General features: G+C 37.6%; 3 protein-coding genes across 3 annotated transcripts; all 3 read right to left on the bottom strand.

Moving 5' to 3' along the window:
- Positions 1 to 4523: 4523 nt before the first annotated feature.
- On the bottom strand, positions 4524 to 10132 carry LOC139727887 (uncharacterized). The gene is made up of 5 exons (XM_071638859.1): positions 10035 to 10132; positions 9754 to 9840; positions 9222 to 9371; positions 6480 to 6593; positions 4524 to 5224 (listed from the first exon to the last, which is right to left on the bottom strand). Exons 1-5 carry the CDS (start codon positions 10113 to 10115, stop codon positions 5126 to 5128), a joined length of 531 nt encoding a protein of 176 aa, XP_071494960.1. The 5' UTR covers positions 10116 to 10132; the 3' UTR covers positions 4524 to 5125.
- Positions 10133 to 15552: 5420 nt separating this feature from the next.
- LOC139727890 (uncharacterized) lies at positions 15553 to 20807 on the bottom strand. The gene is made up of 5 exons (XM_071638863.1): positions 20670 to 20807; positions 18937 to 18975; positions 18174 to 18359; positions 16589 to 16633; positions 15553 to 15717 (listed from the first exon to the last, which is right to left on the bottom strand). The coding sequence occupies exons 1-5, from the start codon at positions 20805 to 20807 to the stop codon at positions 15553 to 15555; spliced, it is 573 nt and encodes a 190-aa protein (XP_071494964.1).
- A 16976-nt stretch (positions 20808 to 37783) lies between these two features.
- Positions 37784 to 71877, bottom strand: LOC139727885 (LRP2-binding protein-like). The gene is made up of 8 exons (XM_071638858.1): positions 71820 to 71877; positions 68938 to 69248; positions 67543 to 67656; positions 64995 to 65243; positions 54270 to 54321; positions 45074 to 45245; positions 39049 to 39214; positions 37784 to 38462 (listed from the first exon to the last, which is right to left on the bottom strand). The coding sequence occupies exons 2-8, from the start codon at positions 69199 to 69201 to the stop codon at positions 38397 to 38399; spliced, it is 1083 nt and encodes a 360-aa protein (XP_071494959.1). The 5' UTR covers positions 69202 to 69248; positions 71820 to 71877; the 3' UTR covers positions 37784 to 38396.
- Positions 71878 to 72089: the final 212 nt, after the last annotated feature.

Genomic DNA, 72089 nt, shown 5'->3' with positions numbered 1-72089 from the left:
ATTAATTTTTTGCAAAATTCACTTTTTATGTTTCGTTTGTATAACGGTCAGTTGCCATCTTCTTTTTTCTCATTATTTCATTTAAACAAGGATATACATTCTTATCCCACAAGGCAATCTGATAAATTTCATCTACAAAATCCAAAAACGGTGATGGCTCTGAAATCTATCAGACACACTGGACCTGATATTTGGAACTCTCTTTCTTCAGAAATTCGAACTTTAAAGTCTATGTATTCTTTCAAGAAAGCTGTAAAGACAATGCTGCTTTCTGGATATCAGTGATCTTATAATGTCATTGCAATTGTATTGTATATGAAATTCCCTCGTGGAATTGTCGCCGTTCTGAATTTCTTGCGTAATGTTATGTAACCGACCATGACCTGTAACTGTTCACCTGTACCTCGGTAAGAAAATACTTTACTATTCAGTAATCCAGGTGATCTAATTTTGTGTATTTGCGAAAGCAGACAGACCTCTCCCCTCTCCTTTCTCCTATCCTATCTCTATGCAAGTCATCCCTCCCCTATTTTCCTATATATTATGTATTATGTATGAGGGCTGCATGCAAATCAAGCATTGCTTAAGCTGTAGCCCTTCTGCGTTATTCATTGCATCGCTGATATGTTCTTTTGTACATTGTAAAGGCAATGAAGAAACTGTATTGCTGTATAGGTAATGAAGAAACTTACTTTGTTAGCAACTAATGTTTATGTATATCCATTTATATGTATGGTACCATCAATGCATATGATATATATGTGCATGTATCTGCATGAGCAATGATATAATGCAGGAACCAATAAAATCAAATCAAATCAAATCAAATGATAATAACAATAATAATAATGATAATAATAATTATAATAATAACAATAATTATAATAATAATAATGATAATAATAAAAATAATATTGAGGAGAAAAATTATCCTGAGCCTCGTATCTTTTGCAAAAGAATAAGTCTTTCTAACAATGTCTGACGTGCACTACCCCAAGCAAGGATTTTATAGTTTAAATGCGGTAATTCTAACCTTGAATAAAGTGTCATTAATACAAAAGAGGGAAGATGACATTTCAACCTACAGTGTATTAATTAAGCGAAATGATTTTGCACATATCAATATAACACTTCATTGAAAGCTTGCTGTTATCACAAACGTCTAAGAATTTGATGAAATAATCTTCTTCTAGGGGAGTAGTGTCAACTGTAATATTTGTCTGAAAATCTATAGGAGTTGCTATGGAAAGCATACATTTTTGTCTTCTCAATATTCAATGACATTTTGTTCAATCCACAGTACATGTATAGCATTTTTTAAACTCATCATTCACTGTTCTTATCACAATGCTGGGGTCAAGATAAAACTAGAAAAGGCCGCGCTCATCCATGAATGATACAAGTGAGAATTAATCAGAGGACCAATGAATATCTATGTTCATTGCCTGACGAAGACTAGCAGTTAGCAGTCGAAACGTCGCAACCTCTCAACGATTGCACATCGTGAGACAACTGATTACTTTCTTCATTCATTCTTCACCACGATGAACCTCTTCCAATCCATTTAATGAAAATCAAGTTATGAAGAGCAATGGGCCGAGCAAGCTTCTTTGTGGAACACCACATTAAAATGTGCCTTATCGGAAGGTGATACGGATATTGTCACGACTGCCATCAAACACAGGTTAACGGAAGCCAACACCCAAAGAGAAATGTGGATTGAGTGAAAGCAGCAACATTAGTACAACATATCAGTGAAAGTTTGAGGAAAATCGAACAATCGATGCAAAAGTTATGAATTTTTAAAGTTTTGGTGTTGGAACCGCTGGATGAGGAGACTACTTGAGTTCATGACGTCATGTGTGGACAACAATAATAAAGAAAATATAAAGGAAATTTTACAAAAAAAAAATCATAAAAAATACATATTCCATCAACTTGATACTGACATACGTTAAGGGTAGTAATTATTCCCCCTGTTTTCTGAAAGCGGTAAGTCACGTACTCTTTAATTGTGCTTGAAAAGTGAAAGCATGTTGAACTTTCTTTGTGTTGTTGTCCACGTCATGAACTCTAGTAGTCTCCTCATCCAGCGGTTCCAACACCAAAACTTGAAAAATTCTTACCTTTTGCATCGGTTGTCCGTTTTTCCTCAAACATTCACTGATGTGTTCTACTAGCTTTGCTGCTTTCACTCAATCCACATTTCTCTTTGGGTTTTGGTTTCCGAGGAAGCTAGCTTATAGGTCCTCTCTAAAACTTCTGGCATACTTATCCATTTCACTTTGCTCGACTAGTGCAAATAATGATTTTGGCAATAAAACTATCTACCGGTTGTTCCTCAATTTCTACGCAGTCCCATTTGGTTTGTCCTTCACGTTCATTGTTCAAAGACTATGGGAGTAGATGGTATACACCAGATACTTCTTTAACTGGCTGCATTTTTATAGTTGAACGACCAGTATACTAGTATTTATTCAACATAACATTACAAACTGTAGTATTCCAAGAGATTTAAAGGCAGAAAGACAACACAGATTACTCCAATACAAAGAGGATGATTAAATGACGAACATGGGGGGGGGGGTCAAGTATATCATAAGTAAACTATTATATCGGTTATTATACAACGGTTTGTTCATTATGGTGGTGTGACGATATTTTATTGGAAAGCAAAAGAAATGCTCTGAAAATCTGATATTTTGAAGTCCATATTTTCACATTTTCTTTTTTTAATCATTCCACTTTTTATATCCTTACTCATTGTCTCTTCCATCATTTCTTTCTATCATAAACCTTTCTATAAGTTCTCCTTTTATTTCTTGATATATTTCTCGTATAGTTTTGTTCTGTCTCTGTTTGTATTTTCCTTTCATGTGTGTCACTTATCTCCCTGCTCTGTCACACTTCAACATTTCTCTCCGTCTCCCTCTCTCAACACGCGATCAAGCCCTGATAGCATATGGAACGCATATATCACACTACATCAATGAAAGACCAATGAAACAACTTGCTCAGATTAGTTAGCAATAAATAGTTATAATTATTCGAAGTCTACAATGATTCAACGCGTTTGTGCCTTACATTGTTTTCATCCCAAACAATTACAATACATAACACTACTTTGAAGCTACAGCATTTTGAAGACACATTGACAAATAACATTCGTTTCTTAATAGAAAGCTGATAAAAAGAAAAAGAATACACAGTAGTGTATACACCACTAAATCTACATGGTAGACATAATTATAATGTTGATAGAGCGTAAAGCTTTATAACAGAATCGTTCCCTTCACAACCGTCTAAATAATATATTGAGACACAGTGAAAAAGCATGCATGACAATGGTATTACATAGTTAACAAATCAGATTAATTTAAAAAAAAGCTTCAAAAACTCATCAATGTCATTATGTCTGAAGTTTCTTGGAAGATTGTTCAAAGGTGCGGGAGCTACAGAGGAGAATGTATTGATGTCATCAAGCCAAAATCCTGACTGGAACTGATGGAAACTTGGACTTATCGAGGCACACATTCAATAAAGAAGAATTGGATAATGTTGATTCGGGAGTCTTGCCGAACTGGTTGTTCAGTATGGGAGCATGTTTACGAAGGCCTGAGAACTGTATTGGGACTACCCCTCTTATCATTCTTTTATCAATATTATACATTACTGCCTTATTTCCTTCACAGTGTTTCATAAGAATACAGTATACAATACAGCAATGAATAGATAAAGTTTATGACGATCATTCAGATAATCAAATGAATGTACGTATGTATATATTCAAACGAAGCTCAAAGGCAATGCATCGTTTCAAAAACTCATATTTGTGTTACTGAATTCTGTAGTAACATTGACATTGATAGCAACAATTACGACGCCAAAATTGCTACCTACAATGTATAATCCTGGTACATCGTGTATCTACACTTTCCCCCCTTTGTAAGTCTGAAGAGGGACTGTTTATGATATGAGAATATATAATTTGCTTAGATTTTCAATAGTCATAACTTATCAATTTGTGCGTTGGACAAAGGTTAAAAAAAGAGACCATTCAGTAATAGATTTCACTTATTTGCCTTCCAAAATTCTTCACAGATCTGAAGCGCAAGTATCGCTTAACATCATTTTGAATGTATCCAATGTTAAAAATAACTACCTGATGGTTTGACTATACGACACTGATTTTATCACGAGCGCCATCTAATGCCTGCATGCATGATCTCGGCTACTTAGCTGCGATGTCGTAAATGCTTTGATTAAGATTAGTTTAAAATGAAGGCTTTAAACTTTCAAGTAAGATACGTAGGCTGTCTGAAATGATATATGGTGTTTTGAGAGGGAACACAACGATCTGAATCACGATATAACATTGCTTATAAAGCATACTTCACAACACAGTAAAGAACGAGCAATGAAAACACTGCCGAATCATAATACGCCGATGTAAAACATCTACTATCTTTCATAAATATATGTATGAATTATATAGAAAATAATTTAACAATGTTAACCTACATTTTTGTTTGCTTCATATTTTTCTTAACAAACAATAACAATCAATGAATGTCATTCCAGTCTTAGTTCACCTTTTTGTAATGACACAAAGCAAGATTTCAAATGAACGCAATCATCCTTTTCCCTTGAAAAGCATGAAATCCTTTTTAACCACCACCAATATTCATTACCACGTAATATTTTCGTATCTTGGTCTTTTTGTTACGTCTCTAACCGTGCTCAGTTCAAAGTACACAGACGGAAAAGGTCCACAGATGGCAAACATATGAAATAGAGTACTATTTTGCATAACTTGCTTCAGTGTTGGAAATTGAGAAACATGGTTAAATGGAGTGGCTCCCTTTTCAACATTCAACAAATAAATATCATCTTTTCACCATGGAGAAAATGTATATAGGCTGTAGAGATAAGATTTCACCACTGTACGAGTTTACCACTTTCAAAATTTTCCTCACTCCTGATATGCAGTTGAATGATGTATGAAGGATGACAGTGAAAGAAGAGCGAACAGTTAAAGGATATTGAATAAGTACAACTTACGATGAAGAATGTGGACTGCTCTTATTTTCTATTCCTTGGAACTTTGAACACAATATCGTAAGGCCTATCGCAGAGACTCCACTTTGGACAGAATTCCGCGCACCTCCCATCTCCATGTCTCCCAAAACAGTATTCTTTCGCGGACGGCCTCTTCGTCTTCACTCTGGTGGTGCATGGGGGGGGGGGGGGGGGGGGGGGCAAGAGCGAGAAGAAAAGACAAGGACGGCTGTATATGAGACTGATGAGATGACGTCATATTTATTGAGATCACTCTGGTTACACCGGTTACACTGCAGCCAACTTAGTAATTGCACGATGGTTATAACAAAGAAATTTACCTTGAGGTCAGGATTCAGTGACTGCAGGAATATTTGTAAAACACATCAACAAATATTGCTTTCCATCATTAAATGTGTATTGACATTTAGAGGTGGCAATCTTATTATCACAAGATGGTCCTTTCGACGGCAATGTAAAATCTCCCCAGGATTTAATCGGTTGGGATGATGAGCGTCTTTTCAAGTTACCCATATCATACACGATCTGCCCTTCCTAATCCGCTCTAATTTCAAGTGAAAATAAAAGAGTAGCTCTGGACAAATTAAAAATAAAATTTGCGCAGTATGATTTAGGAAATTAAGCTTTCGAAGACAATTCATGTAGCAATGATTTCGGTCATAATCACTAGCAAATGACATGAATGGATGAATATTTATCTCTACTCTTTCATAAATATCTTGCCTAGGATTGATAAATTGTCTCATGTTTAAATGAGTGGAAAAGAAGAAATTATATTGCTTTAAATCAAGTAATATCAGAATGTTAATGACTGAGCAATGATGATTTTAACAAGGAAAGTCAGGACTATCGACAACCAATTTACACATATTACTGGCATTTCCAGACGATGGAACTGAAAGGTTTGTTTTAAATGTCATATTCGACATATAAAAGGTAATATGGTACGTGGTGACATACCGTAATGAGTCAAGTCCTATTATCTACATACTCATTTCTGACTTTTGCAGAAATATATGAAAGAAATATTTCCACCATGAATCTAGTCAAACCCGATGAAAGGGCATGAATTTTCTGTAAGTTCATTAAAACATCAAATCCTAACCCTACCCAAGTTGTGTTACTCCAATACTAGACTTTTTTCTGTTTCAGGACACAGAGGGCGTTGTTTAATAGTGTCAATTAGTGGCTTTAATTCAAATTATCGATCACAATCGTGGCAACGGCTGCAAAGCAAACATCGTGGAATTGTTGAAAAAAAAAAAACCAAAACAAAAATACGGCATGAAAGGGGCTATCAGAACAGAACGCGAATTGTGAATATCATTTTGGGTACTGACGGAGACCTAATAATTTTAGAGATATACTGAAAACACCATTCCTACTTTGATACCACTTACCATTTGATGAGCTGCGGGGAGACTCATGTTGTAACTGTAGCGTTCAAGAGGACACGAGGCTTCGTCGTGGGTTATGCCACTTAGAAGCGGACAGTTCTCAAACATGGACTTCACCTGTCAAAGAAAACAGAGTGAAAATGAAACAACTTGCCTCTTTTGTTGAGTATTATTAAGGTGCAACAATTCAGTTAAGTTATGTTTGTTACTTAAAATGTCATGTTGTTGATCGTACCATAAGCTTATATGCAGATATCCCACTGCTGAAGCATGATACATTTATGCTTTTAATATTGCACTCCTCAATCAATTAAATTAGTGGCCTGTATGGGAACATTGAGCTGTGTGAAAAAAAAATGTTACGTTGCATGATTTACCAATATGTAACGCTGTTCGTAACTTCATTTCATTTACTTTGATGAGAAGCTTGCCTTGTAGTGAAGAGAAAACTTACGTTATCCCGTTTATTCATGGTCAGTGTTGTTATGCCTATAATGCACGTCATATCCATCTATGTCTTAATATGTAGCATCCCATCAGAGTACAAACAAATGCGCACGCGTGCACGCACACTCAGAGACAGACGTGCAGACAAACAGGCATACTCACACATATACACACACGCATGCCAGAACATCCTCGACACAAATAGGTGCATAACTATTGCTTTAACCTGATTTATGTATACTTTCTTTGTCGTAAAAAAATCCTCGTGTGCTGTCACAACTTACCCAAACAATGACGGAAAGTTGATACAAAAATTGTATGTATATTGATTGATATTTGACATAGCTTGTACTGTCTGCACAATTAATAAAGGGTATAATTCATTCTCACAGAAAGAAAACATCTGGGATTGATTGCTTAATACACCTCAAAATGCTGAATTTATAATAACTAAACCCGGTCTCCACTACATCATTTAATACAATTTTACAGAACTTTTCTGAAACCATTAACATTCCCCTTCCCGAACGAATTTTTAATCCATATGCAAATCTTCAAACGTTCTCCCTCTCTTCTCAGTCTTTGAACTTCGCTTTGTGGTTTATCTATTCATCATCATAATCATCATCGTCGTCGTCATCATCATCATCATCATCATATGGGGGGGGGAGTAGGAGATATATTCAATCCATCAATATATATATATTTCAAAATCTCGACAAGCTTTCGTCTAATGACAGCTGTGTGTGTATGTATTTATACATGTAACGATGTGTGTGTGTGTGTGTGTGTGTGTGCGTGTATGTATGTATGTGTGATTTGATTTGATTTTATTTGATTTTTATTTCAGCACAGTCAAAGGCCTGTTATCAGCTTTAAAGCTGCTTTTCAGCAAGGCCGTGCATTAAAATTTACAAAATTGAATAAAAGAGCAAAGAGTAACAGGTACAGTGATGATAAAAATTATAATAAAACCTAATTAAACACAACAAAAAATGCACACAAAGGAACTGAATTAAAATTGGAATGGATATGAACATTAACATAAATTAATTTGCAATGACATAGAGTACATTTCTTTCGATAACAACTAGAATCAAATCTTGACAGAAAAATATGATATGCGAAATTAAGACAAAAATAAAATACAATTAATTGTTACAAATTAGTGGCAAGAGAAGATTAAATATCATATCTGGAAATTTACTTTCTGGATTGCTTTTATTAAAAAGAGGCCATGATTTTTTTTTTCTTTTGCGTTTTTGGCTGTTTTTTTTTTAATTCCTACTTTGAAGGGAGCATTGTATGTCATTTTCTCGTCAAACTGCTTGGAATCTCCTCCCAGAAGGTATGATTCCAAACTTAGTTCGCTGTGCGTTATTCTCTTCATAGAGAAGCATCTTCCATTGATGGTTTCAAAAAGAATCTCAAGACCTATATTTTCAATTCAAATTGACAATATTGTATACGTGTATGTATAGTATGTGTACGTATATAGGCCTATTGTTTGTTGGTTTATTGTCCTATTATTTTCTGTGATACTGTTGTAACGTGACACAATATGTACTCTGTTCTATAGCGCCTTGAGTATCTTTTTTAGGTAGAAATGAGCGCTTTATAAGAGTCTCACTATTATAATTATTATTATTATTATCATCATTATTATTATTATTATTATTACTATTATTATTATTATTATTAGTCCGGTTGAGAGATTATACTGAGCATTCTAAAGGCAGTTAGGTCTCTTTCACACCTCACTGCTATGAGTGATCGAGTGTGTTCAGTAATGGGTATAACTAAGTATCGATAGGTAGTACATTGTGGAGGGAAGGGTAGAATAGGAAGTTTTGATGTGCTGTGACGAGGGGATGGAAATGTTTGAACTTGAAAACTGGGGGAGGGGAGGAACGACAGACGTCTGTCTAGCAACGGGCAAGTTGAAAGAGGGAGGAGATTTGAGTGTTGAGGGTTTTTGTTTTGCATGGTTGTGAGGGTATTATAATTGCTTGGAAAGGCTGTTAGGGAGAATTTTTGGGTGATGACTTGTTAGTTTTAGATATAATACGCTTCAGGGTTTTTTTTTCTTCATATTGGTAATTTTTGCTGTACTATTTTCATTCCATTTGTTGAAATGTATCAATGTTTGTTTGTTTTTTCCTTGCTATGGTGTAGAGGAATACCAAAGTGATTGCTGTGTTTAATATGATTTGAATGGAAGCGAATAAATAGTATCGGGGGAAGAGAACATGCTGCATGGTTGCATATTGCTCAATTGTCGACATCACTTTCACTTACCTCACAGTACAGACCTTGTGTAGCGTTCAAGACTTTCGATGCATATTTTTCTCTGGTATGTCGCATGTTGGGCACTTCAAAGTTAGTATCCATGATTTTCTCAACGAAGGAAGCATTCATAGTTGCTGCCTTAATGAGTAGACATGACATCTAGTTCAACAAATAAAAACATTATAATGATATAAGTCATATGAATTAGTCCATTTGGAGCCCAAACGTGTGTTTAGGCAAATCGTCGGCCTCATGCCGAAAGGGCCCTAACAGTGTACAAAGTCTATGGTGTTAAGGCCCTTTTGGCATGAGGCCGACGAAATATAATGTAAAAAAAAAAAAAAAAAACTTACAGTACACATATAGGATTACAATTTTGGCAACACGGATGAATGCATCTATGCATGCCTTCTAGCCAATGGTATATCCTGCACATTACGCTGTGGCAAGCCTAACGTAAATGCGATTGAATTTTGCCACTAACATAATTTCTTTATCTGGATTGCCTGCATCAATTCACACATTCACACGTTAAGCTTACCGGCATGTCCACAAAATTTGATGTCCTAGTTGTAGACACTTCCACGAACTGGAGAAGTGAAGGATAATGCAGAGCTTCCGGGACCCGCTGTTAAAGAAAGAAAAAATAAGTTGGTCTTGGTATTAATTTTTCATCTCACAGGTGTTGATACGACGTTACGACCGTAATTCAGAATTGCTATCCGTTATAAGAAACGTCAACCGTTTCCTTTCAGTTATCGATTGCTCATCATGATTAAATATTCTTCACCCAAACTTTTGATAATCCAAACTTGTACATACCTCAGCCATTTCTTGATCTATGTCCCTGTCCAGGTTTGTCCATGCGTCCACCTGACTTACGGTGATAAAGCACTTCGCCATTCTGCCCAGCCGCGACTGCTCGTCGCACTCTGACGAAGCAGCCGCAGGCACCGGTTTACAGCATGCCATCAGGACGAGGTGAGACGTGAACACTGCCATCAGTGTCCACTTCAAGTTAGGTCCGATACTCACAACCGTTGTTTCCACTCGAGTTCCCATTTTTCCCGCACTTCTTCTGTTCTTGTCTCCTAAGTGGCCAATAATGGTACGAGAGGGATAATGTTGTTTGTGCATATCTCCACGGATGGATAATTCCCATTATCGCATTATGAAATGAGCTCTGTTCGTGTTGTATTTGGACTCCTATTGAAGAAGAAATTCTGTTTTGTGGTGGACGACTTTGTGTGAAGTAAAAACAGGTTAACATATTGACACTTATAGATGTTAAGTTGTCATTCACAGGTAACTTTTTTTCTCTTTCCGCAGCGTGTGTTGTTAAGTCTTTTACTAAATGAGATCACAACCTTGAGTAAAGAAGCAGCCATATTTCAAGAAATTACAAGCAAATCTGTACCGAGAAGTAACGAAAATTGCTATTAAAAGACAATATAAAGAGAATAAAATGTTCATGTACCTTCGGGTAGATGGATGACGACCGCAATCATCAACGTTGCTTGGAAGTGTGGATTCAGAAGGCAAATGATTTCAAAAAGTAGTTGGTGTTGAGTATTTAAAGAGATCGAACTCCGGGGATATTTCGAGTCCGGTTCAATCCCGCCCCCTGATTTTCATTTAGCTTGTTCTCCTTTATCAAGCTTCGAGCCTAAAGGATTTTCCCGACACTAAAGTCAGTATCCCCCTTAAAAGTACCGTTACCGTCTAGGCCGTACACTCATGTCAACGTAAACTGTCGCTAAAAAATAGATTATAACGGAAACGGAAAGTACTCAGTGATGCAATCACAGTCGCTCCTACACAGGATTTGGACTAGTTAATTGACCTGACTAAAAATGCAACAAGGGACAGGAAGATTATTTTCAACTTTACCGACTCAGGTATAAACAGACATGGCAGGCGGCGCCAATCGCTAAGGTTCTCTATTTAGTAAGAGAGTCATTGAAATCTTCTGAAATTGATTTTGAAGACTTTCCTGTGAGTGACGAGCACCTGTGAGTGACGAGCAATGCATAATTGTGTATCGATATCGTGACAACCCACCATCTCGTAAGCATAGGAGTCTGCGAGAGTCAAAACAACGCAATTCCACTCGATACCATAGGTCTAGTGATCGAGCAATAGTGAAAGTGCCTAATATTTGACGATCCAAGAGGTTTCGGAAGCAACAGCTGGACTGCGGCTGCGCCGCTCATGATTCATTCTTTCCAAATGGATATGAAGTCACAGTGTGAGCTGTAACATTTTATGCAGGGCCTTGTTCTAAAGAAGTCTTTTCGAACATTGTAAAATGCTTTGATATCTCTATCTCTGGTATATCTACCTCTGATTTTTCAACTTTGGCACTTTTGCCATCAATGTAAATATCATGTAAACAACACACACATTAAAAAAAAATAATAATCTATAATCACGCACACATGCACATACGCACACACACACACACACACACATACACACACACACACACACACACACACACACACACACATTTATCTTTATTATGATTATCATGATAATAAAGGGTATCTCACTGTATTTGCAACTTCAGTTGTCAGCTAGGCTTTTATGATTAACCAGATGAGAAAGTATTAAGCGCGGGTGGTCATTCTCCTTTCCCAACTTTTAGATGATGACGTAAGCGCAAGCACTGAACTTATTGTAAATTGAGATCTCAGCGCCTACATTGTCTATCATCATTATTTTTGTCAGACATTCGAATACTTCATGTTTGCTCATCGCTTATTACAATTACAACAGGAAATCATGATGATGACAATGATATAAAGCTGCAACGTGATTTCGTAATGTAACGATACGAGTTATGAATTCTTGCAAGAGAAGTCACCGAAAGCTGTGTTCTAAATGACGTCTTTGCTTCAGAAATCCTGTTTATTTGAATAAAAATGATATATCAACAATATCACCACAGCGCTCATTTTGGTGGTCGATATTTTTACCTCTTTTAGGGGGGACATTTCAAAATAATAACGGAGATGCACAGTACTGACAAGGGAAATAGCATGTTTTAGTCGCTCGTGATTTCCTTGTCACCTGTAATATCATCATTACATCATAGGACTATAATCATCATAGTATAGTATCATTATTGCTGTTGTTGGCTATACGGAACAGTCTCTGAGTAATGAACACATGATCCTTAGTAAAGAGGGGTCAATTCGGTGCTTGATAGAAAATATGTACTTTTGAAGGGAAATAACAGCAGAGAAAGAGAAAGAAAAACAAGTGAACGCGATGCATCTCGAAGAAATTCAGATCAAAACGACTTCATTTATTCAGCATCGCAGGCAGCATAGGTATGGCGACAAACAAAAATATTTTTTCTCTTTTTTTTGTTTTCTTTCGCAACAACGCTTTAACACTGCATTGATTATCGTTGTAAATGTCACATAGATGGGATTTTGTATTACAAATCACTTGAATTATATGACGATACATATACTCCCAATGAAAATGACTCAGGATGATATTCAAATACATTGTTAAGTTTACGACAGTGCTCAGCCCAATTGTATTGACCATGGTATTTCTATAGCTTGACTAATGCATTTACGAGTGTTAACCACTCTGGTTTTTATTTTTCACCGACCTGGCTCTTTTGATTGTTGATTTCCCCCAAGAAATATACCATGCCTTACGTGAAATGCAAACTTATCTAATTCCACAATGTTGTCGTCAAGGTCCTTTTTATAAATCAAAACCGAATAAAAATTACTTTCTAGTTTGACGTAAGGTAATGTAATAAATGTAAATGACCTAAAAATTCTCTATCAGTAGAAGTGTACATAACATTTAATTTTGATAAACAACCCATTAACTTCACCTAAAATGAACAAATCAATAAATGTGTGTATTCATAATATATGCACATATGTTTTGTGCACGAAATATTTTGTATGCACGAATTTGGATGAAGATGATGATGATGATGATGATTATTATTATTATTGTTGTTGTTGCTTTTATTATTCTAATTATTCATTTGGCCATACGATTGCAGTATAACATACATACATGAAGATGTAAGGGAATGAGACATGGGCCAGGACTTACAAAAGTGAACAACAGCAAACATGAAAAATACGGCAGACATTGGTAATACTGTACATAGCCTTTAAAAGGGACATTCAGCCTTTGTCGTAATGTACTGATCGACCAGTCTTGCTATCGTGACGCTTAATTGAAACTCTTTTCCAAAAACTGTATCCATTGGGAAATATTCTAATCATAACACGTCTTTGGTTAAGTCATTGCCTTACAAAACCACAAAAAGTCGTACTGGTGAATTTCCCGGTATGCATGAAATGTATTTTGTTGGGTAAACATTGGTGATTTCTATTGTTGTTGTTGTTGTTGTTGATGATGATGATGATGCTGATGCTGATTTTTCTGAACCCGTACTAATGATCCCATCTACATGTGCAGTTTTATTAAGTCGTGGTGTTTTTTAAAGCCCCTTGACACCAAAGTCTTTGTCGAAATATTGTTTGTACAGTGTCTACTTACATATTTCATATAGGCTAAGAACAGGTAATTTTGACAATCAACGTGATATCTTTTTACGGCGACAGTATCTCCTTTTAAGGTCACACTTAGGCCTACACTATATTCTTAATTCGCGACGTAGTATTGAACTTGCATTGTAATACAAGGACCCCGTCATATCAACAGTGACGAAAGACAACATTCTGGTAAACATATTTTTTCGCTAGTTTTGACTTGAGTTGTAACGTAACATCCTACATCAGGAAAGACAAGATATGAGATTGTACAAGTTGATACAATGAAAAGCCTCGATTACAACCAACAACAATTAAAACAACAATAGTCTGTAACTTGACTCCATGCGGGTGCGACGACGTTGACATAAAAGGCGTGGCCTGAGGATAACTTGTTAAAAGTCGGCAGTTGTCAATCTTTCGGCTCCAAAATATTACAGGTGTCAATAGTGATTGGAATGACGAAAAGTAACGTTTTTCGAAATTCGTAACAAGTCACAGTGAACAAGGATGATGACATGGCAGCCTCACTATAAAAATGCGTGAGTAGGGGCTAAAGAAGCAGAACAAAAGAAGAAAGCATGCATACATTATACACAGGTGAACTTGTTAAGCATGTGGTATTGTAATGAAATTACACTACTACAGTATTCTTTTTTAATATGTGAGACTCATATGCCATCATCTATGTTCAGTTCAATTTTTGGGTGGTTTCAGAGTATTGATTTCTCTTCTAAAGGATCACAATAAATTCTACAATTTTTTTACATGGGGCCGTTGATTTACGTGTTCCATGATGTTAAATGATGAAAATCGTCTGGAATACCCCTTTCAGGGACATAGGGCTAGCGTAAAGCGGTCAGTGAGCACTTTCTCGATCCCAGATCTCGCACATTCTCTCTTGTGTCTAAATTCATTAAACATCAAATGACAAGGATCTATTCTTATGTGTTATATAAAACAAATAATAAATGTTTTTGTGCAATGGACAGAATATTTCATTCGGTGAAAGATGAAATTATTATTGATCCATACAACTCGGCTGTGCCTCGTTAAATGGATCATTTCATCTTTCACCTCATGACATATTCTGTCCATTGCACTCATAAATATTAATTATTTTTATATTATACAAGACCTAAAAAGAATTTCGCTATCCGATTGGTGGATTGGCCATCATTCAATTAAAAGTATCATCGCACGCTGTCTCTGTCAGCGGTGCAGTTTTGTGCGAGCAAAAATGAATATCGCATGGCTGACGTCACCATTTTCCATTGACTCGAAATTTTTTGTGCCATTGCACGGTTCTGATGTCACAATAAACAAACACTCAACAATTACAAGTGGGCGTAAAACGGTGAACAAGCGCGTATTTTGAAACAACTTCAATCAATCGTTTTCGCGTACGTACGTACGTGTATACCCTATTTATATTTGTGGTGTATACACGGCTGACTGCGATTGTGCTACTCGCCTTTCAAGGAAAATGGTTGCCATTATATTTCGGTGCTAAATTCAAGGATCTGTAGGCCTATGGACCACATTATTTCTGTTGACGTCTGAGGTGTATAATAGTGTATGGTCTTTACTCGTGCAGTGGAACGACAATTCGCGCTCGAAATCTTGCACCAACAAACTCGTGACCATTCACTATTTGTATAATGTAATTACTTTACTGGTCAATGATTACAGATTTTACGATAAGGATAAAATTTGATGACATTAAAAGTGGTTGCGCTGCCGTTATGACATAGCAAATGCAAGTGCTCCATAACACTTGGCGCTAGTTTGTGCCACCTTTCTCATGCCAGGCACAATTCTGAGTTGGGGCACGGATTTCCAACGCTGGCGTACCCTTCGAATTGTTTGGCTTCTGCCAGGGTGTCCTTGAAAAAATCTTTCCAGTGTTTCCAGAATTGAATAGGAGCGTCATTTCTCTGTTCTAGAATGGGTTCTGTCGTGTCGTTCTGAGCAGAAACGAAGAAACGAGCGGAAAATATACAAATGTGAATGCGTATATGGGATTTCCTTCTATAACATGTCGGAACACAACTGTCATGGTAGAGTTCCAATTCTTATAGTAAAAATATATTGCTGCCATAAAACAAACAAACAAACAAGTGTAACTACCGCATGTGACAGAAACGGCGACTGGAGTTACTGTGTCAGCATAATAAAGATACTTGCTACTGAAAGGATATCGTCAAGCTTCTATTATACCATGGATACTATCAAAGTAACATGTAGGTCAAGTAAGCAAAGGTATCGTACATAAATATCGTACATATTTTTTTTTCTGAATGTGAAACTAGTAAGTCAATCTGGAATGAAACTGAAAATGAATGAATGAAGGTTCTAGAGCACGGATAAAGTTTAGTCTGGAAATATTATTTTTGGTTTTAAAGAAAAGAGAAACGACGCTCTAAATTGTGTTGTGATTTTGATTAAGCTACAGATGTTTGTACAAAAGTTAAAAACACAAAGTCCCTAGGTTTAACTCTATGAAGAAAAAAAATATTGAATATTATGCAGATGAAATATATATTTATTCTGTATCGGGTACTCTCAACAAGTGGCAGTCACTTCAAATTCTGTTTGTGTAAATGTTTACGAGAGAAATGTTAAGAAATGTTAATGTTATGGTTGAATACTTTGAGTGGCACTATGTTGGCATGGAGAAAATAAAATAGTCCATTGAGGGCTAAAAAATTTGAGGAAAAAAGTATGTAAAGGTGACTTGAATATTCTTTCTCAAATAAGACGGTGGTTCCACTTACAAAAGCTAAGAGAGTGCACTACTTTGTTTAAAGCGATTTCATCACGTTTGTATATACTCACCTTCAATTCCGTGATTATACCCGTCATCAAGGGGCAACCATCGAGCTAAAAGAAAATGAGAGACGGAAAATCAAAGATTGTTTGTGTACGTAAAGTTCAACTCGGATGTTACAATCAAAAAGTGCCAATGGATCGATCCATTTAGTCTGTTATGACATTCAAATAGAACATGCGATGCGAAGAGGAGAAAAGAAATCACTCCGCCTTTACAAGTAAGTTTAGGCCGACATTTATTTCACTAGTTCATAGAATTGTGCTATGTTGTGAGTTTGCATTATGTCGACATACAAAACAGTTGAGGGACGGTTGATTGATACTGGAAACTAATTTGTGTGTGGGAAAGTTCCCCGTGAATCTGAAGACTTCCGAAAAAAAACAACCACCGCACATCAATCCAGGACTAAGCCCCAGCCGATATGTGTACATAATATATATATATATATATATATATGTATATGTATTTTTTTCCACGAACCACCCATAAACTCCTACACCCCAACAAACAAAGACAGCAAAATAAAGTGTTTAAACGAGCGCAAAAAGTCTCTGGTATACAATTAAAGCATGCTCTATCATGCACTGTACCGGAATTTAGAATGAGAAATACTGCGGACTTGGTGAAACAAATCGGCACAAGGGATCATTTAGTCCAGCAGTATTTGGAGTTGTATAGTGTAGTACTAGTGTGTCATTAGAACATGCACTGATTTAATTCCCTTTATATACTATATGCCAGAATCAACGGTCTAACGAAATGCTCACACGATCACATGATGTCATCTAACCAATCACAACACTTATTATACTTGACCTATTTGCTAACAAGACGATAGAGCGGAATCATTGTAATACAGTATGTATGTGTGTATTATGTATGTATGGGCTCTACAAATTCCGCAACAAAGTTTGGAAATCTGAGTTTGGTCTGTCATTTCTCACTTTTCTTAGAAATAATCAAAGCATGCATGGTTAGGCCTACATCAGAATGATTGGTTTATCTTCGAAGTTGTTATTATTGTGCCATAACAGAAAGAATAATCTAAAACATGGGATAAAGTTTAAATTGAAAAGTTGCAAAATGAACACCAACCAATAGTCATGAAGTGGTGGTACAGAGTATGTTCTCTTTTTTTTTCAGTATATCTCTTTTGTTCTCAGCTAGTCAACCATGAATACCTATTTCATCTAATATAGTGGTGCCACGTCGGGCAAGGTTGTCAGAAAAAAAAAAATCAGTGACTAACCAGACTTGGGTCATTTTACAACTTTTTCAATTTTGAACTTACCCTACATTTCAAAGCACTGCACCTCCATATAAGCCATAGTCAGAACTAGTAGGATACCATTTTACAGAAAACTGAATAATCTTTTTTGGGTACTAAACATGCGTCGATAATTACAAGTGTACCGAGATTTAAAAAAAAAACGAATGGTCGAACTCAGATTTCCATTTTTTATTTTTTGCGGAGTGTATATATATATATATATATATATATATATATATATATATATATAATAAATTTGTGCGTGTGTGTGTGGGGGGGGGGGGAGTGGTGAGGATGGGTATGTTGTTCAGATCTCGTACCTGCTCCATGAAATTGTGAAGAGCATTCAGACTTCTATTTGCATTATCTCTAAGGAGGTCCACGTCCACATCTATGCCCGATCCAAAGTCGTGGTTCTCGAAGAATTGCATCTGAGCGACAAATCGACGGAGAATGGATAACCTCTTCGTCAGTCTCACTAAGCCTGCGCTCCCACTGGGTCTCGACTGGAATCAATGATAGTCGATAATTTATTTAATCAAAGATGTTTAAGAAAATTAGTAAGATACACACACACACTTACATACACATTATCTTCATGTACACCTTTGACGATAGATTTCAACATTGATTACAAGATAGTTCATCGGTATTTCATTATAGATGAAGTACAACATGTAAAATAAGTCTACATAAATACTGGTCGGTGATTGGCCATACTGTAATCACGTGACAAATTCAGAGAGAATCAAAATCGTTGTATTGCGAGTAGTGACGTTAATTCAGGTTGTATAATTCCAGAATATGACTGTCTACCGACTCGACGGGATGAGAATGAAACTACAATTGTATATACATTTTATAAAAAAATCAGATATAGAAATATAGAAATTTATATTTGTATACCCGCTACAACTTATGACGGAGCACGGACGCGCGCGCACACACGCACACGCACACGCACACACGCACACGCCCGCACGCACACACACACACACACACACATACACCTATGTCGACTAAAACTCACAACCGTTAAATTCATCATGAACGTTACCTATTTTCTCGTAACGGAATACTCACCGGAGGGTACTCCCATGAATAGTTTGCTGGTGTAGGCGGCTGTGATATGTGAGGGGGAAAAGGGGAGACAGGGCACAATCGAGTCAATCATCACATTCAATTTTGTACTTTATAAACGCTTCAGAAAAATAATGATATGACCTTTATCTCGCTTTGGAGATGTTTTTCCTCATCACGAGTATACCCAAAACAAAGAAGCTGGGATTCCCAAATATTCCGCCTCATGGGATTTTAAGTGAGCGAGGCTCCGAAATGAACCTCTACAATTGTGAAACATCTTTAGAAGCAAGGGTATTAGCACGACATAATAGTGAAGTGTGTCTCTACAAGAAATAGGTTCTGTCAAGGCTATAAGAGCAGAGATGTTAAAGGCGAACAAATTTAGCAATATTTCAGTCCTTTTATACCAGCAAATTCAATGAATCAAGGTCTTATGCATTTAGTGCAACCATGAGTGATACAAGAGCCTAGATGTATTTGATGGAAATGAACAAGATGTACAGAAACCTGTTTTCACTCTCTGCTTTGCATTTAAAACACATAAGAAAAGTTTAAATCTATACAATATGTCACCAAACATTTCGCTGAATTGCCATTCTAAATGCCATTGCCAGTAAAACATGAAAATTGATAGTAATTGACATTGATGTAAAAGATCCGTAAATAACAAAAGAGGCGACTTATTGTACACAAAACACGTGATTCTTCGGTCATGATTTCGGGTTTTGTAATAAAGGTGCACTCTGATAATCGGCATAGCCGGACTTTGTTTTGTTTTGTTTCGTTTTGTTTTCTTGAATCATTTTTTCGGAGGGAGGGAAAAAACTGGGTATAACCAAGAGTACAAACAATGCTGTATAGACGTTATGAAAAATGTAAAACACGTGTAGTACGAACTACACAATGTCATTTGTTTTAATGATAAGGACTGTCAAATCAAATTAAAATAAGTGTTATGTCAGATGATAAATACGATAGGTAAGTTGGAATATACAAGTGTAATAGTAGTGGAAAATGAGCAAAGAAAATGGGATTCCATTTTCTTTGCTCATTTTTCCATTAATAAATTATATTCATATCTGGTCAGTTTTCTTCTGTGTACATTTGTTAAATGTTTAATAATAATAACAATCGTAAAATACAGAATGTAAGATTCTTAAAGGAGCCAAGTCTTGGGAGAAATGCATCATACTAGCTTCAGTAACTCTGTGCATATCAAATGAGGGAATATCTTACGTCTGTATCTTAACAGTCATGTCTACGTCATGTTCAGTCGGAAGACAAACACATGTAGTTTTTTCTCTTTTTTATCCTCTCTTTTTAGAATAGCAAAAATGTAGGGTTCTGTACAAGAATTACCTACAGTATTTGAAAAAATAAACAAACATACTTTTAGTTTACATATTTGTAATAAAAAAACACACATATGTGCAAATATAATCCCACCAACCAACAAATAAATCAACAACAATAAAAACCTAAAACAAAACGAAAGAACCAAAAAGCGTGTTGACGCGCCTCGATATGATTGCGGGGGTGATTGCAAGTATTTTGTAACAATTATGACGCGGTGATACTCTCGACAAAGTTAAATGAGGTCTGACTCATATTTGAACGCAAAATAACGCGAGGAACATCACACACTTCATCAGTCTCGGGGCGATTTAAGCACCAAAGATGACAATGCTCATCATACGAACCAATCTGATATCTGGATTTGAGGAGATGTATACTGTGGCATTTCTAGCTGACTCCAGGTAGACCAAGGTGACGTTGTCAAGGAAACACGTTTCCCTGCTGTAATTTGCCTGTTGTCCCAAGATACCGTAGGAACAGAAAACCAACACGACCAAGCCTACTAGGACAGACATTTCTGCAGCCGATTTTCTGTTGTGATGTGTCTTTTCCCGCCGACAGTTATGTGAAAATCTCAAACTTGGCTGAAAATCTGTTAAGTACAGAAATAAAAGGGCAAAATATACCAACAAGAAGCAAATCGTCAAAGACGTTTTGTTTGTTTCTTTTGCTTTTGAAAACCCATGTGCAGGAATTAGAAGTCACGTGACATAAACAGGTAGAGAAAGAAGGAGCAGTAATAATGTCAACCCATGCTGGAATTGATCGTAGTTAAATTACTCCCATTGTGGAGACGGCTAGACATCGGAATAAAGTCTGCAATAATCTAGAGATTACAAATTTTTTGATTTGGCTGTGTCATTGTGGAGTATTTTGTTAGTTCCTCATTCATAAATCATAATTACAAAGGCTATCACAGCATGACATTTCAGGGTATACCCAAAGGTATCAAACTGACTTCAACGATTATTCACAGTCTATGCAGTTATACATCGAAGAACAGTGGCTGGGTCCAAAATAGGATTAAGATGAACGGTATCTCAACTTTTTTCCTCTACTTCCTTTCTGTGCATCTTCATGATTTACTATAAACATTTTTTTTTTTACTTCTACCCTTCTTAAATCTTAAAATATCTTGTAACATGTAGGAGGCCAATGTAATTATGACAACCTTTTGCGCTCCCGGCAGAGTGATAAAAACTTTAGTCACTTTAAAGAATTGCATATAGTCCCGCTTGTAGAACAGGGACATTTTAGACAAAGGTCTTAAGAGTGAAAGTAATGATGATAATCAATAAAATCAAGTTTGTATCTTCTTGCCACTCCAACGACCCATAACATCTACATCATTACAATGTATATAATAGAAATGATTATTTGCTATCTAATAATTTCAGTGAGTTTTGGACTCGTAGAACTCTGAAAATATGTTTCTTACCTTCAAGAAAGGAGGAGACTTCGTCACACTTCTTCACAGGTTTCAGAAAATAATGTATGCTACGTTGATTCTTCAGTCTATTTAAAGGCATGAAACCCAAAAGTTACCTCTTAAGAAATATCGCATGTAATTGATCAGTATCCGGAAATAACAGGTGAGGGATCCTATCTGGAAAAAAAAGAATACGTGCACATATACATATTTCTAGTGGGCATACTTTCATTGTTCTTATTTCATTGTCACAGTTTGCGTAAGTTTACGCCTGTAAATGATTTAGTATACTAGGAATAGCACTGAAACGAAACTGTCGTTATCTCAGCATTCAAGCAAAAGCATTTAAGGATTATTGCGCAATTAGACAGAGGTCCAAGTTCGCCAACTGAAAGAGCAAATTTCCCAAGCTAAGCCTTACAAAAAGGTAAAATTCTACACCTTATCTGTCTACTCTTCAGAGTAAATGCAGCATGAGGAATCGATTGAGATGGCTATTTACATGATTAAAACACGTTTGATACAAGAAAAGTCCAAAAGTATGAAAAAATTAAAATTCAGTGTCGTTTACACTGGAAAGTGCCCAAATAGTCCGTATACATACATGACAAACTACATACCTCACAAAAGTGACTAACCACTTTGTCTTTAGATCATAGCTCAAATACTTACGATGTGTTGGATCCAAACAGAATTTGAAGAAAATTTAATTCCAAGCATTTTGACACCTCAATTGTCGAAATCGAATTTTTGTCTAGGGACGAGTGGCCAGCTTGTTATAACGTGTATTCATAACATGTAGGAGGCCAATGTTATTATGACAACCCTTTAAGCTGCATTTACCAATGCCTCCTATAGCTGAGTGATAAAAAATTTAGTCACTATAAAGAATTGCAAACAGTCCCGCCTGTGGAACAGGGAAATTTTAGACAAAGGTCTTGAAAGTGACAGCAATGATCATAATCAATCAAATCAAGTTTGCTTCTTCTTGCCACACCAGTATCCCATACCATCTACGTTAAAGTGGTAATTATTTGCTATCTAATAATCTCAATGAGTTTTAGACTCGAAATTTTGAAACAAAATATGTTTCTTAACTTCAAGAAAAGAGGAGACTTCATAACACTTCCTCACAGGTTTCAGAAAATAATGTATGCTACGTTGATTCTTCAGTCTATTTAAAGGCGTCAAACCCCAAAAGTTGTCTCTTAAGACATATCGCATGTAATTGATCAGTATCCGCAAATAGCAGGTGAGAGATCCTATCTGAAAAAAAAGAATACGTGCATATATACATATTTCTAGTGGGCACACTTTCGTTGATCTTATTTCATTGTCACAGTTTGCGTAAGTTTACGCCCGTAAATGATTTGGTATACTTGGAATAGTACTGAAACGAAACTGTCGTTATCCCAGCATTCAAGTATAAGCATTTAAGGATCATTGCGCAATTGGACAGACGTCCAAGTTCTGAAAGAGCAAATTTCCCAAACTAGGCTTTACAAAAAGGTAAAATTCCACACCATATCCATTCCAGGGCGATGTTACTGACGATTCCACTACACACGGGCAGCATTAGTTTTGTTGCGTCACAGCACGTTCAATTGTTGAAAGTAGAAGCGAAATGTAACAATAGCAAGAGCAGAGGAGGAAACGTGAAGAATACAAAAGGATAAGAGCAAAATGAACGTAAACACAGACGTAATTGGCTGCAAGATTGAGAGGAGCGGCATTTTGGCGCGCAATCAAAAGAAAGAAAGAAAAGTTCCAATTTCCTGTCTGCAATTGGGAGAAGAATCATTAACAGTAATTTTTACTAATGCTTTTGATATATCTTATTACTAATATGCAATTAGGGGATATCTAGCCAGCCCTGTTTCAACTTCAATACATTGTGATACAATCGGTGGAGGCGAGATTAATTTCGCGCAAATCACTCTTTCTGCTCAGCATTGATTTATGGTGAAAACGTTACAGGTTTTCTTGTTTTAGCCACTGTATTTCTTAATCACTGGTAAGAGGAAACTGACAAAAAATTTAATTTTTGTTTCAAGTAATTATACTGAACTTTTAGTTAACACAAATGCGCAATATATATTCACGAGGTCAACACGAAAAAAAAAAACAACCACTCAATGGTCAGGTTAACTTTAATGAACACAACTAAATCAAAGGAATTAAAAAAAAAAACAAGCGTGATCACAGTCACATATGATATGCATGTTACAGGAGGTAAAGATGCCAGGGCCTTTACATGGCCATAACTCGAGAAGAAAAATCCTATCATTTACATTCATTTGCTCTACATATATTTTGTAACGGTTTGGCAATAGTGACACTCCGAGGAATAATACATACCTTGCTGTATAGATCATTGTCATAAAGAATAATTTTACTTAATCTCACGTCGGTAAAACTTTGTACCAACCAAACAGAGAGCTAATAAGCGATGCATTGTCGCCTTGTCTGATGTGCTCATGTGACTATATATACTACTATTTAAAAAACAAAACAAAACAAAATAAAAACATGTTTATCTCTTCTTTTCTTTTCGTCCTTAAAACTTCCTACAACCCACCTGGATAGTTGACAAGCAATGACTTGCCACCTTGTGCGATTTGCTCATGTGACTGTTATACCGCTGTTTCGCAAAAACACGACCCTTTCCTCTTCTCTCTTTTTGTTTTTAATAAGATTAGTGTTTCTGTTGTTTGACTAAACTCTACTAAGGAAAGTCAAATAGGATCAAAGAATAGAGTTCTCCTTTGATGAATAGAGTAAGTTCAAGTTACACCCAGACCAGAGCTGCACGTGCTTTCAAGGATTTGTGCGTTTTACGAAAGTCTTAAAATGTTATATAGAGCACCTACCTGTTAAAGATGGTGATTTTGTTATCTTTTCACAGTATACCAGTTAAATAATCTAATAGGTTGTTATTTACAGAATAGGTTTAAAGGGCAAAACATCCCGTCCAAGTTTATGAGAACTGTTCGGGGCTCAAACACATTAATATGCCTACATGTGATCATGTGAGATCTAGAAAGGAAAATTGCTTTAGATGCAAGTGTTCTTTTCAACATTTTTATTGTCCCTTCAAAAGAAAAAACACCCCAAAACAACACCCCCCCCCCCAAAAAAAAAAAAAGATCGAATCGAAGGAGACAAACATACAACAATATAAGCAACTGATTAAGCCCCATGCACACCCAAGTCAGCGAATACTTTATGCTAACCAATTGTGGCGAATAATTTTAAGTAGAGTCCGTCCGATACTATACAATGCCTAATTTGCATTTGAAAATGTGCCGACGATCAGGGTAGAATACCATTGGCGTGAGAGGGATGTATCAGGCCAAAAAAGATAATTAGGAGAAAATAGGTATAATTATGAGGTCTTATAGCTGAACGTATGACGATGTGTCTATACGTTCCCATTCTTTCGATTGCTGTGCGCGAAAAAAAAATGGTTGATATAGATAGAGTTGTTTTAGAATCATCGTGTATTTTCTTTCTGCTGAGAACGCTTGCTCATTCTCTCCGTCAAAATAATCTTATCGTGCAATTTACTCTTTATTATTATTCATAAACACATATCATGTACACATCTATCAGATGAAATAAATGTAAACCTCATTGAACATATTTTCAAGCCGGGACGAAAAATATCTCTACTTTTTTTTCTTTTTCTTTTTTACTATAGACGCGCTCCTTCAAACGAAAATCATCAAGTTTAGATTTTGCTTGATAGTTCTCAATACTTGTATTTCGTAAAAAAACACACACCAAAAACCTCAGGATTGCAAAGTACAATCATCATGTTTATATTTATGGCTGACCTAGAAATAAGTGTCAGAATTCAACCATGCACCGACGAAAGTAACAGGGGCTGCGGAACCTGGGAGGTTGACTACTGAGGGTTTCACCCGACATACTTCTCCCCCCCGTCCCTCCCCAACACACTGTTACAATAATAACACTAATACATTAAAAAAAAAGATCGCGGCCCCTGAGTCACCGAGGTAGGAGGCTAAAAACGCTACACAGTTGTTATAGGTTGAAGTAGATTGTGGCGTCAATATATATACAGACTTCACACCAAAGGAAGCACCATAGAATGCAGAGAATCAATGTTACTGAGTTATTTAACTCACCACGCCCTGAACTCATCCTCTACTCGTCAATCGATTAATACCTCAGAATTCCACTGCATATCTTATACTGGAGACAGATTATCGGGAACAAGTTGAATTCATTAGATCTGCACAAAATCAGGAGAAATTTGGAAAAAAAAACCCGCTGATTCGCTGACCTTCTAAAGTGCTTTTTTTCCAATACAAGAATCAGTTATAATAGATAGAAGAATTAAAAGACTTTTTTTTTTGCGACAGAATAACAACAATGAGCTTTGAATGAAAGACTTGACTCTAACTCAAAGAACACTAATAAACGTGTTGGTGTTGAGAAGTAGAGTTAAAAAACAAAACTAAACAAAACAAAGCATATACAAACATACTTATACCAATGGCATACATCTTCTCAACTTCCAATATTGGAGTCACCATTTTAACGAAAAGAAGATTAAAGTAGTCATTATGTGCTGCTAATACACTCTTTTTTTTCACGGTGATAGTCATTGACATTGAGTCCTCTTCCGATATGACAATTAATGCAATGGAATGGACGGAATGACATCATTTCCATTCAAACGAGTTGGGGATCCCCCTCTCAGCTTTATTTGCTATGTAGTTTACAGGGAAGCAGCAATGTTTCATGAAGGTAGCACCAATCATTGCCAATCTCATGAACATATTAGACGATTGTCAGCGGAATTGACAAACAGCATATACTCTGAATTATTCTCGCGTCATTTCGTTCTTTGCACAGAACGAATGAATCACAGTCTGTAAGGTGTTTTAATAAATGTTTTTAATGAATCTTGAATTTAGATGAATGTCATTATGAATAATGAAAGCCATATTAAGTACACACAGAGAGGTAAGCCAAAAATTGTGAGTTCGAGGAATAAAACTAAGTTTTATTTTTTCCTATTGATACTCGAATATCATCAAACCAATGCGCTATCTATGAAAAGTCTACTATCAATATCACATTGTTGATAAGACGTTATAACTAGAACACACATGGATTTTAACCTTCAAATAAAACTTGATGTGTGTGTTTTTTCATGTACCAGCCAAGCAGGAAGAAGCTCAAGCCAAGTAGCATTCAGACAGCATTATGATCGCATGATCTCAAGTCGAACATACTCAAGTTACAAAGAACTGAAAAGTAGGTTGGAAGTACATGGGAATTTCGCATCAACAGAGATGACACAGCATTAAAAATCGACCTTTGTTGTCCTGAGAGCGTGAAGTTTCCCCCCGGCTCGGAGTCAGGAGTTCGCACATGATAATGGTAGTCAAGTGCACGTGCTGCAGCGACACATAATTATAATGATATGCCCCGCCGCTTCGTTTCAAGGTTTGGAAGAATAGACTAAAAATAGAAATGTTTCTGGGTTGTGAGGACATTCACATCTCTTAGTCTGGGACAAGATTTCAGACAGCATGATATGGGTAGCAGTCTTCAGTTCATGGTACGACTCTAAAAAAAAAAAACAACAAAAAATTAAAATCTTTCTGATCATTTTAAAACAAAATTTTCCGGCAAAGCAGTGGTCATATTATCCTCTCGGTAGAATGTCAATCATCGCAGTTATTTTCATTTAAATAGATTTTTTGCCTTCCTTTGTCTCTTACTCTGTGTAATTGAAAGCATAATACACATACACAATTATCTTGTTGTTTGATATATGTCCATTATCTAAATCAGATAACTTGGTAAGTTACTAATTAGTGCAATGTACTGACAGTCTATTAACATTCAACTGTACATAGCCTTACATCTATGTATTCAATACACATACACACAGACAAAGACACACACACACACACGCATATATATATATATATATATATATATATATATATATATATGTATACAGAGAATATAGGCTATAAAATTGATAGATAGAGAGAGACATAGTGTGTGTTTATATATGTATTTAAGCATCATTCATATAAAATGATCCAGACTGTAGTCGGTAAAAACTTCGTTTATCTAATGAATGATCTAGTAATAAGAGACGTAAATGATCCAAGCGAAACCATTAGGCTGTAGGTACAGCTGTTACCAGTGAGTCCCATAACACTGATCCAACTGAGATCTCGCAAAATACAATGTACTTTGTACCAGGCTTCACCGTCATTGTAGTGATCACCTATAGCAACTGCACAATGATGATGAAATTGATGACGGTCACATTTGCACTAATGATGATGACGTAACAATGCTTTTTTCGACATTCTTCGGGCATCAAGGACACGTCTTTGATAAACTTGTTGTGTACACTCACCCTTTCAGGGAGATAAAAATTCAACCCTCATTTGTCTCGTTTTCATCCCTTTATTTACTCAGTATCTTTATAGTCATTTATGTAATCATCTAATTTATGTAAGGCCTACATACAAATATCGACATTTTTTTTTTAATCCGAGTATGCTTCTCTACGAAAGAAATGTATTAGATTTTTATCATCTGCATGCAAAGAATAAGCAAATTTTGCTATCAAGCGATATCAAAAAACCAAAACAAAACAAAACAAAACAAGATCAACTTAACCCTACCTTTGCCGCTGTATCTGCCAGGAGTTTCATTAAGAACTACAATTATGAATATGTGATCACATGTCGTCTCGAAGTAGAGTACGTGCATTTTACTTTTATCAACTATCAACAAGAACATTAACATCAAACGCTCTAAAGATACAATCATTTGCATATATACATCAAGCCAAAACAATACATCGCCATCTTTCATTTAACTGAATGTCATTGAAAGAATGAAATGAAAGAAGAGGAATATTGACATATAACAAAACATCAACAACAAAAAAATCAAATAAAAGCAATTATGACACCGAACATTAATACCTTAACAAATCAATACAGTCTACACTGTAAGATAGATAACAATAAAATGATTGAAAAGAAAGACGAACGTACATAAGATGCCTACACGTAGCTTGTAGTAAACACTGTATAAGACACATCTATGTTTGTTTGTTTGTTTGTTTGTTTTTATTTCTGCATTCAATCAGATACAATTTGAATACAAATTTCAAAAAGTACAAAGACAAAGAATAGCAAATGCAGTGAAATAAATCGATAACAGTACACAAATAGATACACATAGATGATTCAGGGGCGTCACCAGCTTTTTTTCAAGGGGGGTGCGTTTTGACAGTAAATGTAAACTGTGGTGAGATCCTCGGCGATGATCTATTCCGCTCCTTCAGTGCGGAAGGTGTGGAAGGGGGATACCCCCTCCCGCGGTAGGAACTTTTTGTAAAAACAAGAGTGTAAAAGTCGCGCTTATAGAGCATAGTAAAAATGAATATGCTATGAAGGACTATTACGGGGGTACATTTTATGTGACGGTGTGGTGTGAGATTCTCGGCGAGGGAGCGAAGCAACCGAGCGGGAGAGGGTGTAGGAGGGGGATACCCCTCCAACGGAGGGACTTTTTGTAAAAAGAAAAAAAGGAGAATTGCATAACAATTAAATGCGAGCGAGCGGAGCGAGCGTTCTTAAAAATTTTGATATTTTACAATTCCAAACTGCGGTTTGTAGCTATATTTTTTCGCTTTTGAAATGAATGGGGCGCACCGGGCGCAACTGCTGGCAATTACTGGCAGCAACATGAGGATAATGGCATAACGATTAAATGCGAGCGAGCGAAGCAAGCGAGCTTGAAAATTTTGACATTTTACAGTCCAAAAACTGCCGTTTTTAGCTCTATCTTTTGGCTTTGGAGTTTAAGGGGGGGGGGGGGGGCGGTTGGCGCACCAGGCGCAACTGCTGGCAATTACTGGCAGCAACGTCAGGAGAATGGCACAACGATAAAATGCGAGCGAGCGAAGCGAGCGAGCTCGAAAATGTTGGCATTTTAGAGTAAACTAAAAATGTAGTTTTTAGCTACATCTTTTCGCTTTGCAAATTAAGGGGGGGGGGGGCGCACCGGGCGCAACTGCTGGCAACTACTGGCAGTAACATCGGGAGAATGGCAAAGCGATTAAATGCGAGCGAGCTTGAAAATTTGACATTTTACAGGCAAAAAATTAGCGTTTGTAGCTATATTTTTTTCGCTTTGGAAATTAGGCAGGGCGTACCGGGAGCAACTGCTGGCAATTACTGGCAACAACATCAGGAGAATGGGAGAAATGCGAGCGAGCGGAGAGAGCGACCTTGAAAATTTTGACATTTTACTTTCAAAAAAAAACTTCCGTTTGTAGCTATATTTCTTCGCTTTGGAAATTAAGGGGCGGCGCACAGGGCGCAACTGCTGGCAATTACTGACAGCATCATCAGGAGAATGGCATAACAATTATATCGTCTGTATCACTTCAGTCAATCAATTTTCCTTACAATGTTTTTGTTACCCCAAGGTTCCACAATTATGTTTTCTCAATTTACTTTGTTTTGAGTATGCGACCTTATTCTATGTTACCAAAGAAAGTGAAATGTTTATGTTCTTTTCAAAAAATGAAATAAAGTTTGAATTGAAGTGATCAAAATGCGAGCGAGCGGAGCGAGCGAGCTTAAAAATTTTGACATTTTACAGTCTAAAAACTGCCGTTTGTAGCTATTCCTTTTCGCTTTGGAAATCAAGGAGGGGGGGGGGGCGCACCGGGTGCAACTACTGGCAATTTAAGACTGGCAGCAACATCAGGAGAATGGCATAGCGATTACATACGAGCGAGCCGAGCGAGCGAGCGTGAAAATATTGGCATTTTACAGTCCAAAAACTGCCGTTTGTAGCTTTGTTTTTTCGTTTTGGAAATTAAGGAGCGGGGGGGGGGGGGGGTGGCGGTGCGCCACTGGTAGCCAAGGATGTCGGTTTATGTTCATGATTGGGGGAGGTATGACCAGCGAGGGGGCGTCGAAGTGACCAAGCGGGGGAAGGATGTCCAAAATCTGCACTTTAGAGCATCCCCTCATTGTTTGTGTGCGTGTGCGTGTGTTTTATACATGGAAAAGTTGGGAAATAGGCCAGGTCAAGTCTTATTATTTGCAATGCAAGGCATTTTAATATAGACTATAGTATGTAAAGCAACATTCAGTGATCTAGCTTTGATATAACGAAGTGTAAGGTACAGAGATGTTCATTCTACATCACATTGCGCAACATTGTAGCGACTCTTTGCCGTTCGGATGTTCTGAGTACACTGCTCCATCCTCCTTATCATTCAGAATGCCAACCAGGAATCACGCTGAATCACAATCTTTTGTCGGCTCCGGGCTTTTTGAACAATGTTTCACATTATTGATGCCTCTTTAATTATGGTTGAAAGAAATCTTTTCTTGCTCACCCTTTCATGTCAATTTCAAAAGCAGATTACTAATCCTTCAAGTACCATTTTGATATTTTTTTTTGGTACCAGCGGAATGGGGGAGGGGGGCACGTGCCCCCCAGTTACGCCACTGATTGGAGACCTATAACGGGGGAGGAGGGTGTGGGCGGGGTATCTCCCTCCCATGCGACGGAGCTTTTGCATTTTCTGAATTGATAATCCGTTGCACAATGAATGAAATATACCTTACGCATACAGTACGGTCGATAGATATATAGTAAACACAGAATGTATAGCATCAGTGCTGCCAGAGCCGGGGTGCGATTGTTTTTGTTTTGTTTTTGTATTGTTTTGTTTTTTTGTCTTTTTCCCCCGGTGCAAAATAAAAAGAATAAGAAGAAAAATAAAAGAACAATTATTTAGCGTCCATCACAGCGTGAGGTCGCTCGCAGAATGAAGCGTGTTTTTTTTTTTTTTTAAGGTTCTGAAGGGGGGTGCGTTCGCACCCAGCGCACCCCCCCCCCCCCCTGGTGACGCCCATGTGATTGCATTGAGCAATGTAGATACACAGAAACATAAAATAAAATACAGCTGTATACAATATTTTTCAGTAAACAACAGAGATCACTGAATGCAGGAGACCACCATCGTAAAAATCGTTAAGAAATAACACCAGCGTACATAACTGAGTAATTAAAGCATATCACATGCAAAGAGGTAAAATCCAATAATTCCACATGAAACATCAGTATGAATTCAGAAGTATTTCGTATATTTTTGTTCATTTTATTGAATTGTAAAAAAAAAAGAATTAATCATATCCAAATTGTTTAACAATACTAAAAGAAACTTACAGGGATGGTACAGTATTGGTGGAGATAAGAATTGGGCTTTTAACTTTTTGCGAGATACCAAGAAAACACTGATAATATAGTACAGAGCATACCATTTTAAGAGGAATTCAAAGTTTATTTGATGAAAATCGGGTTTGGAATGACTGAAACATCAAAAAACAAAGTAAAACAAAGCGATTGTGATAAAGTGTGGGTCCAACACTTCATTAGAATCTCTCTTTTTGGATATCTCAGCCATTTCAAACCAATTTTCATCAAACAAACGTTGAATTCCTCACAGAATTACATGCTCTTTCATATTTCATAGGAGGTTTCTCATTATCTCACCAAAAAATGTTAGAAACCTGAAATCAGGTCTCAACCAAAACTATACGATCCCTTTAAGAGGCAAAATATTATTGGTGTGGGCAATATGTCTAAGGCGGGAATAACTACGTGGAATGTGAGAGTGACATCTTAAAATGCATTGACATTGTGCAAACAAGTTACCAATAGTAACGATCATGGGCTCATTCTACACGTTGACAAGCTTCCCCGAAAGTGGCGCCGTTTGAAAACTTTTTTTTTTCTTTTTCTTTTTTTTGCTGTAAAGGACCCGTGTTCATTTACTACTTAGTCACATGAAACGAATGTATGATTTGTGATTATTGTAGCAGCTTGGTGGAAACCAGTCAGCTGCGAAAAGTTAAATTGTCAATCATGAAAAGGGTTAAATGAGCAATTTGTAAACGATTTAATGAATAAAGAAGAAAGATTTAGCGTCAAAATGCGTCAATACATACAGTGGTTGGGTCTTATACTGCGGTACCCACCATTTCTTTTTGAATACGGTTGGTAGCCCGCTGCCCCCTCCGGCTTTAATCAACACGTATTCTGTCATATGGTATCATGAGTTTGCAACAGCTTTGTCAAGAAAATTATCAGATTATTCGATTTTAACCCCTCCTAGAAAGCTTAAATCTAATGACTTCCAGCTATATCAAAGAAGCCATTTTGAACAAGAGGGTGTCATCCTATGTTTAATTCCTTCATTCCTGGATATGCTTATCACATTGTTAGGATCAATGAATTTGATTGGAGCATTGTACTCATTTCTTTACTGGCCGTCTTTTAGACACGTGTCCTACTACCCACCCCACCCCCCCCCCCAAAAAAAAAAAAAATAATAATAATGAATAAATAACATGATGGCTGCTAGGCCCAACGTAATAATGTAGATATACATATATATATATATTTTTTTTTTTTTTTTTTTTTTCTAACACGAAGTTGGCTAGCCGGCCACTTGTCGCTGGTAGGATTGCATCATGGGCGAGGGAGTCAGACGAGGAAGTGCCGGAATTGACAACAACGTGCGTGAGTGAGTGACGCTAAAACGAAAGAATTCGTCGTTGTTCACCCTGGACTTCCGGCCAGCCAAAACCGCATTGTCAAATCATTTCACGACAATATCTTGTGGTGCAATCTATGCGTATGATGATATATCATCATATCCCGACAGCTGGAATCGACGCTGCCCTTTTCTAGTCAAGTTAGAATTTAGTTAAAAAGGGGACTGAGCTTTCGATCCTAGATTCTCATGGAAATCTTCTTCAAAGGTAAACATCTTGTAAAGCTACGTAAATTTTCCAAGTGAAATTCCACTTAACGTTAATGTTTATTTGAAATGATAACAACAATTAGAGTTGCAAAGTTTCTCTTCGCTGATAAATAATAGCATTGGTATCTAAGTTATTGACTAAAAGGGATTTCCGCTTTTTTTTTCCAAACCAATGATCGAATTTTGAGGGAATGACAGGCGCATCATCATGTTGTCTCTAGTGATTGTTCCCGATGTCACTGTGTCGTGAATAGATAACTGTGTCAGACTGTCAATTCATAATTTCTGCAACAAAATTCCACCAATCCTGCATAGAAGTTTGTTGGTAGGATGGATATCTAGTATGTTTGGTAAAAATGAACCTTTTGATGTGGATATGCACCTGCACAAGTACGTCATGTGGCTCACCAACGAACGAACAAACAAACACGCACACACATTAACACCCTGGCGACTTTATGAAATGAATCATCTTCACGTGGACTAGACAAAAATTATTACAATATCAAGCATATCTCAGTATGATGTCAAAACAGTGATGGAAAGGTAAACCTATGCTTTTGATCATAGTTGATTTGTCTTTCAATAATCTTTTGCTAGAGTAAGAGGAGAAAGCTACCTCACACCTGACGTTAGTAGTCAAAAGTCCGCGGGAATCAAAATAAGTGAAAAGTTTATGGACTGCAAGTAGTTACTTCTTCATTGCTTTCTTTTACAACAAAGACATTGGCACGATAAAGGCACGGAGACAAGATTAGAGACAAATAGACTGCGATAAACTGTAATACACATGATTTTAATCTCATGAAATGACGCTATATACAAGTTACATAACGAATGACTTTCGGCTGATTCAGCAACCATCATATCAAAACATACAATTATGTGCTTTGTCGATGTTATCTTTGGAGGTATATCTGTATCAATGGTCACTTTAACATCTTTTCCATTTGTTCCTGATCGAATACGATTTTTTTGTTCATGTTTCACTTCCATAAATGACCAAAAAAAAAACAAACAAACACACAAACAACAACAAAAACGACCCCCCAAAAAACAAACCAAAAACAAAAAACAAACCCCACAGCATTTCTAATCCAACTGGAACATACCTTGATACATATATTGTACAATACTGAACGGGAGCCTTGTATTTTCGAAGAAAATTCCCATCAATTTTTTGACAAAATTTCTACGTGTCAAAAAAATCTGACAAGACAAATAACCGTCAGACGCTATCGATTTAGTACAAAAAAAGAAAAGAAAAAAGAAACAGATTGTACTTTGCCCTATACAACCGGGGCGACATTGAACTATTCAGGCCTTTACGTTGATTTGTACTCCCTGAACTTCATCACGTCAATTTACTGTACAATATACTGGATATAGAAAGTGCATATATCATAATCTTTGTAAAGAGCGACATTTCAGACTTTGAACGCGATCTCGTGACTTGGACTACCGAAGTTCCCCAGTAGCAGCAAGTGGATTGACAAATTGCCTCACAGCAAAGTACTGTGTCAGATGAGATAAAGCCCCAAGTAGACACGGCCTTTGGCCCCCCAAAAAGCTTGAGCACTATTGTTCCTCATACAATACATTTGAAATAATCTGTGCATTTTTTTTTTCCCCTGGAGTAATATATCACTGTTGTACCATATTCAATAAAACTTTTGAGAGGTGAAAAAACCACCACAGTTCAGGCTGCTTTGGCGTAGAGGCATTCACACACAAACACATACATACCATCCCCAAGCAACACACGAACATACACACACACACACACACACACACACACACACACACACACACACACCCCAAAAAAAAAAAACCCTAAGAAAAAACTACCTTCAACAACGGTGCGAATAGACCACACCAACGCGTCTGTGTGGTTGAACTCTTAATGTTACAAGAAATTGTTCACTATCTGTCTCTGTCTTAGTTTCTCTATCTCTCTCTCATCTGTAACAATGACTTCACACATTTTGGTCCATACTGAATGCATGCCACAATCAACAAAGGTATCAGTTATACAGTAGAAAAATAGAATAGGTTCAGTGAAGGACGGATAAAAATTCCACACATGCTAACATATTGTGAAGCACTAATAGAAAGTAGCATCCAGGGCCCCATTTCATAAAACAAGGTGCTATGATAGCAATTCTTGTTAGAGTACTACAGTAATTACAAGAAACCAGCTTCCTAACTGGCTGTTGCTATAATGGGAAGTTGATTTTCTAGCAAAACTTGCTCTCCCAACATCTTTTATGAAATGGGGCCCAGGAATGGCTGGATGCCTGTTAGTGTGCTAACTGCACCATAAGACACTCATAACTCAATACAATTGTATTCACATACAAATTTGTATCATTTAGTTATCTTGACATTGTTGTACTGCACCTGGGGGGGGGGGGGGCAACTTTCCCACAGATTCTTATAATACAAGAATAAATTCACAAGATAAAATTCATGAAACAGAAAGCAATCTTTTGGAACCTTTTTTTTTTTTTCTAAATACCTTTGTTCTTTAAAGTAGACATCTACACACAGATTCGTCAAACAAACCTCACTTGATCAGTTTATCTCCGTGATAATACTTGGAAGAAACATATGCAAACAGGAATGCAAAAAGGGCATAATGAAATGTTGAGATTTCGTCAATCAAGGCTTCAACATGAAAACATACTAATATACAAAGTACAATTATGTATACATACATTTTTTTTTTCTGGAAGCACATATTTAGAGACCAATATTATATATATATATACAAGTAAATATTTTCTCCATAAGGTGGCTCCAGCATTCCTTAATTTATTGAAAAAAGTGCCCAAGTCATTCTTCCTCAATAATTAGCTATAATGTCATTTTTGAATGGAAAAAAAAATACTAATGACATGCGAAGTGCCAATACTAAATGTTGAACTTAGCCTTCCGTTTTACCTTTGGAGAATAAAATCTTCCTTAATTGCAAAAAATAAAAAAGAAAAAAAGAAAAAAAAGAAACCACTCACTCTTCCTTGTCTAAAACCTCATTCACTGTGGCCTCCCCCAACTCTATCAATTGTGTTAAACACCCCAACTCCCCTCCTCCACACACACCCTACAGCTTATCCTGAAACTTACAATCCTGACTCATACAATTTTCAGTCAATGGGAAAGAGACTACACGGAATTACATCAAATAACAAGGTGATATGATGTAAGATGCTTTGAGTATGTGGTGGTTTTGAGTACATGGTGGGCAGGTGCTACATAAAACACCACACCTATTACCGGTACTAGAACTGAATGATGTGCCTGTGAAAGACAAGGCATATTGCTATGATGTAGGTCTGTACAAAACCATCAGAAGCAGCATCAAAACATGAGAATCCTCACTCAATCATTTCATAAAACAAATAATGTACGTCTCATTAGAACGAGGTCATTTATTCTGTAATATCCACTCATCCATGTAGATTTGAAAGAATCATATCTCCATGGCTGATCAAGGATAGCTCAGCTTGCTCATACACAGAATATGCGACTAAAAAGAATGAAGGTATTCACTCATTAATCAGTACAGAAACACTCAGAAGGGTATTTGCATATTCTTAATCTCATTCATGAAACTAAAGTAATTGTACAGTGCGATGCAAGCTGATCATGTGCTTTTTAAGACCATGCTGTATTTGTTTTAGACATCTTTAAACGCTTTGTTTCCCTATTAATATAGTGCTCAAAACATCAGGATCAAATTGCCTCGTGCTATGAAAGTGAAATGCCAACACAGTCAGACAAAACTGAATAAACATTATTAACATAATATACATTATTTGATCTTCTTGAGATTAAATACTGAAATACTGATTCTCCTTGTTATCCTGCCAAGTCCTATATCAACTGTACAAAGTGTAATCAAGTTACATCACTTTCTCTCTTCTTTCATTGCTGCATTGACCAGGTACTGCCTGAATCCTGCACTGGTACAAGAGTACAAGGATTAAGAGGAATTTTACCAAGTCAACACATCTTTGTTCATTTCCACGGATTGACATTATAGCTGTCATTAAGGCTGGATTGAAGATCATCCCACACAATACACTTTTTGGCTGCACTCAGATGAGGTAAACTTGAATAAAAGCTGACATTATAACAGCAGATCTTCCAGATAAAAAAAAAAACAAAAAAACAAAAAAAACAGAATCATCCTGATTTAATGATAAAATATCACACAACCCCTGTATTCCTGTTGAACCAATAATTGGTCAATTTTTTTGAACCCCAAATGTCAAAACAACCACACAACATTCAATCTTTTTTCGACTTTCTCGAGATATTTACCAGAAATCCCCTGAATATTGAACATGAAATAATTGCTATCTGTGTTTTTTGTTCAGTAATGAATATATAAAGACATTACACTTCTAACCACTATTTGGGATTTTATGCTGAGAATCTGAACACAATCATGTTGTAATTACATGAAAGTAAAAAGGGGGGGGGGGAGGAAGAAATCAACACAGCACTGATACCAAGCTATCAAGTACAAAACAAAATGATGTAAACCTGTCAATCACATACAAATGGAATGCATGTTACATGCAGTACATGCAAACGAAGACATTCCCCAATACTTCACAAGAGAGCACTTCAGTTCTGAGAAAAACCTCTCTTGCACTGTCCGCATGTACAACAACTCTTCTTCTTTGTTATTCTCTTTCCCTTTTGATACATTACATACATGTATATACAATAGCTCTGCATCCTCAGTTTCACTTAAAGGCATATATACACGTAGTGCGTCTGCCGAGGAAGTATTGATTGTTATATCTGTCCGTGGGTCACCATGTTCTGCAAGCGTTGCGTTGTGGAGCCATCAAACTGGAATGCCTGGAGATCGGTTTGAAGAAAGAGAAGATGTGCAAAAAACTGATGGATCACTGTACGATCTATTCCAGTACAGACAAACACTGAATAATTGTTGGATAAAGGGGAAACTTACACACATCTATCAAGTAAAGGTTAAACAACAAATGTAGCACAATGTTGCACCAGGGGGTAGGAGAGTGGTCTCTCAACCTTTTTTTTATCTCTCTCATTTCATTACTTTAGTGACTACTGAGCAAGAATAATTGACATGTATAAACAACACAACATTTGTATGTTAATACTGTAGCAGGTTTCATTGATATCGAGGAGGATGATTTGAACACATATCACAATACAATGTATAGTGTAGGTAACTGGAAATTTCTGCCTTCACTTTTATTACATAAAATTCCACAGAAAGATACCGGAATTGTTGGCCAATGACAACAAAGTACATACAAATGAATGGGCAAAAGAAGGCTAACAGCAAAGATAGGGAATGAGTTATTCTCACAACCTGTCCAAACCAATGAAGATTTCAAGCCAATGTAGTAAACACACTGTGCTTCAGCCAGGTAGTTCAAGTAGGGGAGGGGCTAGAACTCACCCTGGAGTAATACTTCTGTGCTAGTGCCTTGTCTTTCTTAACGCCTTGGCCGAGATGGAGGCATCTGGCATAGTAGAAGCAGCCCATGGCGATACCCTTGGCGATGAACACAGGCAGGCAGTCGGTGGCATGGGACAATGCCACAACATCATCCAGTTGTGACACTCTGCCATACAAAGGACATACACAACAATCAAATGACCAACCAACTTATGTCCACACCAGCCCAGCACATCAAAGTTACATTGATATTTGCCTCACTTTTGAGACAGATTTGGATTCCTTTGGGTTTTGATGCTTCCACTCTATTAAATTTTTCCTTTTTTGGAAGCCTCTACATGCCCATGAAATTTCACATGTATTAATTCTGCTCATTTTTTTTTAATTTCATCATTTTGATATTGTGCAGGTTAAACTAACAATCCACTACAGAGACACATCACAAAAATTAGACCATAATTTATAATTTCATATCAAAATATTTTTGACTTCTCCAAAAGTGTAGACATTTCTTCCTGTGACAGCAAAATCCAAAATTCCCTGTTTGTTCAGTGATGTTCTCAGACAGTCTGTGACATTGACAGTGTATAGCTTTAATTTTGACTACACACTAAAGTTTCACTATCAATATGTCATTCAGATCACACACTCTAACAAGCAAGTCCCAGTATAATCAAGGTATCAATCATTGCACTAAGAAACCTGGGCGGTATTATGAGACATGACAGTGCTTACAGTGGAATTCCATGCCATGGTCACATTAACTTCAAACAAATGGACTACAATTATATGAACAAACTGAAAGAAATTTCACCCAATTTGGACATGAAATACCGTAGGTAAGTCATAGAATTTTGAAATTTTGCCCATTTCCTCTGAATGCAGACAGTTTGGAAAAAGCAATGCTGTCATATTCTCACATCTTTCCAATGGCTTGTAAACAAAAATATTATTTCAAATACAGTCACAGTTTTGGTTGACGCTTTGGTAACTGCATCCTCTTTCCCACTGAAAATCATAATTTTGAGGTCATTACAATTAAGAGTATAAATGATGCAGATGATACATTTAAGTCTTTCATGTCAAACACAGTATGAAAAAGTATAGTTCAAAGGGAGACATGAGGTGACGACATCCATCACCTCTGCCGCTTTGGGTGCATGGTTGCCACTCATGTGTCTTATTTGTGAAATCATTTGTGAGAAACTTGAAAATTCATAACATTCCTATTTCAGGTTGGATTTTGGTGAAACCTAGCTGTGCCATTCTGTCTGCCCAATTCTACTCGAATTCATTAAATCCAACCCAAACAATATGTGGGGTCACATTTTAACAACAGGAGTAGTATCATTCAGCTCCTATGTGACTTCAACAAAAAAAAAAACAAAAAAAAAAAAACAAACAAACAAACAAAGAAAGAAATGACATTTACTATGCAGATAATGTACTTAATGCTTGTAACATCCTCTATATTGCTTGAAAAGAAATACTTCATACATCTGTTCACTATTAACAATGCAGGGGTGGATCCAGGAATTCCGTAAAGAGGGGGCGCGTTTGCAAAATTAAAGGGGGGCACACGCACCCCTCCCCCATTTTTTTCTTTTTATTTCTTTTGTTTCAACGAAAAATAAATGGGGGAGGGGGTGTGCGCCGGTTGCGGTCCTCCCTGGATCCGCCACTGCAATGAAATCATACAGTCATACATTTGATAGCAAGTTTACTAAAAAGGGTTTCCAGTAGTGTGTAAATTTGTGTGGGAGAGGGAAGCTTCTTTTTTTTTTTAAATAAAAGATCTCATTTACACTTTGTTTAGTGCATTCTTTGACATGAGATGTTCGGTTTTGTATTTGTTGTATACATTTATGAATTCAAGTGGAATGTAAACCAATGAATGAAATGGAAAAAAAAAAAAAGACGGGAAATGTAACTCTGACAGAACTTCTACTAAGACATAACAATCAATCAGTCCAATATCAAGGTCACAAATCCACTAATAGGAATTAGGTCATTGGGAAATCTCTACTAATAACATCTAGACATCTGCATCAATTGACATCCTCCAACACACACACACTCCAGCAGACATGCTGATTGGCGATTGAAGCATACCTAAAGTAAATGTACATTGTAATGAGTCCAGCTTTCCAATTCTGATGTCCCTAGTTTCGTTCTTAAAGAAATGATCTTACACGTCAAACATACTCATGAAAGGATTGAAATGCAGCATACAGCGCATTATCTATTTTGTATACAAGAGTCAGTGTTGCTGAAAAATCACATGTGCAGGCTTCATAATAAGCATCACAATATCAGGATTATGAGCAAACCAGTTGTTGACAAAGATGAGACGAAAGAAATTAGGACAGCCTCAAGCACTCTTTTTAGGGGAAACCCCTTGTACATTATTTTACTGCACATGAAATATAATGAATGCAGTTACATTAAAGGAAATGAATGACAAGAAATTCATTAGGGAAGTCATCTTCCTTCCATTTTGTATGACTCGCAGATTGTGATCCAAGTGATATTTTCAGCAATTATGAAAACACACTAAACATAACAGTTTGTTGCATCAACCCATTTCTCAGTCCTCATTTTATCTCAAACTTCTTCTTTGCTTTTCTTTTTTTTAACACCAGCACCAGTTAAAGCTTGTTCAATATGTGCTTCATTTGAAATCTAACAGTCAATTACAAAATAGCATCAATGCTATCTAAACTGGCAGCAAGTACTTCCTTTTCAACAATATGTAATCAGGCATTTTTAAAATCCTGTCAACAATAAAAAAAAAAAAACAATTCTAAGAAATTTGATAAAAACTGAAAATGAGGATAACTGTATATTTCCCCTTGAGGCAGAAACTTGTGTAATAATTATGTAATCAGTTGTTGACCAGGATTTGACAATAATATCACTTTGTGGTTTACACACCAAGTGCAAATTGATTACTACACAGAGCTCAGTGTAATTAGATAAATTACCATTTCAAGTGGCTAAGCCTGTCAAGCGTAGTAGCATTCCTAAATCCCTACATTCCGGTTTCAATTTCTTGCTGTGCATTGGCCATTGCAGACTTTGTCTTCTATGCATCGAGCACTTCCATTGTCTGCGTGCAAAGGATGCTCACAACAAAAGCTACTCAACACTCTCGAAGGCTGGGCAGCAGTTGCACATGCTCATACTATCGAGTTCTTGTTCCTGGAACGTGCAGTTTTTTATTGAAGGCCACACTTTTAAGGAGAATGATGTATTGCGATTCCAAAATAGAAGCATATGTTCATCATTGCAACAAAAAGGAATTTTCTTTCCCCCATGTGGCAAGAAACAACTTCACACAGGTTAAATGCTGTGGTGTCATCAACCCATTGTTAGCTCAGAGGGAGCTTATTACTTGCAGTCATCCAGTTTCCCAATCGTAAAAATTAGCACGTAATCCATTTTTGTCGCAATTAGGACTGCTCTATTACTAGTGATTATTATCTCAAGACAAAAATATAAAAAGGGATGCCACTAACATGATATCAACATGAAAGAAAGCTTTTTTCTCCCTTCACAACACCTTGCCCTCTTCCACCTAAGCTGATTTTTTGGTTCTCATCTTTGATTTTTTTTTTTTTTAATTTGAAAATGGCATTACAAAGCAAAGGAGCATGGGTGAATGTACCCGACAATGTTATGTTTGCGCAACGAGAAATGACATTTCATAAAGTACACACATATGTTTGCCTTGGAGAGTTTATGGTTAAAAGTATGAGCAAAGGTGACTGCAAAATAGTACTCTTGGAGGCACTGAGGCTGATAGTTTCAATCAGAAAGTCATTGATGCAATTAATATATTCTGTTAAAATTCCACCTCAAAATCTTTCAGTTACTACCAAATAAATTGACTTTTTTTTTTTAACATTTGAACATGGCCTTTCATTTCATTCCAACAATTTAAAATTAGGTCAGCAAAAGAATTCTTGTTTTATAAATTGCACTGTGTCACACCAAATGCTGTAGATAATTACCTATGCCAAGGCAGGAGGTTATGTTTTCATTTGCACAGGTTTGGTTGTTTGTCTGTTTGGAAAACAACTCAGAGTTGTGAAGGCATTTGAATGAAACTTGCAGGAAAAGTTGATAATGACACAAGGAACAGATGATTAAATTTTGGTAGTGATCCAGGAAGCTGATGAAGTAATAAAAGGCTTCTACACTGGAAAACTGAGTGATTTTCAGCATGCGTGAAATGGGAGAAATGAGCTGCTTGGCAACGGTCTGCACTTTCGGAGTGCTTTTCTAGTTATACAACTGTAACTGCCTTGAAACCTGGCAACTCCTCTACAATTCTGCTGGTACATTTAAACTCCAGAGCAAATCTAAAAAACAACAACAAACAAACAAACAGACAAACAAAAAACCAATCAATCAATTGAAATGTATTTTAAAGGGTTAATTATTGTTCCTTTAAGTTAGAATTCTCCAAGTTTATTGTCCGAGTTGTGAACTTCTGATGAAATGCATTTGGTCAAAAGGAAAAGGAATTGACAAGCATGACTACTATGTGTTTTAGAGGCTCACCATTATACCTGTGCTGTGGAGTGGGAAAAACAAAGGAAATGACAGCTAGAGGGCAAAAATATACCGTTTGAACATAGAATTGTATGGTAAGCAAGAACACTTCTAATAAGGCTCTCTCTCCGGACAGCTTTTCTTTTTTTTTTTTTTTTTCATGTGATCAGCAACAACAAACACATTTGCTTGAAAGCTATGTGATGTGTAAACACACTCTGCAAATGTCAGACAGGCACAACTTCGACCACCATGGCACACTTGACTTCAAATGTAAGAAGGCAGTCTCTGTTCTCATTGCATTCCACATTGTTTGCCAAACTAGTCCGGTCTGGTAATGGAGAGTTTTCTTTGTTTCTTTCTTTGTACAATCTTACACAGAAACATATTTCCTAAAGCTAACAATGGCAGCTACTCTGATTAAAGGAGAATGAAACCAAAATATACATTAATGGATTGAGTGAATTCAGCAACATTACTGTAAAACATGATATATTCGCGGCATGAAATTTATACGAATTGGTGCCGACAGCCTTCTTTGCGGCATGAAATTTCGCGAATTGCCACTGGCATTCAATGCATATAGTGTAGACAAGAACTTTTGCGTGCATTGTAATTTGGCGAATCTTGGCGCTCGCTAACTCCGCGATATTAAAATGCACGTGAACATTCCTCGTTTTACAACATCAGTGAAATTTGAAAAAAATTGGAGAATCCATTAAAAAAAAATATTGATTTTTAAACTTTCAGTGCTGCCATCCTGAATGACAAGACTAGAACAGTTCATGTCACTGCAGGACAACAATATAAAGAAAAATTTGTAGAGAATTCAGCATATTTTCATTTTTGCTTTCATAAAGCAGGGAAATAGTACTACCCTTAACATAACTTACTGTTAGTAAACAAGTCAACAGAATATATACTTTTTTATTAAAGAAATTAAATTTTGTGGAATTCTCTAAATATTTTCTTTATATTGTCCTGCCATGATATCATAAAGTGTGTAGCAGTGCAAAAACTTATAAGAGATTCTGAACATATGAAAGGATAGTTTGATTTTCCTCAAACTTCACTATGTGTTTAAATTGCTGCAAAGAAAAGAAGAGTCTGAAATAAATGATGTAGCATTTATCTCATATCAGGGACATGTTTGATACTGAGTTATGGAAACAAATCAGCTTGATCTTATGTCTTTTTGACATTTTTTTTTTTTATTGCAGTTAGTCTGATTCTGAAAGCCATCTTTACATGAACTTCGATGAATACCAGCAATGGTTCCCAAACAGGAGTGTCTAAGTCACAGAACATTATGACACAACATTCAGGTATAAAAGACCAAACATTCTGATAAAGTCTTTCTCATTAGTCACTACACACAGATGAGTGACAAATTCAGGATTAGGGGGAGACATATGAAGAAAATGAGGAATTCCTTGACAGCTTCAAAATCTTTCCCACGAGAACATACCTGGCTGCCAACTCAGCTGCTTTGGTGTAGAGTTTGGTGGAGTAGTAATGGGCGACGAGGTGGCCAGTGGCATAGATGTTCCCTCTCTCCGATGCTTCCTTCAGACACTCAAAGGCGGAGTCAACATCTCTCTTGCACCCCTGTCCAGTGGCATACAGGACACCCAGCGCACCTGCCGTACAGAAGGCACAAGAAGGTATAAGGGTTCAATTTAAATTACAGAGTCATCCCTTTGTGCGAGTACAATTCTAGACTGGTGTTTAAACTTGAAGAACTTCTATAGCAGTGCGAGGAACAAATAGCAATAACATTGGGAGCTGGATCTCATTTAGCGCTCAGAGCTTCTGTGGTTTGTTCCCTCAGCAGTTATGGGCGCGGAGCACCCACAGCTCATTGGCACCAGTCCAGCGAAGAGCTCCTTTTTTTTTCAATGTAAACCTCACTCCAACCACAGATCATACACTTTCACAGCCAATGTTCTGCAAGTAATTGTGCAGTTCTAATCTACCCCCCATATAATTTCATGAAATGTTACTTGGTGGATATTGGTGGACCAACATCAGTACACAGTAAAATAAACACTTGTTTTTTCAATGGTGATTATGGGTAAGAAGGCGTGGGAGTTTGCTGTTAGGATTGCATAAAATGTCACCATCAAACAGACAAGCAAAGCTAAAAGCCTTCCTTAAGTCTTGAAGTCTATCAACTTCAACACATCTTTATTTGGGTGGCTCTTAACCTGTTGAGGATGAACTGATTTTGCTATATTACACATATTCCATATTACAACTACCAAGTATCCATGCTTTGACTGTCCAATAGAAGGAGGGGTGGCTACAAAATGCAATATGCTTCCATCAATCTGTTTTTGGAAGTTACATTGTTAACCATCTAATCATCATCCAGACATGATCTTACCATGATTATCTGTCATATAGGATCATACACTGTAATTTTGATAGAGATAATGCACAAGTTTGTGTATGTGTGTGTGTGTGTGTGTGATGTAATTCATTCAATGAAAAAAGCCATGAAACAGTTGTGCAGTGACCGCAAGTATGTTTACAGTGGACTCCTGTTATAACGAAGTCCGCGGGACCGGCAGATTTCTTTTGTTATATCAAAATTTCGTTATAACCGAACAAATGAATAATAAAGATACATAGATAATGATGTGGCCTGAATATTCACTTCGTTGTAACCGGATTTTCATTATAACCGTGCACTGAACTATTAAATGTACATGCATGTGGCTTATAAAGCCAAAGAGCATGACCGAACCTCTGCGAGTGGACTGCCAGTTACGACTTTAATATAGCCGCTTCTGTAAAGCAGGGCTGACTGGAGGAGAATGACATAGGAGGGGTTCCCCTTGCCATTTAGTACTAACCACTTTCAGGCGAAGGCTCATATCCTTACCAGGGAAACCAAATTTAATGTTTCCACTATATGATCAGAGTTAAAGAGCCAACAATGTGTCACAAGAGCGATCATGATCATACTTGTTCCCACTTGCATCCGCATCTAAGAATCTTACCAGCCAAATTAATGATGGCAACACAACGATGACAACAACCCCTCCCTACACACATCAAGAAGGGAACAAAGAAACATGAAGCAAACACACACAAGAAGACAGATACTTTAGCCTATCTTTCTCCTATCAAGACTGGTTTCGTTTAGATGTACTTTGAACAGCAATTTCACTAGGTGATTTTGCATCTGTGCTTTTTAATGTGCACAAAATAAGGTAAAGCACGCTCAAATTACTTTCATGTTCATTAACTGTTTACCTCACATGTACATGTATGACCGCCACAGCGGTCTTATGAGCATTGCCATCGTCTCATATCACGGGCATAGGGGAGATTGTGAGCATACATGTACTTTGCACAATAGCACTCATAGGTCTTACTCCTGCCGTTCTTTCTGGCATGATCTATGATATGATTTCCCCCCTCTCTTTCTCTGTCTCTCTTTTGCTCTTTTCCAGTTTGATGTCTCCTGACAGCAAACTCTGAAGTCCCCATTGTGATGTATAGATGTGATTGAAGTTGTTGATGAGGCATCTGGCCAATAAACCGAGTTTCGGTTTGCGTCCCTGAAATAGCACGCAGGCATTGATCAAAAGACCCATCCTGGAAGGGGAGTGTCGATATAGAGCCAGAAGCGTCAAAGTTCCGTATGGCTGGTAGTGTCTATTATAAGGCAGTTGTGTCTGAGGCACGCGATGCAAAGATTAATTAGTAAACACAGAAAACAAGTGAAGATACTTGAAAGGGTCAAGTGCTTGCACACAGAATTCACTATCACTCTCTCAGACTAGCATCATACACTGGAATTTTGATGATGCAAGAGGAGTGTTTTATAAGAGAGAGGGACTGAGTGAGAGATGGAAAGAGACTATGATTGAAGGGGAGAAATAAACAGCACAGAGAAATGGGAAAAGGAAAATAACTGGGTGTAAATTAATGAAAGAAGCTATACATATCGACATAAAAATGTGATATTAGACATTAAAAGTTCAACAAAGCTTTGATATTTTTCAAAGAGTTATGGTTATGTAGGTGTGACCTAAATAGCCCTGTGTATATATGAAAATCTTGTCCCTGATGTCTTTTTTTTTTAACCAGTAGACATAGATGTTTGGGCAACAGGACTACCAAAGTCTTGGTTCAGCTCTACAATTGTCATAAAATTAATTTGAAGCAGAAGGATGACACTGAAAATGGGAAAATTAGTGATCAGTGTGATCTTTGTATCCACTAATGAACAAATTGATAAAAAAGAAAGATGTATGGTCCACATATAAAGTCTTTAAATCTGACAACATCTTCATCTTGAGATAAAGTAAGAAAAAAACTGCAACAACACAAGCAAAAACAGAAAGTTTTGCAAAAATATAAACTCATAGCTCACACAAAAGAATTATACTTCTGTGGCTTAAAATAAGGAAGACTAGCAATATCGGAATGCATGAATAAAATTGTCAGCAAAATATCAAAAGGTAGATTCCTCTCTAAATTGAAGAATTTATTGAGAATGTCAAACAGCCTTCAATATATTTAGTTTTGTATAGCCCCAGGTAACAAACTGTTCATGAAACAATAATTGTGCAATGTTTGTAGACCACATGTCGTTAAAAATCCTAGTTACGTAAATTCAAAATAAAGCAACACAAATGACTACATTTGCACACATGCTCCTCCAGCATCCCAGCACTTAGGAAATAATGTTTATTGACATTTCAAGATTTAATGTTACACACCAGATACCCTCATTTTTGTTTCTGTTTCCTATCTGCTGAATTTCATTCGAGACAGATTTTCTTAACTGGATACAGACTGACTTTCAATTTCCTTTATTTGACAAAGATATTACTTTTCTGCATCATAATGTCATTGTTTCTTCAACATCTCAACATACATGCATTTCAGTTGGAACATGGAAATTGAATGAACTGTGCTAGATGTTCATGGCTTAACATTTTTTCTTTCAATGTACAAAACAGAAGAAAAAAACTCATTTAAAGAATATCAAGGTCACAAGCAGGATAACTGTCTATATTGTAAATCCTGCACAACTTTTATCTGTGTTTGAGTGTTTGTGTCACTTATCGTCATAACACCACCACTCATCATAAACAATTTCTCTAAGCCCACTTATATGTTTGACATGTATGAATTGACAATAGATATCCATTGATTCAAGTCCAACCTCCATGCTATGGCTTTTAGGGCCACCTCAATCATGCTGTTAATGCCTGATCGTTTTGTAAGATATCTCCTGTTTACTTTAATATGGTTGAATAAATGTAAATCATAACCTTGTCAACACTTGCTTAAGAAGAATCAAAGTCAACTGGCATTGTGTTTCGTGTATTTGTGAGGCAAGGAATCTACCCACGCTGACTAGCAAATGCACTACTGACGTAAGAAAAATATGAAAATACATCATACATACACCATTTTCCTCAAAAGATCAAATGCTGACTGTATGTTTCATTTCAGGCGATGTGTTGACCTGAAAATCATGACAGCATTGTGCAAGACAGACCTGTGATGGCTGCAGGGATTCCCTGGATCAAATTATGTGCATATGACGTTGGCCCTATTAACAGCTACCGGTGTTTTGTCAAAAAAAAATGTGGGGGGAAAAGTCCACTGGTGCACAGAAGACAAATAGACATTGATCTGAATACACCAAGGAACATCAGCTGCAAAAGAAAACAAACAAAATCGATAGGACCTTCACATATGTACAATACACACGCAGAACACATTTGTTCATGCTCATATCGGCTCAACTACATGAACTACACACGGGTATGCAGACTTCATTGTTTATGAGCCCGCAAGAGGGGAAACCCACCCAAACACAGCCTACTTAAAGGGAACCATCGCATTATTGAAGACTTACGTTTATCTGTGTTTTTTTAACCTTCTGATAAAGCAAATGCCAGTTTTATATTGATGGTGCTTAGAGTATCCACGGAGTATACCGTCGCTGTGGTAACAAGACCTTGTATCTGCAATTTTGGTGAAAATGACTTTTTTGAATTAATAGTCAAATAATGGGTTAAGTGATGTCATGACCAAATCCCAACTGTCTTACTCCAAAAATGAAGCCTACCACAGCATGTCAAAGGAAAGGCTATCCCATTCGCTACAGTGCTTTGGCCGCCATGTTTTTTTGGCTCTCCTGAACATTTGACATTTTGTAGATATGAGGTCTTGTCACCCCAGCGACGATACATTTCATGAGCAACTCTGTCCATTTTAAAGTGTATCAATACAGTGCACTTCCTTTATAGCAAGCATGGTTATATCAAAATTCTTGTTACTATTGCTATTGTAAGTATAAAAATTTGGTCCTTTAATTATCATGTATTTATTTTTACATACTGTACAGTTCAGCTCACTGAAATTTTGATAGAACAAAAGAAAACTCCCCTGTACCCCGGAAATGAACTTTGTGACATGAAAAAGCATTAAGAGGTACCTCAAACTTTTCTCTCCCCTCCAGCTTTTCGAAGAACCTAGCTTAATTGGTTACTTTGTCCATTCATAGGATCCTCACCATTCATCTAGGAAACTACATTTGACAACTTTCCAAATGTTTTCTACTGTTTGATGTTGTAGACCGCGCTTCACTTCCATACACTGACACTGGATAAATGTAATAATGAATCACCCATAGCTTTAATACCCTCCATTCCAAGTGGCCTGTATCAAGAATTTTCTCCACTTTGAAAATGCTCATTTCTACACCTGGAGCAACCTGTCAAGGTACTGCCAAGGCAGTTGAAGAAAAGAAATTGTTTTGAGTGTAGTGTTTTTCATTTTTATATTGCATATTTGAGCCTCCTTTTTACCTGGTAGATATAACCATGCTTTCAGTCTTCTGACAATTAATTGACAGCTGCCCCTTTTGTTTACTCTCTGCAACTACCACATCCAATAGCCTCTGGAGGTCCTCTATGTGTCATTTGTATAGTGCAGGTTTGTAATGTTTTGGCCTCCAACCCTTATATCCCTCTTCTTTTTCCAATGATCTGAGCATTGGTTTGCTGTGGTAATTAAAAGCTCTGGGGACATTATGCACCCCTGCCTTACTTCCCTTTCTATATTTGTATATTTACTGCATTCTCCATTTATTCTGAGACACGCTGACTGGTTCCAGTGGAAACTTCTCAGCAGATGGAGGTCCAAATATCTTCAAACAGTTCTATGTGTCTTACATTATTAAAGCCTTTTGCGTAATTAATGAAACATACATAAACATCTTTCTGGATTCCTAATATTGCATTTCTAGTTCCTGTTTCTTTTACTAATCTATACTCTTGATTTCTAGTCTCTGGTGATATCCTACTGTGTACTCTATATAACAAAATTCTGAGAACAATCTTTGTAAGTCTACTGCACCATATTTCTTGGGCAGTGCAATGAAAACAGACTAAGCTAGTTCTTTCAGAAAAATTTCATCTCTGTAGATCTTATCAATGGAATCTGTTTTTCAACTTCATAATCCTCCAGAGCATCAATCATTTCTATTTAACATCTGGACCTGCTGCCTTGTTCTTTCCCATCATGCTTATTGCTGGTATGACTTTAGATTTTAGTATTCTGGGGTCTTCCATATGTTCTGGAAAGTTTCTCTCACATCATGAAATAGCTCTCCTATGTAACACTGTCCATCAGTTCAGAACGAGATCTTTTCCTACCAGCAAGTTTCCATGTTTTGAAGAAATGCACTCCGAACCTGTACAGCTTATCTTCCTGCCACAGACTTCATTAATCCTCTTTTACACATCATAATCGTTTCCAAAATGACCTTCTATTTTTGCTACATTGATCATTCAACTGCTTCAACTGCTTCTTCATTCAAATGTTTTTCTACATTTCTTATTCATTTGGTTGTTCAATTCTGTATTCCTGTCCTTGTCTATCTCAAATATGCTATTTATTCTCCACCAATGACATTATCTCTTCTGTCATCCACTTCTGATGCATCCTTTTTTATTTCTTTGGTAAAGTCTTTGGGGTTTGAACTAAAATGTATCTTGCCAACTTGAAATCTGTCCCACCCCCTTCATCACTGAGATCTTAGACACTATTACTCACCTGGCTGCAATACTGAAGTTGAAATTTAGGCTTGGCTGGCTTTCCAAATTTCAGCTTTTGTATGGTTCTTGCTTTCTTCAATTTTTTGAGGTTGCATTAAAATGTAGCTGCCATAGGTATATCATAAGTGCTACAGTCAGCCCCTGGATAAGTTTTAGGAAACTCTCACTGCTCCTTCAAAACCGTTTTTTGTTTTGTTTTGTTTTGTTTTGTTTTTTTAATGATTAACTCTATCTGGTTCCTTGTGCGATCCCCGGGGCTCTTCAAGGTATATAACCTTCTAGGATGCTCTTTTTGACTGAGTATTTATGATAATCATGTCCTTAGACTCACAACATTGCACCCATCTGTCTCCATGATTGTTTCTTTCTCAAAGATCATGTTACCCTACTGTCTTACCCTCTCTACCACTGCCCACTTTGGCACTAAGATCTCTAATGATGATGGGATTTCATTTGTCTTGTAATGGAATTTAGCCTCTTTCATTAAGGTCTCATAAAAGGCATCAATCTCCTCCTCTAAGATCTGGTTGAAGGCATTGATCTCCTCTTCTGTACTCTCTGCTATCAGAGCATATACTACTCTGATGGCTAGATGAAAGGGGTGTCTCACTTCCTGAACTAGAAAAGCACTTGTAAAGTGCAGACCTCTGCCAAGCAGCTCATTTCCTCCCATTATTACACAAGCATGCTTAAAATTGCCCCATTTCCCAATAAACAAGCCTTTTGTTTACATCATCTGCTTCTAGCTACGCGGCGCCTTGCTGGAGCAGAGCACACACTTTATAGCGCTTATAAGAACCATAAATATGTGCAGCTTGAACTCTCAAGTTCATTGACCCTATCTGCAAAACGATAAAAAATCTTTCGATTATCCATAAAAATTGCCGGATCACTACCAAAATTGAATCATCTTTTCCTGCAAATTTCATTCAAATCTATTCCCCACTTTTTGAGCTATTTTGCAAGCAGACAAACCAACGCCGATGATCACTTAACCTCCTTCCTTGGTGGCGGTAATAAACCAACGAAACCATCAACTATAAAGTGTCAATGTTTGACCACCTGTTTTCATTTATACCAAGTATATTTACACTGTATGTTGATCCTTATTATTTCTTGCTTCACATTTTCTCAATTACCACTTTTGGTACACGTACAGGGTTCTGACATTCCATGTTCCGATTCTGACGGTACTTTTGTTGCATACAGTCGCTTGATGATGACCAGGATCCACCTGCAGCACATGAGAAACCCTACTGGGCAAGGAACCCCTTCTCACACGGATCAGTCCCCTTCATCCTGTTATCTACAATCCTTGAAATGAGACTATCATCCACAGTCTTGCCCTTGGAGATTTGGTGAAGACACTCTACTTTGCCTTCTTCTCGGCAGTCTGATGGCCATCAATGGGATTGCCAGTAGAATGGCCATCATGCAGTAGATTCAAGATCTGCTGTTGTCTGATGCTAAGATCTTTCATCAAGACTCCAGTACCACATGACTACAGCCTAATACAGGGCCAACTTATTTAGGAGGCAGCTAGAACTCGCCTTTATCACAGCATGTTACTAGCGATACACATTTTTTGAATGACTCTGTAAGTGTCACACAACCAAATCCACTGGCTCCATTGGCCTTGTGATTGCCCTTTAGTCACCTTTAAAGACAGGCGGAGTTTACATGGGGGGGGGGGGGGGGGGGGGGATGCTCCTTTGACGAACCACACACCAAGCCAGGCTTCATGCTTATTGCTTCTAAATTATCTGGGCCATTGTATCAGTAATAGTAGAGCATCAGCTCCATGCATGCAGATACAATAGGTATAGACTTAACTATTGTATCATGCATGCATATGCAATGGTTTTGACTGGGGGTGCATACAAGGGCCAGCAATATAGCTCTACATGTATGTTCACATCAATTGCGTGGAGTGATGTATTGTTACAGAGTGTCAACCTGGCAAGTCCTTTGTGGAGATGGTGGGAATCGATGAGATAAAGATAGTCATGCTCTATGTATCTTTAAATGGTGTATGGTATCTGCAACAAATCAAAAACAAAGTCCTAACTCGGCAGTACCTACCCTGTTTAACTGTTGTATTACTTTATACGTTGCATGCATTGTGCTTACTTTCAGAACCACTGAGTGAGAGCACCTGGAAAGTGATTTTTGACTGCACATTTACAGTTAATATCTAAATCATCACTGTTGTAAAGAAAGAGTTACATTTCACACCAATGACATGTTTTTATAATCTTCCCAGATTAGGGTGCTCCTTCCTACCAATTTGTAATATTGATATGATCCATGTTCCAGCATATCTGAATAATACCACAGACCAGTTTTGACACAGGAGGTGCCCATAGGTTATCGGTCACCTGACTTACTAACACTAAAATGGTCACTTTGATTGTAATGAGTGGTCTAAGTGTGATCATGATTTTACTGATGTCTTGTTTTTGTTGCATTTTATAGCTTTTTGTGTTTCTTGAAAAGCATGATGCAATTAAGAACCTGGAAATGCAGAGTAGTTAAAAGAAAAAGGGTACTATAGACTTTCTAACAGTTTACCTTGTGACTCTACACTTCCATTTCCTGTCGCCTCAGAGTGCCAGAAGAATGCCTAAAAGAGAATAAAATCAAATAAAAAAACAAACACAACCATTCAGAAATATGACACCTTAGTTTGTTTGAAGACAAGACAAGTCACTTGGATTCTACATTTTCATTGATATGGACCTTTCACAAACTAGATGACAATGCAGCAGACAAAAATGACACAAGTATTGCTTTATCTATTCTTTCAAGGAAACATAAACAGACAATCCCACCCCCACATATTACATTGCTGATGTGTTTGTGGTCAAGTCAGCATAATCTCTGCAGCATGTTTCATAAGTTAAAGATAGCTTCATATAATAAATAGAACAGATGTCTATGCAAACATTACCAATGTATATAGTCAACCATTTATTATTATTTTTTGCTTAAAGACAACAGGTATTTCTTTTATATTGCCATCACACTGACAAAGCTATCTCACAAAACCTAACCAGAGATGATAATGCATAAAAAAATACTGGTAATTTTTCCGTTTTTTTTTATAGAGGAAACATGAATAGCTGATCACTACCTAACATAGTAAGCATGTGGGCTGTTGACCAAGTCAACATGATCTGTGTAATACATTTTGAGGAGGTTTTATATTTCAGTGTTTCCTCACCACAAATACTTAAAAAAAAAACACACACACACACACACACAAAAACAACCCCAAGGCAAATACCAAGTAATGTCTTGCCTGCATATATGGCAATTTCTATATGTGATCGTGCACCACAAAATGAACAAAAAGTCGCACACACTGATTTTGTGTGAGGACTGAATATAGGTGAAAAGGGTCAACCGAGCCGATGTTGACTTTTTCATATTTTCTGAAAGAGCAAGTCTTCTTCTACATTATGATAAAATTTGGGATCATAAAACGGGCAGGAAAGTGTGCTCTTTAGCCGTTTTTCTGGAACATTATTTGGCAGAAAAGTGTGATTAAGTGTGTCTTTAGAGACCTGTTTTCATTTCTTAAAAACCTTGTACACACTCTTCACTTTCAAGTCCTATAACTTTTGAAGGGATAATGCTACTGCTTTGAAAGTTGGCATTAATTAAGGTCAGAATGTGTCAATAAGGCACGATCAATTTCAATTTAATCTGATTCTCCCTTCATTGTTGTTACTCTGTTGGTTTACATCCTGTTTTTTGTCTCATTCATCGCACAGCCAGCACGGCCTGGTAAAGATTAAGCGCTTGAATAGGCACTGTACTTCAGAGCCTCTTTTCTCAGTTCACACTTTTCCTGAGTGTGTGCACCTTTTTTCCAATATTTAAATAGGTTAGGAGAGTCAAATTGGTTTGAGTTATACATCATTTTAAAGCTAAAAGTCTGCTCTTTCAGATTATGCTCTTAACTGAAATTTCATGTCTGGCGACCTTTTGTTTGTTTTATGGTGCAGGGTCACATATGCTTTGGTTAAACTTGACACAGCTTCCAAGCAAGGAAATGTCATAAAAATCTGAAGAAGCTGAAAAATAGATACAGGTTGAATGCCAGGAAGAGCAAAGGTCATTAAAAAGTCAATTATTACGTATACCACAATATGGTATAACCTTGCCTTTAAGTGTTGAAACTTGTAAATATAATTGAAAAAATGAATCTCTTAACAGAAAAAAACCCAAAATGAAGTGCACCCATAACACGGATGACTAAAACATGACAAACAGTGTAATCATTCATCAATTTTGAACCACACAATATCGTGAGTACTGCGCTGATCAGGGCAAATTCATTGACCTTTTGACCTTGTAGAACCCCCCCCCCCCAAAAAAAAAAAAAAAAAAAAAAATTGGTCTTGACTGCCACTTTTAGGTTATCTACCTGTGGTATGCATTTTGTGGTCATAGCTCAAAGGTGTGGAAAGTTATTAAGAAGACTAACTTGTTGACGCTGCAGCTGCACACAACAATAATGCATTATGGACACCAAAGTTTCATTTCTGCTGAACGGGCACGGCAGAAATTACATGTGCCATGAAAGCCTAACTTAGGGAGCAAATTCACTTAGAAAAAAAAAATAATAAATTAAAACAAACTGTGACATCACTATGTATATATTTCTACAGTGGAAATGTGGTTTGTATTGTGCAGAGCAGGTAGGTCCTTGAGATACATCACAAAACTTCTTTCAACTTGCCAGAAAGCTTCAGTTGGTACAGGAATGAACTTTCTCTATTGGCCATAAACTAAAATCACACATGTGTAGATAGATATCTGGGTACATGTGTACCTCTCTTGGAAGTTTCTATTTTCAAAGCTTGATTTCTCCTGGCATAGTTTATGTGAGGGGAAGTCATGGATTGTTATAAACACCCAAATAACACTGCCCTCATACTGCCCTCCCACTCGCAAATCCTGCTCTCACTTTTCCCCATCAGCCCATCATAAGCTTTCAGTTTCCCTAAGGTATTGCCAAAGTCATTTATGTTTTGCTTCCAAGACAGCTCTCAACTGGTTTCGGTCCTTTAAAGTTTGTGTGTCCCTTTGCAACCCTGAAAATCAGATTCCTTTCATACAGGCTGGTATATTGAAGCAGTAGGTAATTCAGATCTTTCCTCACAATGATAAGACTGGAAACTTACGATAGAGGGGGAAACAATGCTACAGACTTCAAGTGAATTGATTCGAAACCTGAAAAATGGAACCACTACTCTTGGTACAAAAGGGGAGTGTACTCTTGAGTGACATGGTGTTAGTTTTTCATTTCTATTTAAAAAACTCTGAGGTATATCAACTGATATTTTCTTCTAAAGAGTAAACAATGTCATCATACTATCATAAATTGAAAGCTTAACAGTATTATTCAGTTTGTCTCTAAATCTATCATTCCAATAGTGGTGAAGCACTTCTTTCTCTCTTTCATCAGATCAATCAGAATTCTGCCCCCTTCCAAATTTTGCAAAAGATTCAATTACTCCCAAATATATTTCATTTCAAGTTAAAAACAGAAAAAGTATTAGATTAGAAGCTCATCTGTATTGGAATTCACCTGAAAATGGTGTTAAACTTTTGATCTTAATACACGAAAAAATATGTTGCACTCTCTTAGAAAGTGGATGCACGAAATGACTTTCTTGGTGTAATCTTGTGGTGTTAGTGGAGCGTGACAGACTGTAATGCTTGTGTTTGATCACTGTGGTGGTCTGAATAGAGTGCAAATGTATTTTATACATCACAGGTATGTGATATGATGAATATGTCATCTACTGATATTGAAGGAATTTGACGAGTTGATGCCTCCTTGGAGAGCTCAGTGCAGGGCCCTACTGTTGATAGAAATAGGATACGCTGATGATGAATGCCTGATTGCAAGCAATAAGTGGACACAAAACACAGACTTCTCATTAGAAGTGGTAATTTACTTTCGACTGGATTATTAATAAGTGCTGTTTGCATTCTCTAGCTTCGTTGTCTGACTAGGCATTGAATAGCTGCAATGCAGCTGGGGTACCGACTCAATTCAAGTCTGGTTTCATTGGGCATGTGAGGGCAGTATTGCATTTCCTCATACAGTCAAAATAAAATGACATTTCAATCTCCAGCTTTTTAAAAAAATTCTTCTATTGCTGCCACGACCAAAGCAACAATAGGCATTTTTACATCAGCCCGATAAAAATCCAAGCTCAAGATATTTTTTAATCTCCCAAGTCAGACAAATTGCGCGCTATTTCGAAACATCGGGCTGACGTGAAAACGCCTAATGTAGCCAATTTCTTTAACTGCGTTGTGAGTGAGTAATCTACACAGTCTACTATAACTGTATATCATGCAAGGTGGACAAATAAGGTAAAATTTGTTTCGATTGAGTGTATCTTGAGTTAGAATTGTTTGCTTTGATAAGTCAACTACAAGAAACAAACACTTGTACAAAAACAAAACCAACTATAAAGGATTTGTGTGACTGCATAGCAATTGCCAAAAAGAAAGGATTACCAGATTATTTTGAAACTTGCATACTCATGGAGCACATTTTATTCCTGTGTTTTGTGCTTTCGCTGAGTGCTTCGGACGAACTTGTTCTGATAGGATTACCATATGTATCCACTCTTGTGCCCTACAGGAGTGGACATTGGAGAAAACAATGTCACACAGAAGAAACGTGGTTCTACAATGGCCATACAAAGAAACTAAAACTGTATCAATTCTCTTCACTTTAAACCTCAAAAGTTGAGGAAGAAATGATCACTCCTGAAACCCCCCCCCCCCCAAAAAAAAAAAAAAAAAAAAAAAATCAGCACTGCTGACGCAAAATGCATACTTTGAGGCATACTAAGGAAGAGACCTGGAGGTCTAAAGCTCACCTGAATATCACAAGTTCAACATCCACAAATTCTTATAGACTATGACCTAAGAAAACCATAGCGACTTAGCGAGCTTTTGGGACCTCCAGGGGAGCATGGTGTCCACTTGTACATTGTATATTCTATCAAATTGGTAAAGTTTGTAGGAAATTTGACCATGCATTTTCAAACAGCAGATAAAAATGTAAAAACTGGTTACAAATTCAGTCCCACAATACTGTATATAGAGTGCCTGGCCAACTGCTAAATTAGATGCCATGTCCTTAAATAGCATATTGTGCATTTAAAGAACAAGTTCACCTTCATATACATAAGGATTGAGAGAATGCAGCTATATTAGCAGAACACATTGGTGGAAGTTTGAGGAAAATCGGACAATCCGTTCAAAAGTTATGAATTTTTAAAGTGTCTGCACAATCACTGCTGGATGAGAAGACTACTACGGTGTATGATGTCACATGCGTACAACGATATAAGGAAAATAAAAAGAGAATTTCACAAAACTTTACTTTTTGAATAAAGTGCACATTTCTTCGACTTGTTACTCACGTATGTTAGGGGTAATATTATTCCCCCTGCCTCCCGAAAGAGAGAAGTTGAGTGTTCTTTTGTTATGTGAGAAAAATGAAAATATGTTGAATTTTCTTTATTCTTTATAGAGTTGTACACATGTGACATCACAACCTATAGTTTATAGTCTTTTCATCCAGTCGTGACTGAGCAGAAATTTCAAAAATTCATAACTTTTGAACGGATTGTCCAATCTTCCTCAAACTCTCACTGATGTTCAAATTCATGTAATTCTTCCATCGAGATGTTTTCATTGCAACTGATTGACAAATTGCCCTACATCAATGTAAATAAGCACTGAATTGATCAGTGTTTTAGTAGTAGCCATGATAAAAAATCATGGGCGTACATACTCGAGCAGGATTCGAACCTACGACCTCCTGATCACCGGACAGGCGTCATCTCCACTAGACCACCGAGCTTTCGCCCGACAGCAAGTGTTGGTTCTAATTCTTATAGCATGCAGCGGGTACTGCTTTGTTATTCAAATTCATGTAATTCTTCCGTCGAGATGTTTTCATTGCAACTGATTGACAAATTGCCCTACATCGACGTAAATAAGCACTGAATTGATCAGTGTTTTAGTAGTAACCATGATAAAAAATCATGGGCGTACATACTCGAGCAGGATTTGAACCTACGACCTCCTGATCACCGGACAGGCGTCCTCTCCACTAGACCACCAAGCTACTTCATAAGCTTGGTGAAAATTTGTCTTACAGACTATTGCCCAAGAAGAACATAGCAACTCAGGGAGGTTTGGGGACCTCAAGGGGAGCATAGCATCCACCGACTTGTATATTCTGTATATTTTGGGACCCAAGGGGCCGGGGGAGGAAGGATGGTGCCCATCTGAACAAATTATGACCTGTCACCCTAGAGATGCCACCTGGTAAGTTTGGTGAAAATTTGTCTTGGGGTTTTCAAGAAGAAGCTGAGCATGCAAGAACTTTATGCATGACTTATGATGGATGATAAATGATCGCAATAGCTCACTCAAGCATTTGGCTCAGATGAGCTAAATATCAAATCATGGGAGTCCTCATAATTTTTGTGATGCAAGTTAGCAGATGCTTGAGGGGCATTGTTCAGTTTTATTGAAATCAATCTCAGCGCATATATTATGTCTGTAACTGTGTCTGTCACTCGACTGTAGTATCACATGACTGTAATTATTTCTACATGATTTATTGTAATTTGTGTGTGCATGTGTGTACGATCTGTTGTGATTCTAAGGTTCACCATGCACTTCACTTAAAATAGTCTCTCATGAAGTATGCACATCTTAAAGACCTAATAAAATGGTTTATACATTTTTTTCTTAATGATGTAATAATATTAAATGTTAAATTCTAAGTAATTCTATTGTCGTGCGAGTTTTTTTACTGTTCTGAATTTTGTTCTATATTTGTAAACATAATGGATGCAATTTCCTCGGTTTTGGAAAACTTCCTATACTTTCACCACATGCGGCGTACTATCACTTCTAAATTGTGATGACGTCTAAGATCGGAGTCGTAGATATTGATTGTCCAACCAGCCTAGCCATAGCCGGCGAGCTGGCAAGGCTATGCTAGCGCAGCGCAGCGACAGCCGGCCGGCGGCTAGCGCTGGCGGGGGAGTGAGCTAGCGAGCGCATAGCAGGCGCTGCGCTGCACTATTGTCATTGGCTAAGCCTTTAGACAAAAGAATATTTAATGAATTGTATCGGATTTAATACTGCCAATAATACAGATTACAACTGCGGTACGCTTGGATATCCATTATTTTTGGCAAACTCGTGAAATAGGCCCCACCATTGCATGTCTGTACTAATACTACGACGACTCGCCTGTTTAAATACTCGTGAATTCAGCCCCACCGTGTGGCGTTCATCGGTAGGTAAGCACGGCAGTGGGGCTGCCTTCCACAGTCAATACTCGTGAATGCGGCGAAAATGACTTCCTTATATGTCCATCGACCAATTTAACGGCCAATTTGACCATAAATACAACCCTACCTAACCCTAAACCCTAGGACCTACCCTTGGCTTGCTTGCTATTGCGGGGGGGGGGGGGGGGGGGGGGGGGGGGCTATTTCACGATAGCCCCACCACCACTGCCTGTCTGTACTAATACTACGGCGACTCGCCTGCTTTATAGGCCTAGACCTACTCGTGAATTCAGCCCCACCGTGGCGTTCATCAGTAGATAAGCACGGCGGTGGGGCTTCCTTCTACAGTATGATTTGTAGCATAAAACAAAAACTACTCGACCAAAATTGATGATCACTCTTGGTATTGTTTTTCTTACAAAATGGCGCATCTAAATTACTGATAACAAATATTGCAGAAATTGACCATGGGAAACTGGTTAGGCCTTTTTTTTTTTTTTTTGAGCCACGACCCACCCTGTAACATATCCCCCTAACAAGAGTGTAGCCTCTGTACTACTACCAAAGATTCTGCTATTACTACTTACTAGTCTACTAGACCTAGTGGTAATAGTACTACTACTAGTAGTAGTACTAGTAGACTACTACTACTAGTAGACTGCTACTACTACTAGACTACTATATACTACTAGTTTAACTTGTTAGCGCCGGCCGACGGGCCACGCCACGGCCGGGACGCTCCCGCTTGTGGCGGCCGGAGTAGCCGCTCACTTTGTGAGCAAGCTGGGTCTGTTCTCCTACTACTTACTAGACAAACAGTTACAATTTACAATGTCAATCATGTAGAATACAGTATATCCTTTCTAACGTTAAACTACACTTGTATATGGGGGCATACCACACATACCACTCTGTATTTCCCAGGCGATCGTTTCCGTGAGGTCTATTCTCGGACTTGGTGCCATGTTCATACGCTCTTGCACTGGCAGCGGGGGAGATGCAGCTGGTTCATATCGGTAAGGTGCAGCCCCCCACGATAACGTTCTGGTTCATCGGCTGCCTCTCCCTCCCCATCTTCCCCTTCAACTTCATGAGCCTCCTCTTCTTCTCCGCTATCGTCAGAGCTGCAGTCTTCATCATCATCATCATCATCAATGTTGAAGTTTACCCATATAGGGCAGGACATTCTGCTCGAGGTACCAGGTATTGTGCAAGCTAACTTAGTGATAATGTACGTGGTACTAATGCGTACATGTTGACAGTCAGTGGGTCAACCGGGAGCGCACATCCCGTGGGGCCCAGGCCTGGCCGGGGCTAGCTAACGTGTACGGCGTGTACCAAGCTAGTAATCTAAGTGCTTGTGCTGAGTGGCGTCTGCTAACTGAACACAACTCCGTGCTTATACGTCATCAATTGGTTCAGGGGTGTTGGTCACATGACGTATCTTTTTCGCAAAAACTGCAATGAGGTCCTCCAAAAATGTGATATTTAGGGGAGTTTCTAGAAGCGATAAAAACCGGAATGACACTGACAACATATTTACATTGATAATCATGACATATATTTTACATTTCTTTTGCATATCAAAACATTTTGCACACATTTTATTAGGTCTTTAATCTCTTTTTAAAAAAAAATCCCCTACCAGAATACATCATCACTGAGTGATAACATTCATGACTTTCAATTATTCGTTATACAAATGACGCACAGGTCTGAGTGCGTCAGTCGGAATTGTGTGCATAAGGTAACTATGGAATGCTTAACCCACGAGGCGAAGCCGAGTGGGTTTAGGCTAAATTCCATAGTTACCGCATGCACACTATATTCCGACTGACGCACGAAAAGACATGTGCGTCATTTGATTTATAGAATGGGTAATTTTCTTGTCAAAAACCCAGTTTTCTATCGTGTTACCCGATGACAAAGTTACTGGATGCATTTCCTTTTGGCTTTCCATAAAGGGCATGCATACCCGTACTTACCGTTTTTACTGGATGCATGGCCAGCCATGCATAAGTTTTTACTGGATGCATGGCCAAGCTTAGTGCGCGAACGCTTGCTTTAGTGCGCGAACCTTTGTTACAAGTACGCGTACTCTTTGCTAAGTGCGAGATAACATGTTTACCACTGTGACTCAGCGTGCGGCCAGTAAAAATGAACACATAGCTCTCGACCAATCAGATCGCAGGATTCTCGCTACCCATTCTATAAATGGAGCTAAGATGTATGGTAATTACTTGAACTGTTAACCTTCACAGCATTGTTCAATGATTGGCATGCACTCTGGAGGGCTTTCTTTGCCAACTGGCAAAGACTTGTGGAAAGTAACTGTCAATGAATAGAGATTACCTCATCTCCCTAATCCCTATTGTGTCACCATGGCCTTCCTGTTGGACTGCTACACCTGACTCTTGATTTAAAACAAAGTGCCTGATCACATAGAGGGTTAACAGTCCAGTTCACCGCCATGTAAATCATGAAATTTGGTGAATGATCTTCAGTTCATGAAGTCATCATATAAGTCTTTAAACAAATCTCATAATGGCCAAAGTCTCTCATATGTAGCTAGATGTGAGACTTTCAATGAGAAGTAAAATCAATTTCATGAAGTCTCTCATATAAGTGTGTCTTATGACTAAAAAGTCTCTCAGAAGACTTTCATGAAGCAGACCCCAGATCTGTATGAGATTTTCCTGAGTTGTCTGATATCATTCAAGTTGGTTTGTTTATCCAGTGATCGTGAAAGTATTGTTTCTGAAAGACTTGAGTTAGCTGTATAGCTATAGCTGTCAGGGTCACTACAATGAATTTGCTGACACAGCAATTTCCGTTCATCAGCCTTGTTACAGGGTACGCCTACAATGTACAATGTATTTCTGACAAACCTGTGTGAAGCTTATTAAAGGACAAGTTCACCTTCATAAACATAAGGATTGAGAGAATGTAGCAATATTAGTAGAACACATCATTGAAAGTTTGAGGAAAATCAGACAATCCGTTCAAAAGTTATGAATTTTTGAAGTTTTTGTGCAATACCCGCTGGATGAGAAAACTACAGCAGTGTATGAATAACTTAGATGTCACACGCGTACAACAATATAAGGAAAATATAAAGAGAATTTCGAAAAAAGCACACATTTTTTGAAAAAAGCACACATTCCCCTGACTCGTTACCGACATTCCCCTGACTCGTTACCGACAAATGTTATGGGTAATATCATTCCCCCTGCCTTTAGAAAGAGGCAAGTCAAGTGCTCTTTTATTACGCGAAAAAAGTGAAAATATGTTGAATTTTCTTTTACATTTTCTTTATACTGTTGTACGCATATGACTCACAAGCTGTAGTAGTCTCCTCATCCAGCGGTTCCAACAAAAAAATTTAAAAAATTCATAACTTTTGCATCGATTGTCCAATTTTCCTCAAACTTTCACTGATGTGTTCTACTAATATTGTTGCATTTTCTCAATCCTTATGTTTATGAAGGTGAACTTGTCCTTTAACACTCACTTTTGTGAAAATTCTCTATTGAACCATAAATATTGATAAACAATTTTCGTAGATTTTGCAGGTAGAAAATGACGTTAAACTAAAATAACTACATTGTTTCCACACATTTTCATACTGCAAAAAGCAGTGCAAAAGAAACTCATTTGATCTTTATTTTGAATAGAGTCTTAGCCAAACAAAAAGTATCTTTTGAATGCCCTATTGCATATAAATCTGTATGGGACATATTTGCAGTCTCCCATATCTATCTAAATTCAACTTATGTGGATCACACCTTATTACATCTCATGCAATTCAAATTAAATCAATTAAATGGGCTTTTGTCCTGAATCTCCAAAATGCAATTTTAATGATGCTTCAAACCAATGATGGTACCTCTTTTCTGACCACTGTAAGAAAATTTCTTTCAAGCTACAATTTCCCATGCTTTACCTTTTTGAGATCCATGGTCTCTGGACGGCAGTAATACATCCCAAGCGCTGTCTGAGCCTTAACACTGGCCTTTGGATTCCCATCGTCTGCTGCCAGAATCCAGTACCGTTCTGCCTCCTTATCAGACTGCTTGATTCCAGAACCCTCAAAGTAGGCACGGCCAATGTTGTACTGAGCAAATGGGATCAGGTGCTGGACGAGTTTGGAGTCACACTTTGCCACATCCAGCATATACTGGAAGCCTCTCTTCTACAAATTGCAATGTAAAGATAACATGGCATAGAGAAATACTTGTGACAGCAATCTGTCTACCTATCTATCTTTCTGTACATGTTGCTCTCAAAAACACTGCTTGTTAGCTAACTTTCTAAAGATCTTTGGCATCAATCAGACCACATGGGAGCAGACAGCTCAGGGTATAGCAAAATAGCTTTCAGTTGTCTACCAAGGTATGAAAATATGTGAAGTCAATTGGATTGCTACAGCAAAACCACACAGGCAGGTCAGTAAAACCAATGTCAGTAATCATTCAACTTTCCCACAATTCCAAATACTAAGTTCCCCAAAACATTCCATGCACAGATTGGTTTATTCAGTCATCTACGTGTCCGAACAATTGAACTCGTTCATTGGGAAGAAAAAAGTAATAACTGTTGTTTTGATGAACAAATGAATAATGTAATATGTGCACGCACACACTTTGTGGGTATGTTTCAAGATGGCACATTGTGTGAACCATCAACATGAAACACTGCCAAAGACATTAACCACTAATCACCTAATTGTGGTATCTATGCTGTAGACTCTAGGGTTTCTAATGATGCCAGGTAGGCCTACTTCATTTGTCCTACTTTATGTCAAAACAACCACTCACATGTGTATTAGAGAAACAGTACCAAAAAACAAACAAACAAACAAACAAACAAACAAAAAACTAACCAAACTAGAAATGTCGCTTTGGCGACTGGTATGCCTCCGCCATAATGCATGATTTTCCCAATAGGTCTAGATAGTACATGTGGACAATGAGTGACTACATTTTCACAAAATTGGCAAAATATTGAAATAACAAATTTGTCACAAATGTGTTGAATGTTCACCTTCCTTGACCTAGGTTTAATTGGATGAATAGGAGAGCATCTATCTAGGGATTTAAGGACTTTAACTTGACTTTGACCCATTCATACATTAAGGCATTGAGTAATTTTCAAGGTACAGGTGTGGAGAATTGGTGTGAATTTCTGCATTGAATAGTAAATTGTTACCATTTTCATCTGGCCCTTGACCCTAAAATTCATGAGATAATCACTTTCAGGTAGAACATGCATAATATGTACTAAGTTTCAAGATAACTTGAGCCACTTCCGAGATATGGAGGAAAATGATAGTTCAGCACTTTCACTTGATCTTTGACCTTTTGACCTTTGAGGCAAAAAAAAAAAGAAAAAAAAAACTTTCCAGAGAATTTCTATGAGGTTACACATGCATACACCAAGTGTAAAAAAAATAACCCTGCTGGCATTGCATAAATATGAGGGAAATAGTAAAATTTTGAAGTGTTGCACTTGACCTTTGACCCCTGACCTTTGACCCCATGAACCCTACATTCTCTAGATAATCAATTCCAGTCAGTACATGTATATACTATGTTCCATGAAGATACCTTGAACAATTTTCCAAGGTACGGAGAAAAAAAAAGAAGTTTTAATATTTTTACTAGACCTTTTGACCTTTGACCTCATGACCCAAACTTTCACCAGAGAATCTTAATTGGGTAATACATGTATACACTAAGTTTCAAGAAAATATCTTCAGGCATTCAATAGATATGGTGGAAATAGTGAAATTTTATGTATTTGACCCTGACCTTTTGACCTTTGACCACATGACCCAAACTTTCACCAGAGAATTTTAATTGGGTAATACATGTTTACACTAAGTTTCAAGAAAATATCTTCAGGCATTCAGTAGATATGGTAGAAATAGTGAAATTTTATGTATTTGACCCTGACCTTTTGACCTTTGACCTCATGACCCAAACTTTCACCAGAGAATCTTAATTGGGTAATACATGTATACACTAAGTTTCAAGAAAATATCTTCAGGCATTCAATAGATATGGTGGAAATAGTGAAATTTTATGTATTTGACCTTGACCTTTTGACCTTTGACCTTGAGCATGTGCACCCAAAAGTTGATAGGCACAACTTCACCCCCTAATACACATACATGCCAAGTTTCATTAGGATACCTCAACATGTTTTGATAGTTACCTTGTCCACAAAATTCATTACGGACGGACGGACGGACGGACGGACAACCCGAAACGGACATAATGCCTCCGGCACCACTTCGTGGCGGAGGCATAAAAACAGACCAACTGATACAGTAGCAGTTCAACCGAGTAAATCTTGCCTTGAAGTGAAACTTGGACCAACTTGGTCAATATGAACAGGAACTCTTCCTGTTCTTCCCTTCTTTGTACTTGTTAGATCATCTTATATTCACAAACACTCAGTAGACCATGAAGAATTGATCCAATGCCCACCTCATCTTGCTCAGCACCTAGTCCGTCAAAGTACATGATGCCGAGTTGATATTTGGCCTGCATATCTGTTTCTCTGATGTCATAAAAGCATTTCTTTGCTTCTTTGTACCGCTCCTATGTAAAGAATAAAAAAACAACAACAAACAAACAATGAAGTATATATCTTGATACAAATTGGGGGGGGGGGGGGGGGGGGTGAGAAACACACACAAAATATTGTCCATTTCAAAGTGAGGGAGCCACAAAAAAGCAAATGCATAGCTAAGTATTGTCATCAAGGTATCCACTCTCATAGTGCATGCTTACTTTTTAACAAATTCATTGATACAATTTTTGTGACTTTCATGATAGAATACAGAGGGCTCATTACAAAAAGAAAAAGGCTGAGGAGGGACTCCAAATCCCCCCCCCTCCAAAAAAAAAAAAAAAAAATTCTTCTACTGTCTCAAAATGGATAATGGTGCAAAGATCATCCAAGACTTTAAATACATTCTCATATATCCCCCATGACATTTGTTAGGGTTAGACATGCTGTGCAGGTGACACACTACTGTAAAATGAGAAATGTTCGCGTGCATTTAAATTTCGCGAAATTAAAATGCACGCGAAAGTTCTTTTCTACACTATATGCATTGAATACCAGTTCCAGTTCGCGAGAATTTCATGCCGCTAAAAAGGCCGTCGGCTCCAATTCGCGAAAAATTCATGCCGGGAATACACTGTATATCATGTTTTACAGTACTTTGCAATTGATCCTACATTGTATCTGTCACAGGCATATTGACAGGCATTTTCATGTGTTACTTAATAAGTAGTAGCAAGTCTTATAACTACAAATCAAAGACATTTCCAATAATTATCTATGCTTTCAAGAAATATTTGATGCAATATGATCTTTGCTTGGTCAGCAAATTGAAGCATAGGATATCGAAAATGGTATGTGCAATAAAATAATTGATATGAAAATAAAGAGTTTCAAATAAAGCATTTGGAAATAATAAGAATATAATATAAAACGAGTCAACACAATGATTTTTACCTATGTATGCAGGAACTGCAATATGTTGGCCATTGTGCACTTATGAGATTTGAAATGGTTATCATGATTATAGTATTTATGCCAAACTCAGGGCACAGTAAAATATGCAAATTAACAGTTTGCATATTGTTTGTCAAGAAAGTTGCTACAAATTAAATGCAATGTAACATCAGGGAAAGCACACACGTCTCTATAGCAGCATCATTGCTCAAGATTTCAATAACTGCGCATACCAACTGTCGACAAGATCCATGATAGGAAGGCAATAGGGCTCCCAAAATACCCTGATATCCAAACTACTTATTATGCAATCAAAATTGTCAGGTTTACTTGGATAATCAACAGTAACAGCTAACCTGCTCAAAATAAAACTGTCCAAGCTGAAAGGTTGCAACAGGGTCCCCTCTCTTGACCTTATCCATCAGGAGCTGCTCCACTTTTTCATTGAGCTCCTGCTCTTCCTTCTCCTTCTGCTCTGTGTCATCAATGATGTGCAGGCTCTTTGTAATGGCCGTAGTCTCGCTGCCCAGACTGCCCGCACTGCCCGACCGAAGACTCTTGCTAGCCGGCAGAGGTTCTGAGGGGAGGGAGAGCTCCTTGCTTGGAACCCTGTGCTCCATCTCGTACTGGTGCTTCAATCACTATTGACTTTGCCTTCGTCTATTCTCTATTCCACAAGGTGAATAGACATATTAATCAGACAATACATTGTGTAGGTTTGTTTTCTGGTGTGTAAATTTATATTATTGTAGATATGTCTTTTTCTTGCAAAACCTTTCCAAAATACATATTTAAAAATGCTGCTAGTCTGCCTCTTCTGAGGCGCTCATGCACTTTTGACCTTGTATCCATGTAAATATCTCAAATTCTACACAACCAAATTGCCCCCAAATCACAGTGCTATAGTCTACTTGATAGAAATGTCTAGCTTTAATATTTCCAGTCACTTAAGTAAATTCAAACCAAATCAGTTGCCTTTTCAGTTGACTTTCATGTTATTGCTCAAAGCAACTATAAACTCTTCAGCAAACAATCGAGTCATGAATTACATACGCTGCCTGCACAATGTGAAACTGAAGAATATCAGTCTCGGAAACCCGCTTATGAGGCCTGCTACCCCGTACGAGCACTCCTCGGCCTCAAGAGGCTTCCGGAGAGCCTCATGACGCCCCCGGCGAGAGAGAGACTCATGAAGCTCCCTCAGGAGTCCCTGTTCACTTTTTATTCATCTTACATCTGACATATAAATTGTTACAACTTTGCATGGTGATTTTTTGTTACAAACACATGTCTACTATCCATGATGAAAAGAAGAAAAAATTCTGTCTGTTTTTTTTTACAACAATCGAGTTTTAATCAACTGATGCACAGCGACCCATTGAAACACGGGCGCCAGCGGGTTCGCTCATAGCAAGGCTGCCGCACCTAGCGGCCTGATCCGACTAAATATTTTCTGTGCCTTTTTTCTGTGGCTCTCACCTAGATATCTGGGCATACTCGTGAAATAGGTCCCACCACTGCGTGTCCCTACTAATACTACGGCGGCTCGCCTATTTATACTTGTGAATTCAGCCCCACCATGTGGCGTTCATCGGTAGGTAAGCAAGGCGGTGGGGCTTCCTTCCACAGTATAATACTCGTGAATGCGGCCCCACCAAACGGCGTTTACGCGAAATTGATACAGCGGTGGGGCCGATTTCCACAGCATAGCATCTTTCGTCCTCCCTTTCTTCTCGGAAGGACTCCCTTTAAAATGTCCCTTGACTAATCTAACGGCCAATTTAACCATAGATACAACCCTACCTAACCCAAACCCTAACCCTAACCATACTACAATCAGTTGTAGGACCTACCCTTGCTTGCTAACGCACGGGTGCACCCGCACTGCGGTGGGGCCTATTTCACGATTTTGACCATATCTGGTTTTTACCGTGCATGAGAAAGCTAACGACAACGTAACAAGGCTGTGGACAAGGGTAGATCTAGATGTAGGTCTAGACTATTATTACCCGGGGTAGGACAGTGTAACAATCGTTAGACCTAACGTTAGATTTAGAATTTATTTAAGACAATTAAGTAGAAATTAAAATCTAATATTATTAGTAGAACAGGGAAATTTGGGGTGGTTCTCCCCAAAAGAATTAGGTAATCATGTAGAAATGCACACCTACTGGTTTCTTCGCCGTATGTCGATTAAATGTTGTGCACCTGTTGGAGGTGCTCAGATGAACCATGTGAGAGTATTTTCGTGGAATTTTAAAAGTTGAAAAGGCAAAATAAAGAGAGAAATCGGAGTTCGGAATTATGTCGCTCGTGAACTGGGCAAAATCGTGAAATCAGCCCCACCGCAGTGCGCGTGCACCCGTGCGTTTGAATAGCGAGCAAGGTTAGGTTAGGGTTAGGGTTTAAGGTTGAAATTGGCTGTTAAATTAGTCAAGGGACATTAGGGAGTCCCTCCGAGACTAAAAAGTTGAATACCAAAGAAAAAAACGGGAGGACGAAAGATGCTATGCTGTGGAAATCAGCCCCGCCGCTGTATCAATCTTGCGAAAACGCCGTTTGGTGGGGCCGCATTCAGGAGTATCAGTATTATACCGTGGAAGAAAGCCCCTCCACCGTGCTAATGTACCAATTTCACGAGTACATGTATGATGCAGACTATGCCCTGAACTGCGCATGGGGCCTGGACACGATCGTTGCACTTTTCAGTTGGAATCTGGAATTTTGTACAGCGTTACATGTAACTTTCCTTCCTTAATTGGCTTTCAAATTCCATGAAATCGTGGTACCGAAACCGTCTGATAAAGTCCATCTTAGCATGTCTGATAGCCATAAGAAATTTCATTGACAAATCATTTCAGGGAAAGGTATACGGTAGGTATGCATGGTGTGCATTTCTACATGATTACCAAGAATTAGTCTTTCCTAGATTCTAGAATTCAAAGGTATAGAATCTAACAAGTTTTAGCTTAGGTGTCTAAGTCTAACGACATTAGTCTCAGATCAACAGGACTTCTTCCCAAGCCATATCCATCACAAAATCTTACGTATGGGACTATTAAAAGTATACCCGGTCCGAGTTCATTACCTCTGCACATCATACGGCCGCCGGGCGGCGCGGGCGCGGGCAGCTACAAATGGACGCAAAGGTACTTATTTCTCAATTTTAATTCTGAAATCACAACTGCAAAGCAAACCAACAAACGTTGAACCTATAATCGTTACCGAACTCTCTTACCTTAAGTTGCCATCACGTCGAGAAGTCTGTCATGTCTTGCAGATTTGTGTACTTCTCGTGGGTGGTCACGACAAAACTTGCGCCGAGTCTTGACTACTAGCTACCAGTTTACGAGAAGCGCGCATGCGTGAAGCGTTCGTGGTTGTCCTGGAGATCCTCAAGTTCGCATCGAGTGAAGTGGCCCAGCCTCGCCAAAGTTGGCATGATTTTTGACGCTTCAGCGTGAAGCACTATGTCAGGCATGATTATTATTATTATTTTTAGTATGAT

The sequence above is a fragment of the Diadema antillarum genome, unplaced genomic scaffold (genome assembly GCF_040938485.1).
Source record: "Diadema antillarum isolate AM-2024a unplaced genomic scaffold, OU_Dant_1.0 seq00000158_RagTag, whole genome shotgun sequence".
Lineage (NCBI taxonomy): Eukaryota > Metazoa > Echinodermata > Echinoidea > Diadematoida > Diadematidae > Diadema > Diadema antillarum.
Note: the sequence above shows the minus strand (reverse complement) of the source record. Positions and strands in the feature narration are given on the sequence as shown.

What these genes read in the sequence shown, in the direction of transcription:
- LOC139727887 (XM_071638859.1), bottom strand. Translation starts at nt 10,115, where the DNA reads ATGGCGAAGTGCTTTATCACCGTAAGTCAGGTGGACGCATGGACAAAC. An exon ending in TAGATCAAGAAATGGCTGAG is followed by an intron (nt 9,841 to 10,034) that starts GTATGTACAAGT and finishes TTTCTTTAACAG; the next exon opens with CGGGTCCCGGAAGCTCTGCA. An exon ending in TCCCCGCAGCTCATCAAATG is followed by an intron (nt 5,225 to 6,479) that starts GTAAGTGGTATC and finishes ATGCACCACCAG; the next exon opens with AGTGAAGACGAAGAGGCCGT.
- LOC139727890 (XM_071638863.1), bottom strand. Translation starts at nt 20,807, where the DNA reads ATGTCTGTCCTAGTAGGCTTGGTCGTGTTGGTTTTCTGTTCCTACGGT. An exon ending in TTCACAATTTCATGGAGCAG is followed by an intron (nt 16,634 to 18,173) that starts GTACGAGATCTG and finishes ATTTTCTTTTAG; the next exon opens with CTCGATGGTTGCCCCTTGAT. An exon ending in GTATAATCACGGAATTGAAG is followed by an intron (nt 15,718 to 16,588) that starts GTGAGTATATAC and finishes GTTTCTGCTCAG; the next exon opens with AACGACACGACAGAACCCAT.
- LOC139727885 (XM_071638858.1), bottom strand. Translation starts at nt 69,201, where the DNA reads ATGGAGCACAGGGTTCCAAGCAAGGAGCTCTCCCTCCCCTCAGAACCT. An exon ending in GACAGTTTTATTTTGAGCAG is followed by an intron (nt 67,657 to 68,937) that starts GTTAGCTGTTAC and finishes TTCTTTACATAG; the next exon opens with GAGCGGTACAAAGAAGCAAA. An exon ending in CACAGAAGTATTACTCCAGG is followed by an intron (nt 38,463 to 39,048) that starts GTGAGTTCTAGC and finishes ACCGATCTCCAG; the next exon opens with GCATTCCAGTTTGATGGCTC.